This window comes from Artibeus jamaicensis, unplaced genomic scaffold (assembly GCF_021234435.1).
Source record: "Artibeus jamaicensis isolate MK-2021 breed Jamaican fruit bat unplaced genomic scaffold, CSHL_Jam_final contig_76, whole genome shotgun sequence".
NCBI lineage: Eukaryota > Metazoa > Chordata > Mammalia > Chiroptera > Phyllostomidae > Artibeus > Artibeus jamaicensis.
Genome location: NW_026521954.1, coordinates 961,848 through 1,033,936, shown reverse-complemented (window position 1 = coordinate 1,033,936; position 72,089 = coordinate 961,848).

The window sequence follows — 72,089 nt, the reverse complement described above, 5'->3', positions numbered from 1 at the left end:
AACAGACATTGTATTGGCTTTACTGTCCTGTCTCACTTGCCCAACTTCTTCACTTGTGTTTTCTTCTATGGACAGGTCCTTGCCTCAAGGTCTGCTTTTGCAAGACCACAAACTAACATGTGCTCACATCCAAGCATTACGTGCTCATATGCTTGGCACCCTTTTATTTTAAATATTGGACTGGCCAAAAAGTTTGTTTAGTTTTTTCCACACAATAGCTCTAGTAGTGCTTAGCTGTCTTTGACTTCATTTGAAACAATTTTGTTAGATTGTATTGTGACAGCTGTCATATCAGTGTGCATTAAAAAACATCAAAATTGTTGAATTTTTGTGCAGCCATTTTAATACTGAAGATGGAAGAAAATATGTAATGTTTTCAGCATATTATGCTTTATTTTCTCAAGAAAGGTAAAAATGCAACTGAAAAGCAAAAAAAAATTCTGTAGTGTATGGAAAAGGTGCTGTGCTGATGGAATGTGTTAAAAGTGGTTTGCAAAGTTTCTTGGTACTATTGACATTTCGGCCAAATAATTCTTTGCTGTGGGGATGTCTTCTGCATTGGAAGATGTTTAGCGGCACCCCTGGGCTCTACCCACTAGAAGCCAATAGTGGGAGATAGCTGACATACTCAAAATATCCAAGTCAATAAAGTTATTGCTGAAAATGAAAAATGTGTCTTTCATTTTATGGATAAAAAACTGAACAGCCCTGGCTGGTATAGCTCAGTGGATTGAGTATGGGCCTGTGGACCAAACAACTGCAGTTCGATTCCCAATCAGGGCACATGCCTGGGTTGCCGGCCAGTTCCCAGCAGGGATGCGTGAGAGGCAACTGTACACTGATATTTCTCTCCCTTTCTTCTTCCCTTCACCTCGAAAGATAAATAAAGAACATCTTTAAAAAAACCTGAACAGACTTTTTGGCCAGCTCAATAATTTGTTTTACTTTAATGTCAATGTGACACCAAAAACTCATTTAAACACAATTACTTTCATTTGGAAGAATAAATCTATGTCTCTGTCTACCAATCATCTATTTTATACATCTTTCACATAGCTATGTGATCCATTTACTGCACTAATCTGTTTTCAGTGTTTTCTTTGCACTAATCTGTTTTCAGTGTTTTCTTAACGTCCTATGCTCAGTGCCAGTCCTGGCTTTGGGAGGACTGATGGACAGCGGTGGTCCCTGCTCTCAGAGGTCTTACAGTGGAATGAGTGAGAGGAGCACTTCACACATCCTTACACAAGCAGTTACTTCCGGTCATAAGAAGCATTACAGAGGCAAAGTGCAGACCGCATTGAAGACATTAATATCAAGGTGCCTAAACGTGTCTTGGGTGGCAGCTGGTGGTGGTAAGAAAGTTTCTCTCTCCCAGATGTCACGCGTATACTACTTTGGAAGCAGAGGCCAGTGTGGATCACAAATGGTCTCTTAGTGTTAGGATCTTAGATGGGGCTTGAATTAGATGAAATACAGTGATCATCTTCTCTGTTTTGCTTAAAAATAATTTCAGATTTTTCTAGCGCGACATTTAAACAGCCTATTGAACCGTGGTGCAGAGAGAGTTTCCATGACATTAATTGCAATCACTTGCAGTCCATTTCAGTTGCACAGCATGGAATCCAGTTGCTCCTCGCTCTGATTGCTTGTGCTGCAGCTCCACGGCGAGTTTCTACTTCGTGGGTAAATGCTACATTCCTGCTTATCTCAGCTGCAATCCCATTTTCTTTTTTTTGAAAGCAAATAAAGTGACAAATTATTTTTTCTTTTCTTGAAATTTCATTTGCTCATCAAAGTTAAACCATCGTGTATAATTTTTCAAAATGATACTATGTTATGTGTGAATAAGATGGGTCCAAAGGAGGACTGATTTCCAAGAAGAAACAAGGAATAAAAAGAGCTATGCAGCAGAAAGAAAGAAGGAGTTCGTACCCTTTGCAACAGCATGGATGGAACTGGACAGTATTATGCTGAGTGAAATAAGCCAGGTGGTGAAAGGCAAATACCATATGATCTCACCTTTAACAGGAAGCTAAACAAGGAAACAAACAAGCAAGCAAAATAAAAACAAAGACACTGAAATAGAGAACAGGGGGAAAATGATCAGAGGGGCAAGGGGAGGGAATTTCAGGGTGAAAAGGGGAAGGATTTACAGGAACTAGTATAAAGGACACATGGACAACAATTAAGGGGGGTGGAAATGGGAGGGAGGTGGGGAGCACTGGGGGGGTGGGCTTGGATGAGAGTAAAAAACAGAAAACTGTACTTGAACAATAATTAAATAAATTGAAATTAAAAATAAAAAAGAGCTGAAAAGTTGTAATAACTACTTACACGTTAAACATTTGAGGGATTTTTTTGCAAAGATATGTTAATAATTAGTGACAGTTTACTAGTGAAAACTGTAAATAATGATTATTTTAAATTGGAGTTCTTTTCTTTCTTTTTAATTTTTTTCCTTCAATTTATCTTTAAGAAATTTACAGAATCAATGAAAAAGAAAAAAGAGTTTTCAAATAACATCTTTGAGTGAGGTCATGGCCATATCTTTGATGAAATAATTCATGACTGTTGGGTGTCTTTTCCGGTCTTTCACTGGACTCTTCATTACTAACTTTCTCCATGACCAATGCACAGGCCACATATTTCCTATAACATTACTTTCCTCAAGTTTCTCCTGTTTATTTATTCCAAGCTGTAGACTTTTATTTACCTAACACCTGAAGCCCTTTGCCCACCTTCTTTGGACCTGATCCTTGATACACTGTCTTTGCTTTCTTTTCTTTCTTGAGGCTTTCACATCCGCCTCCTGCTTCCTCCTGCCCCAGAGGGCTGTCTCTTTCTTTCTCCAGAAAGTAGCTTGGGTCAAAGCCCCTGTTTACTTTAAAGAACATTTGGAATAGCTATTGCCTTAGAGTCCAAATCTACCCAGAATAATGGGTAAATCTTTACCTATACTGTGAGAAATGTGGTAAGCCTTATTATAAAAATAATAAGGATGAAAAAGCACATAAATTTTCATCGAGTGCATTTTCATAATCCAGGTAGGTGGAAGGATCTTCACACCCTTATTTATACTCACACAAAAGACAATGAAGCTTGAAATTTCCTACTGATCCACTGGAGTGGAATAAATGCTTTTATACAGAATTTCCAAACAACCACAGGATCTTTCAGCTTAACAGTGTGACAATATGTTCTATTTCTTTTTAGATAGCCTTAAAATGCTCATCACACATAGTTTTTGTCTTTGAGTAAAGTGAAAGAAATTTCTCTGAAACAGCCCTGCTTCCCCTTCCTTCCCTTTTGATTTTATTTGATTTTGATGATTTTTTTTTCTGCTGCTAGCTATTGGCTTTATGTGCACGGAAATTATGAATTACAATTCAGGGTAAGAATAACTGCCGATTTTGTAGTTTGAAGACTTTTAAAAGTGTTTTGATATTTGCTTAAAATATATCTGGTAAGCCTCATTGGTTATGGCTGTTTTTAAAAATCATAATGGATTCTATAAAATCACCTAAATAATAAGAATTACAGTAAATTGCTGACAATATAAGAAAATATCACCATCTTAAAAAATCAGATAATAGATGATAATGTTAAGTTTTGAAGTGAGGATTAGCTAGCTTATCATATTGATCAAGGGGTAGAAACAGACTTTGGGGGGTGGGCACACATATGATATACAGATCTTGTATTATAGACGTGTACAACTGAAACCTGCATGATCATGGTAATCAATGTCACCCCAATCACTTTGATCAAAGAGAAGTGAGGATCAAGATACATAAGAAGATAAGACACAGGCTGGGGAAAAATTTTGTAAAAAACATGTTTGAGAAAGGGCAGGTATCTAAAATAAACAAAGAACTCTTAAAACTCAATGATAAGAAAACAAACAACCTAACTTAAATATGGCAAAAGACATGAACAGATACCTTATCAAAGAAGATATAGAGATGGCAAATAAGCATATGGAAAGATGCTAAATATCTTATGTCATTTGGGAAGTTTGCCTAAATCCAGAACACTGACAACATCAAATTCAACATATGCAGCAATGGGAACTCCTACCCATTGCTGATGGGAATGCAAAATTGTACAATCACTTTGAAGGATATTTTGGCAGCTTTTCAGTCTAACGCTCTCCCAACTGAGTTATTTCGGCCAGAGGTTGGCAGCTTTTCATAAAACTGAAAATGCTCTTAACATACAATCCAGCATTCATTCTCTTCCGTATTTACACAAATCAATAAAAAATCTTGTGTTTTTGCTAAGTCTTGCACCTGAATGTTTATAGCAGCTTTATTCATATTTGCTAAAATGTGGAAACAACCATCATATCTCTAAGTAGGTGAATGAATGAATAGACTGTGGTACACACAGACCACTGAATATTCAGCACTAAGAACAGAAAGGCTATCAAGACATGGAACAACCTTAGCATATTATTACTTGAAAAAGCCAATCTGAAAATGCTGAATACTGTATGATTATAACCATATGACATTCTGGAAAAGGAAAAATGATGGATACAGTGGAAAGATAGATGGTTGCTTCGGGTTAGGAGGAGTGGGGGGATGAGTAGGCAGATCACAGATCTTCAGGGCAGTAAAACTATTCTTTCTGTATGATACTATAGTAGTGGGTGCTTGTCATTAAATATTTGTTCAAACCCACAGAATGACACCACCAAGAGTAATTCTTAATGTGAATTAGGGACTTTGGATGATAATGATGTGTAGTTTCATCAATTGCAACAGATAAAGCAGTTGGGTGGTCGAAGTTGACAGTCAGAGGAGACTGTGTATATGTGGGTGAAGGGTATATGGAAACTGTGCACTTTCTGCTTCAATTTGCCGTGAACCTAACATAGCCTTAACAATAAAAACCATGTGAATCTAAAATAGCCTTAACAATAAAAACTATCAAGTAAAAGGAATACAATAAAAAGGTACAGATAAAATATATTATTTCTTATTGTTAAGCTCTCTAACACATGATTGATTGTCTAGAGCATATACAGCAGTGTTACCCGGTGAGGTTTATGATGTACACAAAAGTAAAACGTATCGCCCCTTGCACAGACAGTACCTCCCACAAGTCACTGGTCCACAGCCACAGCCTGCAGATGGCCAACAACAAAACTGGTCCTGCAATTGTGTTTGACTAATGTGTCTGGTGTTGGTTCACTCAGTATCGTAAAAATTGAATCAGTTGCCACTATCAATTAAAAATTGATTGCAAGATAAATATTGGTCTATTTTGCATAAACTGCTGTCTCTTAATTTTTTGTTTTGAAAAAGATCTTGCTCTGCTTGCCCAGCATTTCTTATGCTGACAGTCAGCTTGAGCTGAGCCACAACTACTTCCTTGGGCTGGGTCCGGGGCTGTCCAATTTGTCCTTTGCCTTCACCATTTACTATTTTATTCCTACCTCTGAAAGTCAGTTTTCATTTATCGTCATATCACAGCACCACTTTACTTGTTTCCTTGAGTTGTCTGATGCCAGCAGTCATTTGATTTGTGATCACTGCAATAAGTGCTTAAGAGGAAAGAGAAAGAATGTAATAACTAATCTAGAAATGTATACTTCCCTTGAATCAAATATCATATAATAATTGTGGTTATACTTAAGCAAATATCCAGCAAATAAGGTTGAATTATGTGTACACACACACACACACACACACACAGGTTAGGATTACGGTTAGGATTTTGTTTTCCTTCCTTTAGTCATTGGCACCTTGATTTTCCTTTGGAAAACTCTGCACATCCCTCCTGCTTTGCCAAATTGCTTGTTTTTTTAGTGCATCTATTAACCAAGTTATTCAGCCCTCTAGGCTAATAAGACTGGTAATTTGAAGAGGGATGGAGAACTATTCATTCTGGTTACATGGCCCTAAAAGAACTGGCCATTTGTTCTTGTCCTGATTTCTGTCTTTCCTGATAGCGGAGATTTTAGCTCTTCTATTTTTTTATCTGTAAGCTTCACCATACCATTCCAAAAATATGATTTTCTTTAAATTCTTGAGAATCAGCAAATAGTGCTTTTAATCAAGCAACTCTAAGACAGGTCTTGATTAAATCTTATATAAGGTTCTGCCTCCTACCCCAGGCTCTGTCTGGGATATGTATATGGGGGTAGGTGTACATGGTTGGGCAGAGTTTTCTGTTACAAATTATATGTTTAAACAATTTATATCTCCAAAAATTAGAAATTCTTTTTTCCAATTATACTATTTTCTAATTTCACTCCTCGTTCACAAATTTTCTCCCTTTTCTGTCTTTATACCTTTTGTATTATTTAAATTTTCATTATTCAGATTTTCCCTTCTACTGATTTGGCTGTTATGCATTCTCCTATTGTTTGACTGATTTACCTTAAATTTTAATATGATGTATTTTATTGAAGCATTTTAAAGTTTAGTGTAAAGATGATGAGTATCTTCATTCTTCTGTAGAACAACATAAAGACCTTAGAGTGCATAATGCTGATTGCTCTCTCCCACCTCATGTGCCAGAGTTCTTTAGTAACTTAGTTTTACCTGGGACATATTCCCCAAGTTAGACATTACTGTTCTTATTTTACATAATCACTGTTGCTTACATACTATCTTCCTTACAATGATTCCTGCAATTAACTTCTTTCTTCTGGGTTCATGTTTTTTCCAAAATATATAACATTTGTTTCTTTGTAATCAAGAAGTAAAACAAGAAGTTGTTAGTGGTGAACTTGTGTGACCATCCAAATGTATTTTGTCTTCACTCCTAAATAATATTTGAGTATAGAATTGTAGGTTACAGCTCTATTCTCTCAACTCTACTGATTATGTTTCAATAAGACAAGTTTAGTGTTTGCTTTTTGTCCTTTTGTAAACCTGAATTTTTGCCTTAATTTTTTCCACCTTTTTAAATTGTATGGTTACACAACAAGGTATATATGTGGGTGTGGATTTATTCTTATTTACATTTTCTTTGAGAATCTAGTATAAGAAAAATGTCATTAATTCTAGAAAATTCTCAGGCATTATTTTTAAGAATAGTGATCTTTTCCTTATTCTCTCTATTTTCACCCTCTGTAACACCTGTTAGATTTATAATGTTAGACTCTTAATTTTTCTTTCATTCTTTCATACTTTAATTTTTAGGTATGTATTATGAATCCTCTCTTCCAAGTCATCAATTATCTAATTGGTTGTGACTAATATAATATTTGGTTCATCAAATGAAACTTCTCTTTTAGCTTTCATTAACTATATTTTTCATTCTTAGGTATTCTATTTGGTTCTTTTTCTACTTATTCTTTTTTCATTGACAATTTGTTCTTTTCCTTTTTCATTTCATTTCTCACCAATTTAAAAATACTTCATCATCCATGTCTAACAGTGGCATTTTCTGATGTTTCTGCTCTTTTCCCTTCTGACTCTCATGTCATCAGAAGGCTTTACTTGTCAGGGTCTTGTGTAGCCTGTATTGAGAGATAATTTTTCAAGACAAGATTTTAATTTGCTTTGGCAAGAAACTGCGGGGTATCATTAGCTCAAGAACACTTTAGTTTAATTTCTAGTCTCCTAGGAAACATAGGTGGTTGAAATTGAACTTTGAAAACATGTGACGTTTGGCCCATGATTGTAGGTTCTTACAGGAGATGAATTTTTCTGCCCAGAGCCCAGGTGTCTAGACAGGAACTTCATAATTTACTTCCTGTGCTGATGTGTATAGTTTCTAAGTGGATCCTTTCACTGAAGGTGTAGGCTTTTGAATGTCCTGTCTGCGTGTGAGATATCGGTTCCAAGTTTTCACTTGGCACAGCCTGTCCCCTGTCCTCCTATGAGCATCAAACCTGAGACTCGAGGTTATTGATGGTGACAGTTTCCCCAAGGCTGCTGAGTGTCAGTTCCTGTGCTTACTTCTTTGGTTTGCAATGACCTCTTTGCTTTGGGACCTGGGGATTTGAATCAAATTTTGCTAGTGCAGCTTTGGATTTAAAAGTGCATATGTTATATTTTACTTAGCATTTGTGCTTGTTTTATAAAAAAGGGTTTTCAGGGTATCTCATCTGTACTATTATAGGAAATGAAAGTTTTCATACTCAAAAAAAAGGCTTGAGGTATTTGTTCATTTATTCAAAAAAGATCTTACTGTCTACAAGTTGGCAAGAGATTTTACTTCACATTTTTAATATAATGGGGTATAAATCAACAGAAAAAGAATAAATGAATGAAGTAACAGTGCTGATCACTATTGCTAGAGTGTCCCTGTTTTTTTTTAAAAAATTTTACTCCAAAGTGTTTTATACTTTCAATAAACTCAGAAAATGGCAATTTTGGTATGTGCATTTTTTCTCCATTTCATAGCCCAAACAATTGATTTCATTTTGACCACATTTCATTTCACCCAGACTTTTAGTTTCTGAAATTTCATTTAAATGTGAATAAATAAATGTTTATTTTTTGGCAAAAATCAAGCTTTACATATTTTATTGTTGTTCAAGTACAGTTGTCTTCATTTTCCCCTCACCACTCCCCCCTGCCCCACCCCTCACTGCCTCTCACCCTTGATCCTACCCCCGTTTGGCTTTGTCCATGGGTTTTTTATACATGTTCCTTGATGACCCTTTTCCTTCTTTACCCCATTATCCTCCTCTCCCCTCTGTGCATAAAATGTGTTGTTTGTGTAAACATTTGTTTTTTGAAAGAAGCAACTGAATAAATATTTATTCAAGCAACACATTTTTTGTGTGGTATATCTTCTAATAGCCACTTCCAACTCAGTGTCAGAACCACAGGGGGTCATGCTGTTTCTTGTCTGACTGCGAGTAGAGTTATATCTATATATACACTTGAATCTGTGAGCCTCCCTGGTTAACTGTCCTGGGGCGATTTCAAATAAACAAAATTAGAGCCATGAACCCAAAAAGGCAATACAGAGGTGAGACTTCAGCCCTCCTAACCCCTAGTCTTCTCTGTGCCCACCTAGGCAGGTTCTCCATCAACATATGATCTGGATAAAAACAAGGTACTTGTTATGGAATCATAGACTAAAGATGAGTCTGATGAAGCAGCGCTTCCTAATATTTAGTGAAAATCTGAACCTTTTGGGAAATGTTGTTAACGAGAAGAGCTGGGGTGAAGCACAAGACTGTGCATTTCTATCAAACTGTCAGATGCTGCTAATTGGCAAGACCTTTGAGTTGCAAGATCCAGATATGTTTCAACCAGCACCTGGTTATCTATTCTTAAATACTTGTAAAGTGGAAAGTTTGAAATCTTAAGAAAGACAAAAGCAGAACTGAAAAGAGTCATACATTATATATTTAGACACATCAAAATGACAATAACAGAGAGGAGAATAATGTATTCAATTTTATGACAATAAATATTTACTTTTTTCATATGGAAATCACTGATGTATAAAAATAAATTATTCTTGTCTTTAATAGTTTTTTAATGAAATGTGTACTGATTTTATTTAATTATAACTCTATTATGCAAAAGTTAAAGAGTGTAGATATCTATGTAATAAAAAGTGAAAGTTTCTTGCCCCTCAATTCTATTTCCAGAAGGACTAATGTTAGTTTTGTTATATATCCTCCAAAATATTTTTTCCCTTTATAAACACATATTTATACACTCAAGTTTTATCTCTTTGCAAAAAAAAGAGTCCATTCTGTGTTTTGTTCAGCAGCTTGTTTTCCAACTTAATTTTTGTGATCATCTTCCATTTCAGTATGCATAGACTTTCTGTGTTTTTAGAAATTACATGGATATGCTGTTCCATAATAGTTAACCATTTTTAAATGGACAGAAATCAAGGCTAAGTCTAATATTTGACTTTAATTCTACAAACTAAAAAAAATCTATCTAAACCATTAAAACCCAGCGACCTTGATCTGGGTGGAACTGCATACTTCTTCCATTCATCACAACTTCACTCTTTGTGTAGCTCAAACTCAGTGGAGTTCTGAGCCTGGTCCTTCACCCACAGCAACTGCTTCCCAGCTCCAGGATGACCTCCAGATGCTCTACTTTTGGTTCTATGGGGAAAAATATATTTCTGTAGACTTTGGTTCTGGTTGCTAATAAGAATGTTCCTCAAAAACAGGTTTGAAAGGAGCAAGTGAACTGGAGGGATAAAATGAAGTATGGTCTGAAAAGTGTGCTCCATGTGCAGAGCCCAGCCATGTGTTTTAAAACCATGTGAAAACGAACGTGTTTGAACATCTTTATTTGGTCTGGATAAATAGCCTATGGTTTTCAGGAAAGAGATTATATGTTAATATGGTTTATAAAAAGTCATTTTGGAGATACACATTGGATGTGGGCCCTGAGAGTTGTGAGACTTTCTAACTCATTAAATAAACATAGCTAGTTTTCATATATTTAAAGGGCTCAGGCTATAGTGCCTTAAGTCTGGACTCTAAAGGGAGAGAAATAATTTCTTTTGATGTATTTTTAATAAATAAAACTGTCTGTAAGGAACTACTAATAGAAATTTCTTGGCTTACCAAATATTCTCTGACCTAAAAGAAAGTCATTAGAGAATGTTCTTGCATTATATTGAGAAAAAATTAGCTGTCTTTATTTTTATTTATTGATCATCTACTGTTAGCAATATGTATAATAAAAACTATATTTCCTATTGTATATTCCATGGCCATTGCAAACTTTTTCTACTCAACTTGAAACAATAAACCCACTCACATAGGAGCAGACAATGCTATGTACTATGTTAGTAAGGGGATAAGAATATGAAATACATACTGTCCAGTCTCTTTTCTTACTCTGAAATGTGTCAGTAGCTTTACCAATCATCCAAATCTGGAGTTTACAGAGGAATGTATCCTTGCCCTTTGTCAGAGACAAGCTCTCACCTCTGCCCTCTATTTTATGGGATAAGTTTGCCATTCCTGTACATGTATTTTTTTCATTGGCTTAAGCCCCTAGAAGATGAGAACAATATTTTTCTTATTTTTGTATTTCCTCTGTGAGTCTCTTTATCTTCTGTATCACTCCTGACTTCTAAGATATCCCGAGTTAAATTTGATGTACGAGAGTAATGATCTCATACTAGGATATTTGCGTGTCTTTTCTGAATGTTTCTGGTTCCATAATGGTGTTTTGAAATGGTATCTCTATTTTGTTTAATAGCTCTGTAATATTTTTGAAGGCAGGTTGGTTATGAACACTAATAAAATGAGCAATTAAAAATATTCAAGATGGCATAAACCTTACTGGTTTACATTCAGTGAAGTAAAATACACAGAGAGAATAATGTTTCTGTTTTTAGATAGCACACTTTTATTAGATTGAAGCTTAGATTCTATTCAATTTTACTTTTTCTTCTTACCTTATATGGTCTCTAGTGTTTAAAAGTTATAAAGTGTTTATTTACATCATATTTTCTCTTTACAACAATTGTGTTGGTTACTCCTATTTCTAACATTGTACTTCTTTTAAGAGAAGGGGTACTTTTACAGCATTGTTTTATATTCCTCTTAAGGAACCGACTAATTAATCTTCTGAGAGGTCGAGAAGATTCTGTCATATCCTTCCTTGCCCTTTTGCTCCCACAACACAGGTACCATCACAGAAACAGTTGTGGGGGTAACTGATATGGTCCTCTCACCTATAAAATTATAGCTGGGAAAGAAACCTGCTTCGTGCCTGGCTCATGGCATCCTTTGCCATTAACCTCAAAAACCTGTAGGCAGGCCCAGGTACTCAGTCTGAAGTGTGACAGAAAGCTCTCAGGTGCAATTAAGGTCCTCAGCCTTAACGTAGGGCTGTGGTGAGAGGTGAGGTTATTGGCCTTATCACGAGGAGAGCTCATCAATGAGGAGAACACACAATACTTAAATAGATTGGAAGTAAATGGATTACAAGCGTGACCTATGCATCTTGTTGAAATAAATGCAGACATTTGTTCAGTATTTACTTTAGGCCAAGCAAATGGCCGGAGTCTTTATGGAGAGAGGAGAAGCTTGCGTAAGCATTCAGAAGTTTGAAGCTCCAGATACTTATGTTTGAATGACACACACCGTTATTGCCCCTTTAAACGAAAGGGCCAGCTTCTCAATAAAATTCTTTAGTGAAAGTATAGTGCCAAATATCTCGTCAGTTTTTGAAGCAGTTGGGAAAGTAGGACCTGCAATAATAGGCTTGATCCTTAATGGTTCATCAGTGAAAGCTTCCAGCTAAACGTTTCCAAAGAGAAGCAACACAGCAGGAACAGGAGAGTAAGGATTCATTTAATATTCCACTTAAAAGTCATGGGATGTCCAAATGGGGAAAGTCGCAGCTGAGGAGCATACAGAACAAAAGCAAAAGGAACCTGGAGAGCAGCAGAGCACTCTGTTCTGAGGAGAAGGAAAGTGCTGACGAGTCAGTCCAGGAGAAGGGGGCAGGGAACGAGACGGAGGAGGCCACGGAAACTGCAGAAAGCCAAGGGAAGGTGGAAAAGGAAGGTTTACTTTTGAGGATAAGAGAGTGGGCAGGAGGAGGTCACACCGGTTGGCAGAAGAAGTAGTTAAATTACTGGTCACCAGGGTGGAGAATAGATATCACCTGAGGATTGATTTACAATATAAAAAAATCTGCTTTCTAATAAAACATTATCTCATTATTATTTGCAATATCACTTGGCACTTATATATATTTTGACCCTTTGTCCCCTGATTTTTTTGTTATATGATGTTAAGATACCTATTAAGAAGGAGGAGGGATCACTGGGTTGTATATCTTAAGCCAATATAATCTGGTATGTCAACTGTAATTGAAAAATCAAAAAAATTATTTTGACTCCAAAAGTGGGAGGAAGGTACTAGATTTGAGTAGATGAATCGTCGCTGCTAAGAAGACATTGTTTTGAGATAAATGAAGGAGGACTGAGGTAAGCATCTCTTCTGTAGTTCTTAGTCATTTTGGAAAGGTCAACTCAAAGAGTCAAGTGGAAATTTTGGGACCACTTATTCTAAGAATCCTTTTCTTCTTATTGTTAAAGTGGGTAAACTTAGACTTGGAAAAAATACCTGTGGACATTTGTGAAAGGAGAGGTTCTTTAATGGGAATACAGGTCACAGTGCACACCATCTCCAAATTCAAAGGTCTGTCAGGACTATATGTAAGTTACTCAAAGCAGAGTTCTTAGAACATGAATTCACGCCTACTATTCCCCCTAATCCATGTCAGTTAAATTGATGAGTTCAGTCAGTACCAATGAAATAAATATTACTGTGCTGAAAGGTTGAGGTCTACTGAATTTTGCCACTCAGTCGAATTTTGAGATGATAATGCAGGAATAGTCTGGGAAACAGCGGCTGACTTTGATTTTGCCTGCAAAACATTAAAAACAAAACCCACCTCCACCCACAAAGTACCTAATACTGGATGACCTCACCATTTCCAAAAGAAAGGATATTTTAACATGGCCAAGCGATAAAGAAATGTAAGTAAATAAATAAAGCAAATTTAAAAAGGAAAAAGTAATTGATTCAAAAAACAAAAGAAAATAAATTGAGTAAATCTAACTCTTTAAAAAGTTCACTACTTTGTCTTATGTTTCTCATTTTTCCACAGGTTGGTAAAAACCTTCTAATGCACTGACAGGAGCCCATAAAAAGGCATTTGGGAGCTCCTGGTTTAGCTTTCAGTGCGCTGGGTCTGGGAGAGTTGGCGAAAGTCATCAGCCGGTCTATGAATGTGATGAATCAGTGGGCCAGTCTCCCGGTCTTCAGAGGTTTGTGAACTAAGGTAGTAGGAAAGACCAGTTTTGTGTTGGACCTCTTAATTTCCATTTCCAGTTCAGTGTTCTCTTTGTCATGTTATTGCAGTACAATCTCTGATATGCTATATTTGACTGAGCCATGCCTTTTTCTTCCTTATGCATTAAAGGAGTTGTCACAGCTTGGGTTCTCTGGAAGCAGAGGCTGAGATGGTGTTTGGAATACAAGTTATGTTGTAGGGGTCAATGCTTCTGAAAATGAGGGCATCTGGAGCCTCAGTTAATTCATTATTGGGACATCTGGAACACATCGTATTCATCAGAGGTTTCCTTTTCTCTTTTCAAAGGGCTCAAGCTTTGCATCTTCCTTTTGTGAAGTTACTGGATGTGGGAATCCCTGAGAGGGTGTGACTTGCAGGGACCGAGGTTTCTGCAGCTCGGGTTGGCTCAGATGGAGCTGAGAACTAGAGTCTATCTACTGACCACATGTCCCAGGTGTGGACACTGAGTCCTTCATCAAAGGGGAAACTGGGCAGTGTTTTTCTGTGATTCCCACAGAGATCATGGGATTGTATATAAATAGTTGGAGTAAGACTCTCAGATTAGTTACTGGATTATTTTAATCATTTAAAAATTATATTCTATTGATTATGCTATTCCAGTTGTCTCAATGTTTCCCCTTTTACTCCCCTCTACCCAGCACCTCTCACCCCCTCAGACAATCTCCCTACTGTTGTTCGTGTCCATGGGTCATGCATATAAGTTCTTTGGGTATTCTATTTCCTATATTGTACTTTGCATTTCTATGGCTGTCTTGTAACTACCATTCTTAATCCCCTAACCTCTTCACCCATTCTCCCATACCCCTCTACCATGTGGCAACTATCAAAATGCTCTCTGTATCCATGATTTTGTCTCTGTTCTTGTTTGCTTAGTTTGTTTTTTAAATTAATTATTGACAGGTGTGTGTTTATTGCCATTTTATTGCTCATAGTTTTGATCTTCTTTTCTTAAATAACTCACCTTAACATTTCATATAATGGTTTGGTGATAATGAACTCCTTTAGTTTTTTCTTATTTGGGAAGCTCTTTGTCTGCCCTTGGATTCTAAATGGTATCTTTGTTGAGTAGAGTGAGTAATTTTTGCTGTAGGTCCCTGCTTTTCATGAGCTTGAATATTTCTTGCCTGTCCCTTCTAGCTTGCAAAATTTCTTTTGAGAAATGAGCTGACAGTCTTATGAGAAATTCTTTGTAGATAATTACCTGCTTTTCTCTTGCTGCTTTTAAAATTCTCTCTTTATCTTTAACTATTGGTATTTTAATTACGATGTGTCTTGGAGGGAACCTCTTTGCATACATTTTGTTTGGGATTCTCTGTGTTTCCTGGACTTGTATGTCTATTTTTTCACCAACTTAGGAAGTTTTCTCTCATTATTTTTCAAATAAATTCCCAATTTCTTGCTTTTTATGTTCTCTGTTCTCCTTCTGGCACCCCTATGATGCAAATGTTGGATCAGCCCTGAAAGCTGTCCCACAAATTACTTACACTATCCTCATGGTTTTTTATTCTTTTTTATTATTGTTGTTTTGACTGGTTGTTTTTTGCTTCCTTATGTTCCAAATCATTGATTTGATTCTCAGCTTCATCCACTCAACTGTTATTTCCCTGTAACTTGTTCTTTATTTTAACTATTGCATTCTTCACTTCTGACTGGATTCTTTTTATGCTGTTGAAGTCCTTACTAATTTTCTTGAGCATCCTTATAGCCAGTGTTTGAACTCTGCATCTGATAGATTGCTTATTTTCATTTTGTTTAGTTATATTTCTGGAGTATTGATTTGTTCTTTCATTTGGACAACCTTTAATTGTCTCTCTTTTTGGCAGCCTCCTTGTGTTTTTTTCTATATATTAGGTAGAGCTTCTATGACTTCCTGTCTTGGTGGCCTAATGTAGTAGGTGTGTCTTGTAGGGTTCAGTGGCATAGCCTCCTCTATCCCCCAAGCAAAGTGTGCCCTTTGTGTGGGCTGAGTACACCTTCCCTTTGTAGTTGAGCCTTGATTACTGTTGGCAGATCCACATGAAGGATCTACCCAGGCCAGTCAGCTACAAGGACTGGCTGTGACAGCTGACCACCAACCTCCGCCCTCCTTGGAGGATCAGCTGTGCAGGGGCAGGGGGGTGGTGCTCCACTGTGGTCTGTAGCTGTCCACTTTGTGCACGGGCTCTGGGATTTCCAGGGTGGAGCAGTCCAAGGTCACTTCCTATCTGTGTTCTGCCCAGGGTGACCCTGTGTGAGTTAATTTTTTTGCATACTGTAATAGTTCATGCCTAACACTTTCATTCCAAGATTTTTTTTCAAAATTCTTTCACTTCTTTTATTTCTGGATATTAATTCTAATTCTATATTTTATCATTAGAGACACAAACATAAAAGGCATATATAGATCTAGCAGCTTATTGGCCAAACAGAAATTCATCAACAAGCACTTGAATGAATAGATTAATGAAATATTCACTTTCATGTGTGTGTCTTTAGGAACCATGGAAAGTTATGGGAAACTTTCCCGAACTGTGAAGTGATGTGGTGCTCAGTGCATTTTTTTGAAGTTTTTGAGGAATCATCTTGTGGTTTGTTTTCTAAAAAATGGAGTTCTTTTTTCAGAAAATGTTATGTTAATCTTCAAATACTGCAGTGGAAATGAATTATTATGGCATAATTTTTATTGTGTTCAACTTAGTATATAAACTATAAAAACATATTTGAAATGTGTGTATTTGGTTTATTGGATAATGTGCATATTTGAAACATAATGCATATTTGGTTTATTGGATAATGATCATTTTTAGAAAGATATGATGATGTAAATCAAGGAGACAGATAAGATGGTTCTGTAAAGGAGAGAAAATATCAATAGGTCATTGAAAAGCTGAAACAATGCCATGATGCTAAACTTATACTGCAGTGCTTTCAGGCCAAATATAATGGAAAGTGAGCTTATATTTAGTCTTTAATTTTTGATTAATTGACATTTTTATATGGTAAATTTACATGATAAATTTTAGTAGGCAAAAATATATGACCCATTAAATATTAGAACACTTTGTAAAAAGAACTCTTGAATAAAATTTATCACATTATGATTCAAGACACCTTTATTTTATGATTTGTAATCAAAGACTGAAAATTTCAGTTTTTTTAAAAAACATTATGAAATTATACATCAGAGTCTAGCAGTTTCCTAAAATTAATCAGCAATGCTTATACTTTTAATTTTATCTACATGATATAGATTTATGTATATGTCATTTTAGTCATAAGATAGAGTTATGTCCAATTATGAATATTTTTATGCATAATTGTATTGAAGTATTAATTTTGCCAGACAACATCAAAGTAGGATGGCTTTTCAGGGTATTTTTTAATACCTTAGTTAAACAAAAAGACAAAAAAAAAAAACAATAACTGCAGTGGGCCACTGCTCCGGAAGAACTAACTGTACCTCAAGGGTATCTTGGTTTGAAATGTTTGAAAAGCATATTCTAAGCAACAACAGAAAACCTTCTTATACCAATACTTCCACTCCTCTTGGATGATTTTGCTGATTTGACTCCCAAAGCCAGAGGAGCACTGAGTCACCTGTTTTTAGATGGTAAAGTGCACCTCGTGTTTTAGAAACTGCTCACATTTAGACCTATTGTGTTGTTTTAAGATGGGATTCCAGGCTTTGAAACTCAAAATCACAGAATTGACAAGATTAACTGTGTATTATAACGATGCATTATATTACTTTTTTTTAAAATGAGAAACTCATGTGCAAGAACTGGGTGGTCTGGTAAAATATAAGGAACCGATGGCCATTGTTAAGAGATTGTCACCTAAAATATTTAAACGTTGCATAAGGGTACTTGGATTCAATTCTGGTCACATACCATCTTCAAGTTGGGGTTAATTTGTAAAACCCCAAATTTGATTGCATTAACGTGGTCTTGAATTTTTAGAAGGAAAGTGGAATATTAAAGGCTGCTAATCAGGGGAAGGACAGATTTTAGTTTGAGAGCACTCACTCGCCAGTGGTCCAGCAGACCGGCAAAATCCCCTTGGATCCACAGAAACCAGTTAGAAACTTGTGCAGTATCCAAGTAAAGCTGAAAAAGAAAGCGTGAACGGTTATGGGTATGGAAAAGATGCTACTAGTGTATAAAACACTAAGGACATCTGAAAGAAAATGGCTTGTTCAAAAGTTAAACTTTATGAAATTCGAGGGAAAATGAATGCTTCTCTCAGACTGAAGGAGACTGAAGGGACATAACATATAAATGGAACACGTTGCTTTTTCTATACAGGATGCTATTGGGGCCATTGGTGAGACTCAAAAGGATCTGAGGACTAGAAAGAACTGATATATCATTATCAACTTCCTTATTTAGATGGTTGTAGTATAGTTGTGTAGAAAAATATCCTGTTTTAGGAGTTGCACACTGAAATAGTAAGGGGTGTTAAAGCATTAGGTCAGCAACTTAATCTTAAATAATGCCAGAAAAAATTATACTATAAGTACAATTTTCTATAACTTTGAGAATTTTTTTGAGAAAGGGAGCTTTATTATTGTTTTCAATTATAGTCTACATTAAATATTATTTTGTATTAGTTTCAGGTTTACAGATAGTGGTTAGACAATCATCTGATTGTATACTTTACAAAGTATATGTTCCCCCTGCTCTTTCCAGTACCTACTTGGTACCACACATAGTATTACAATACTATTGACTGTATTTCCTATGCTGTACTTTACATCCCATGACAGTTTTGTAACTAACCATCTGTACTTCACAATTTGCCTTATTTGCCCAGTCCCCTAAGACCCCTGCCCTCTGGCAGCCATCAGTCTGTTTTCTGGATCTGTAAGTCTGTTTCTGCTTTGCTTGTTTGTACTGTTTTTCAAATTCCACATATAAGTGAAATCATGGGCTCCAAAAGAGGGACTGTGGCTCAGAGTGGACTGGAGTCCTGTGAGAAAAGACTGGGTTGTGTTGTTCTGGAAGAAGGATGAAGGTACATCCACCAGGGTACCTGTGCTGAGTTCCTCTCCCACGCCACTCACAGGGAATGCAGCCTTTTTGGTTGGAGCACAACCTCCACGGAGCCTCAGCTGGGAAGGCAGCTGTAGCCCCACCCTTCTGACTTCTAGTGGCCCAGCCCAGCCCTTCCAAGGAGTCAGCTGCCTGGGCTCATGTGTAAAGGTCCCGGGAGGACTCAGGGGAATCAGAGACTGAGTTCTGTGGTTCTGGGGTGGGGGCCATTCCCTCTCTTCCCATGAGGTTCATTAAAATTATTTGTTTGCAATTAGAGTGCATATGTATATATAGATCTATAACTAGGTAGATGAATCTACAGATAGACAGATAGATAGATACATAGATAGATAAGACAGGGATATTTCTGTGGTACATCACTATGAAAACAATGTTTTTAAAAGCTCATGGAGCAGAAATGTACTTGTGGCTGGTTTTGGCACATGTATCATTCATAATTATGCTTTTTAAAAAGTCTGATATTCAATCAATTAAAATTTAAGCTGGGGTTATTAAAATTTATATGTAGTTTTTAAAAAATACATTCTATTAATTATGTCATTACAGTTGTTCTATTTCCCCCCTTCATTCCCCTCTACCCTGCACACCCCGCCCCCACCATTCCCCCCTTTAGTTTATGACCATGTGTCTCAAGTTCTTTAGATTCTATATTTCCCATACTATTCTTGCCCTACCCCTATCTATTTTCTACCTACCATCTATGCTACTTATTTTCTGTACCTTCTTCCCCCCTTCTCCTTCTCCCACTCTCCTGTTGCTAACCCTCCATGTGATCTTCATTTCTATGGTTCAGCTCATGATCTAGCTGTTCTCTTAGTTTGCTTTTATTTTAGGTGTGGTTCTTAATAACTGTGAGTTTGCTGTCCTTTCACTGTTCACCTTTTTTATCTTCTTTTTCTTAGGTAAGTCCCTTTAACATTTCATATAATAAGGGCTTGGTGATGATGAACTTCTTGAATTTGATCTTATCTGAGAAGCACTTTATCTGTTCTTCCATTCTAAATGAAAGCTTTGCTGGATAGATCAATCTTGGATGTAGGTTTTTGGATTTCATGATTTGGAATATTTCTTTCCAGTCCCTTCTTGCCTGTAAGGTCTCTTTTGAGAAATCCGCTGACAGTCTGATGGGAACTCCTTTGTAGGAGACTGTCCCCTTATTTCTTGCTGCTTCTAGGATTCTCTTCTTCATTTTAATCTTGGCTAATGTAATGATGATGTGCCTTGGTGTGTTCCTTCTTGGGTCCAAGTTCTTTGGGACTCTCTGAGCTTCCTGGATTTCCTGGAAGTCTATTTCCTTTGCCAGATTGAGGAAGTTCTCCTTTATTATTTGTTCAAATAAGTATTCCACTCGTGGCTGTTCCTCTTCCCCTTCTGGTACTTCTATAATTCGGATGTTCGAACGTTTAAAGATGTCCTGAAGGTTCCTAAGCCTCTCCTCCTTTTTTTGAATTCTTGTTTCTTCATCCTTTCTGTTTGGTCATTTTTTTCCTCCTTCTGGTCCACTCCTTTGATTTGAGTCCCAGTTTCCTTTCCATTACTATTGGTTTCCTATGCATTTCCCTTCATTTCAATTAGTTTAGCCTTCATATGTTCCTCTAATTTGTGACTAAAATCAACCAGTTCTGTGAGCATCCTGATCACTAGTGTTTTAAACTGTGCATCTGAAAGTTTGGCTATTTCTTCATCACTTAGATTTATCGGATCTGGGGCTCTGAGTTGTTCTTGAGCCATGTTTTGATCTGTTCATGCCTGTTACATATGAAGAGCGGAGTCTTAGTTATTCACCAGGGTGGGGCCACCCAGGTCACTGGTTTGTGACACTGTATGTGGGGGTGTAGTTTTATATTTACAAAATTATAGAGTCTCTGAAAGACCCAGTGGGATCAGACTGAGGCTTGGACTGCAAGTGGAATTTTCAGTTCTCTCAGCTTCATCCCCTTTCCTCTCCCTGACTAGTTTCTCCAGAGTGAGCTTCCTAATTAGCACTCGAGGAACTGAATCCCTGCAAATACTCCAGGAAGCAGACTACCATAAGCTTGTTTTTTTTTCTGTTAAAATTTCACATTTCTTTTTTATGAAAGATATACTCATCCCTTTGGCAGACCGCCCAAGGGTCTCATTCTGTTATGGAGTCTGACCGAGACTCCAGCCCCATGTCTGAGTCTCCAAATTGAGTCACAGCATGGATGGGGTTCTGGAGTGCATTTGCTGGGGTGCATTCAGCTCCTCAGGTCCAGGTCCTCTAGGTATGACAGCCAGGGAATCGACATGACAGTCATTGACCTCACACTTACCTAACATACAGTGATTGGAAAGGAACCAGGTACACACAATAAACTCCACTTTCCAGAAAGAGTGAGCGGGGGCACGAGTGCAGTGCTGTGGCAGGAGCAGCTGGAGGGAAGGGACTGTCTGCCCTGTGTAGGCAATGAGGCAGTGCATCGCCTGTGAGCATTTAAGAATGATGATATACTGCATAAATCTCAGGATGCTTCTTCTCACCAGACACAGGCAGGTGAAAATGGTGGCAGTGATAAATACTCCTCCCGCCCCATGCAGATGGCTCCGCCTTCCACCTCTGCGCACTGTGGTGGAGCAGGCACGCATCCATAGCATTCTGAAATCCAGCTCCCACGTCCCTTGAGGTGCAGTCTGTCCTGGGGAGCAGTTCTTCATGCTGCCAGGGCATCTTTCTTCCCACTGCAGGCAGGATGGTCTCAATGGTTAAGATGAAAAGCTCCACGATTTCTCAACTGTCTTACCAGGAGCAGATGACTTTATCTTTGTGAGTTTTCATATCTTCACCTGTAAAGTGGGGATATTCTTAGGGTACTTAGTGTGAGACGTAAGTGTGGTGAGCTGGTGGTGGGACTTAAATGATGTATCACATAAAACCAGTAATATTTTATACATGCGATATATGTGTGATAATACATGTAAAATAAGGTATTTAAATATATTACATATAAAAACCTTAAGCAATGTTTGGTGTGCAGTAATCCTTGGTAAATGTGCACTATCATCGTTTTACATCCGTCTTTGCTCCATACAATGGTATGTGAAGACTGGAGTGATGTGGGGCCCAGGGAAACTGTACACTGTTCCAATAGTACAGTACATAATGTGGCTGCGCGTACAGCTATGAGGAAACAAGTTGAAATTGTCAGTACTTCTCTGCTGTTGGGAAGAAACACTTAGAGAGGGAGATGAAATAATACTAAAGATCAGACCCAAGTGTAAATCTAAAAATAAAACTGAAACATGGATTGATTGGGAGTACATAGGGCAGAAAATTAGTGTAAAGAGCTGCAATTAAGTTTTCCAGCTGATTTAAAACATGCTCAGGGAGGCACGAGGGATTTTGTAATGGTCTCTGGTTGTGAAAAGGGCGCGCAGTGTAACATTGGATGTCCTGGCGCTCTCGTGGCTGGGAGCATGGTCTCCAATTATCCTCATCCATTACTCGGAAGTGAAATATTACCCAGTGGCTGCTGGCAAAGTCCAAAGTGACAGTTCTGTCAGAGTCAGACGCTGCGTGGCCTTTCAACGAGCAGTGCAATAGTGAAAGAAATCAGCAGAGCTGAGTGTTTTTGGAAGACTTGATGAAACTGATGACACATTGGAAAGGAAGCAATGGGCACACCAGATGTCGGGGCCATTCTCTGTGTTGCAACATTTTTAAAAACATACTATCTGTCCCTCCCTTGTTTTCTTGGAATCTGTTTTGTTACAGGTTCTCTCGAGTCCTGACTCAAACTTAGATTCAGATCTTTATAAGTTTTTAAGCCAATTTGCAAAAGATCAAAGTGGAAAGTAATTGTAAAAATAACCTTTTCTAAATAATGGATGAGGACCTGAAGTTAAATCATATGCTTAGGCCTAGAAGCCTATGGCGCAATGCATCTTGGGTTACTTCGTTTATACTGTTGATCTCCTCTGGGTGTCGAACCAGGATTTCCTAAATTCAGCGTCTGACCTCAACTTCCCACTTCCTCAGTGAGGAGAATTTGACTTTTTCCTAGGTGCTTGCTATTTTAGACTAGCAGCTCATCCTAATGCACTTTTCACTAAGTGACAGAATGTACCCAGTGTGTTTTACAGAGACCCATGTACATTTGGCTAACAATTGCTGATACACCAAACCCTTTGAAACAAGGGGTCTGGTTTTCATGGTTCAGTCTTTTGGTTACTGCTGCATTACACTGTCTAGAATGATTGCAGCAATTCTCTTTTCTGAATTCCCTGCTTGATGAGGACCTGGCTCCCGGGGTCTGCCACATTGTGGATGAGATATGAGCCAAATTCACACGGACTACTGAGTCCTGTGGAGGAAAAAGGACAGCATGGCTTTTTCTCTCAAGAGAAGAAAAAAGCTGTGGCTTCCACCATCCTTTATTTCTTTTCTGGGCACCTTACGTGATGGTCCTCATTTACTATTGCACAGGTTTGCTTTAGGTGGTTACCTTTTATAGAAAATGAAGCAGATGATGCTAATCACACCACAGACGAAGGATATTTGCAAATGCAAAGGGAAAAGTGGTTGAACTGGTTACACTGGAAGGTTTAGCATGGATTTTAGGAAGTTACTTTGGAGTGAATGTTCCTGCCTCAATTCGGGGTGAGGGAGTTTTAGCAAAAGCAAGGCTCAAAGCAGCCTAGGTACATTGCAGGCCTGATTTTCCACTGGTGAAACTACCTGTGGGCTTGAGTCCTGTGCATCTCTGTGGGAGTAGGGCCCATGGCAGACAGAATGGTCTCCTGCTACCCTATCCTATAAGCTGTCAGTTCCTCACACAAATCCATAGGCTACTGGTATCTCTTGGGTACTGCTTTTATACTATCTAAATTTTCCTTTTTTGAATCAAGGCAAATGCTCTTGGTAGTTCTTTTTCCCAATCTGTGAAATTGTCTTAACTTTATATACAGATCTGGCAGGAAGACTAAGTAGCTCTTATACCTTAGCTACTCAATTTAGGACATGTAATTTCTGTTTTCATATTTAATGTGCTATTTAGCTCTGTTGAGTGAAAAGCCATAGTGATAAATCAACATTTTTGTTTGTTTGTTTGTTTTTCAGTTAAAATATTCCTGTAGATTTTAGCCTAAGGAACACTTCATTTATTGATTAGTTTAACTCAGCAGGGCATGTTTTGTATGGAATAATTAAATCTTTATAGTAAATTCTTCCTAAAAATGGGATTAATCATTGTTGCTAATCATGGCAAAAGGAAAGAGCTAAAGGTAATTGAAATTCACCCAAAGGTAATCCCCACAATCGCCTTTGGTAAATAGCGTCTTTATATTTTTTTCCCATTAGCACAGATCATGCTGGAGTAACTAATACATAATCCAGTGGGCTGATCAGATTTTCTTTCATCTTGCCTTTCCCATTATTTAAAGAATAATGAATACAAAAATCACCGGTAGAAGTGTAGAGAAAAGAAGTGTTCCTAGATAAGCATTGACTGTTTCTAGTTTCTACCATTAATACCCCAAGGTGATTGATGAAGGAGCCTCATTAACCAGACTCATGAGAAGCGGCTCAGGAACCTGCCCCATGGCTTAAAGCAGGTGTGATCCTTCAGTTGAGGCAACACTTAAGCCAGACAGGATCTTCTACTCCAGGGGTATCAAACTCATTCTCACTGGGGGCCACATCAGCCTTGAGGTTGCCTTCAGAGGGATGAATGTAATTTTAGGACTGTGTAAATGTAACTACTCCTTAACAGTTAAGTGAGAGCTCCGTGCTGTTGCCGGGTAGCAACAAGGTGCTGGGAAGGATAAAACAAGGTGAAGGGCTGGATTCGGCCCATGGGCCTTGTGTTTACCACCTGTGCAATCCAGTGGGCTCCCCACATGAGTCCTGACTGTAGATGGAGACTGATGTCTTCTTTGGACAGGACAGTTCTCTGAACAGATATGACAGGCTGTGTTTTTCAATCAAAGCAATATTTCTCATTACAGAAGCTCTTCCAGAATCTCACCCTCCCCTATTTTCTCTTCCTTTGAACCCAGAGAGTCTAGACTGCTCTGTCCAACATAGAATAGCAAAGTGATGCTCTGTGTCATGTGTTACAGCTTCAATCTGGCACTCTCTATTTGTGGCACTCACCTGGGGACCCAGATTGGGAGGAAGCCCAAGCAGCAAGAGGACACCATATTTTATCACAGGAGCTCCAAACAGGGGAGCTGCCCTTCAGTCTGTGATATTCCAGAGAAAACCACCTGGAGAACTGGTGGATGTGGACATGCTGTGGAGTTGCCATTTACTATTCGCTTTACAGTAGAATAGTGGGTGTGGAGAGACCACACCCACCTCTAGCCTTGGTGTTACTTGTAGGGTAAGGGAAGAAGTTAATTCTACAGTTTTATGATAAGCACAGGAGCCTCTGTTACCCAACAGGAAGGGGGGTCCTGCTGCCGGCTGCTGCCCGGCTGCCACCCGGCTGCCACCCTCCAGGCAATATTCTGGATCATTCTGGCATCCTCGAGGAAGAGAGAGCCTGAGAACCAGTCTCTGCCCTCCTTTTATTTTAAATCTTCTGGTGCGTAATTCCATGCATCCCAGAAGCATTCTTTTCTCAGCCAGTCTGTCCTAGGCTGTTTACCACTGCCTTGGGAAATGTCCTCATGTGGGCCCTCCCCACACCTTCTCAGTGATCTGATCAGATCTCTCTGTATCACCTTGAGACCCAGGGGCCTTGAGAGGGCTGGACCATATAGATTCCTCTATTTTCCTAATTCCTTATTGCTGCTGACCAGACAGTCACCTGTTCTCTGAGGCCATGTACTCAGTTGCTCCACACGTATAAAGGTGCTGAGGCCGGCAGCCCCACCTAAGGTTTCTACCTGCTGCTAGCAGCATCTGGTATCATAGGACAGAAAAGATTCATTCATTCCTGATGGTCCTGTCCAAATTCCTGACTCACAGAATCCATGAGCATAACAGTTGTTTTATGCATTGAGTTTGGGGGTAGTTTGTTTTGCAGCCTTAACAATAGATATTAGCTGATTGCTTCTTAAAGTAACACTAGTCTCAAAATAAGGTCCTGTGTTCCTCATAATATGAATGTAGAAATGAAAGAAACAACAAAAAAACATAATGTCTCTTCTCTCCTCCAACTAGAAAGCCAGATATATTTTCAAAAGTTCAGTTAAGGCTTCTGTGGCTTGCGTCACAATCTGAAAGTTCTTACCCACTCTAAAATTAATAAATTTAGTTTTACAGAGCCCCTGGGTTTCTGTAAGGTGAACTGAAAAGGCACATTAACCAAAGGTAAAAACATATGCAACTCACTTCACATTTTGCTGTTAATTTTCTTGATTTACAGGGCTCCTATAAATCAACGAGGAACAACAACTCCAATAGAAAGAGTGGCAGCAAATACTCCCAGAAAGCTCATAGAAAAGGAAAATTCACTGGTTCTTAAACTTGAGTAGAGACCCAAGCTCACTTATATAAAAAGAAATGCAAATTAAACTCAGAGTCTGCTTTTTTATTCCCCTTTTATCAGGTTGTCTAAGATAAAAGAAAATCAATAACATGTTGGTAAAGGTGTGAGAAAATAGGCATTCTTTTTAAAAAAATACTTTTAAATTTATTGTTGTTCAAGTACAGTTTTCTGCCTTTTCGCCCACCACTCCCCCCCCCCCCAAGCCAGCCATCCCCACCTCCCTCCCCTGGTTCCATTCGCCCTTGGTTTTGTCCATGTGTCCTCTATAGTTCTTCTTGCAAACCCTTCCCCTTTCCCCCAATGTTCCCTCCCACCTCCCCTCTGGTTACTGTCCATTTGTTCTTAATTTCAATGCTGCTGATTATATTTTGTTTGCTTGTTTGTTTTGTTGATTAGATTCCAGTTAAAGGTGAGATCATATGGTATCTGTTTTTCACCACCTGGCTTATTTCACTCAGCATAATGCTCTCTTGTACTTTGCAGAAGAATTCATACACACATGCTTGTATTCACACATGGTGCATATGTAACATTAGTCACTGTAACATTTGTGTAATGACAAAGGACTGAGAACAAGCAAAATGGTCTTCAGTCACACTTTGGTTCTATAAATTATGGTATATCCCTGTGATAAAATGGTATGTATCTAAATTTAAGACAAATGAGAAAGAGCTTTATGTACTGATCAGGTGATATACAAAATGTCAGAATTAGTTAAAACACAAGCTACAGTACCTTCTTTTTGCTTTTGCAATATCTGAGTAGATTTTTAAAATTCACTCTCTGTAGACACATATATACATATGCATGCACATACATGTGTTCCCATGCTCACGGTTTTTGGTTGTATTTAATTTTATGTAAGTGGGGGGTTTATGTTGTGTTGGGGGGTTGTTAAAAAATGTGAAATTTTTAATGTGGCTTTTTTTTTTTTTTTTTTTTTGTGTTTATCCTATACTGTACCTGGGAGGATATGCAAGAACTGTTAACATCGGTTGCCTCTGAACAGGGGAGCTGAATAACTGAGAGAAAGGTAGAAGACAACATTTTCACTGTTTTACCTTTTGGTAACCTTTTAACATATAAATATATTATCTACTTTAAAATAAAACATTAAACAACTATAAGTCTGGTCCAACTATGTTTTAATAATCTCCTTTACACATTTATATCTCCTGCCAGACTAGGACCATCTAGGATTTACTCCTTTAATATCCCCAGGACTCCCTCGTACTTGCTGGCATCAGTGCTTAGCACAGAGCAAGCATTCATGCATTTATGAAAGGGGTGTGAGGTGTCACTGTGACATGCAGGGTGATACAGCCACGATCTTCGTGCTAAAGGGCTACAGGGGACCTGAAGTGAAATTCTACATGGCACCTTTGGTGAAGGCTTCTGGGAAGACTTGCTCTTTCGGCTGATCCTCCATGCAAAGGAAGGAAAGATACATTTAGGGTCTGGGCTGGGGCAGGAAGGTGTGACGAGAACCAAAATAAGGATGTCTTCTGGAAAACGTGAGTAGACCAAAGTGACTGCAGCAGGATTGCCAGACAGGGAGGGAGAAAGTATGCAGCAGAGAGATTAGGGATGATCTTTATTTGTGGACCTGAATAGGGAATATCAGCAATTTATCTAGTTAGTGCAAAGGCCCTGACAGTCAAAACAAAGCTCGACGTGTTTTAAATGCTTGACGACTAATTGAATCAGGTGGGTGCTTCCTGCAATAATTATTTATCACTTCACTAACCAAACCACCACATGTGGCTTGCATGGCAGATGCTAGCTGCTTGGAATAGGGTAATTTAATTCAAAGAAACAATTTTAATGCCACATTGTATATTTAAAAGCTATTCTGTTGGCCTCTGAAGATAAGAAAAAAATTTACCTGATGTTTATCAATAGATGAATTCAGGTGATATTTACAGTTTTAAGGCACTTCTCTGTATATTTGTGTAAATTAGCATTTATGACATTAACATCTGGTGTTTGTATACTGCAGGCAATCCCCTGCCTTGTGTTGTTACCTGAAAGTTTATTTGTGAATTTGTCATTTCCTGATGAAAACAATGTTATAAATGATACCCAGATTATCAGCACAGTTTACAGAAATTAATTCAAGCATCCTGTACCTGAAATGTTATCTGGAGTGTTCTTTTAATTCTATATCACTCTTATGCACCACACTGTGTGTCTGAGAAAATACATGGCAACACCAAGAACTTACTTGTTCATGTATCATAGTAAAGACCTAGAGGCACTAGCTTCTGCACATGTGCAGTTCTTCATCCTCTGTTGTTTGTACCACTCTGCTGTGCTTGGTGAAGATCCTGGTCTGGAAACCTGACCCTCCCGTGTTCACTGATGAATAACAGAGTATAACTACCTGTGGGTGTTGATATTGGAAAGTCTTGTGTGGGACACCAATGTCTGCCACTGATTTGCTATGTCACTTGGTAAGTTAGTTGATATCTTTCTACCTCAGGTGCCTCTTCTGAAAATGGGAATAAGTTTACCTGTTCTTCTGGTCTGTGAGTGTATGAAATGCCGCAAGGCACAACTAAAGTCGAGGCAGGATAGTGTAGTGTTAGGGTATGGGTGCCCTAGTCAAGTTGCCTGGGTTCAAATACTTGACCTGTATGGTGCTATGTGGTTGACCCTGTGCTAGTGGTTTAACCTTGTGGTTCTCAAGTTCTGCTGTATATTAGAGTCATGTGGGAAAATTTAAAAATTCTTGCTGCATAGCTTTCCCCTTTCATATCTGTTAGGGAATTCTTGAGGTATGACTCAGATATCTGCATTTTTAACTCTTTGTCCCCCAGGCGATTCCAAATGTGCAGTCAAGTTTTGGCTTCTGGTGACTTGTACAGTGGGCAAATTTATAGCTTTTACATCTCAGAAAATCAAGAGAATTGAAAAAAAATAGTTCAGGTAAAGCACTTAGCACAGTGTCTGGCATATGTTAAGCATCTGATTCAGTTTCATTCTGTAAAGTGACTGTGACAATGAAATTGTTCAACACACCTGTGTGCTTCAGAAAATTAAATGACTGTCTACTGTTTCACTTCTCTCCTGTATTTCATCTGTATTCTGTATGTTCTCCATCATCTGTCACAGTTTTCCTGGGCACGAATATTGTGGGATTTAGAAAAAGGGTAAACATCTGGGTTCCAAAGCTAGATCTGCCCCTAAACAGCCTTGTGATATTGGGCAAGGTTTTAAATGTCTGTGCCAGTTTCCTCTGTGGTTCCCATAGAATCTAGCTCACTAAATACTTCATACTCAAAAGGAAGGACACTGTCAGACTAAGGAGGTAAAATTAACAAATATCCAGGACCTCCTAGCCTTTCCTGGCAGTGACAACTGTTGCTCTCTGGAAAGAGGAAGAGGGAAAGACAGAAAATATGCATTTCGTATAGCAACTTGAACTAAGACAAACATTGGCACCAACAAGTGGGGTGTTGCTGTTTAAATTACCTAAGAATGCAGAAGCAACTTTAGAATTCGGTAGTTAGTAGAGGCTGGGAGAGTTGTGAGGTGCATGCTAGAACCAATGTTGCTGTGAATGAATTTTCAAAGTGCTGGGTTGACTGGGCTTGGCAGGAGAGAACAATGGGGGGAAACTGGAATAACTGTAACTGAACAATAAAAAAATAAAGATTTTTCTGATAAGAGCTAATAGGAGAGCTGTAGAGAAAGCTCTGTTTTCTCAGAGAAGGGCTAAATAATCATGAACAGAATGTTGGTAGGTATGCGGTTAATGAGGGCCTTTTTGATGGCGTCTCAGGTGGAAATGAGTAATACATTATTGGAAAGAGAGAGTGGTGATCCTTATTATAAAGTGGCAAAGAACCTGGCTGAATTGTGTTCATGTCCCAGTGTTCGGTGGAAGGTAGAACTCATAAGTGATGAAACTAGGCTTTTAGCAGGAGATAGATTTGCAAGCAAAGTGTTGAGGGGGTGGCTTGGTTCCTCCTGACTGCTTAGAGTAAAATGTGAAAAGAGAGAAATTAATAAAAAATAAATTTTTGAACTAAAAAAATCAGAACTTAAAGATTTGGAGAATTCTCAGCCTATTCATGTTACAAGAATGAGAAATTGTGTTTGGGAGAGAACACTCCCAAATGTGAGGCCAAGCCACCATTTGACGAGCCACCATTCGTGTGGAATTGAGCCACAGATCTAACTAGCCTTCTCAACAGAAGCTCGGACCTATTTTTCAGGACAAGAAAAGGGAAACCTCAGAGATGATTCAGAGATAATCAGGGCTGCCTTTAGTTTCAAAAGGATGGGAGGTGTAAATCACTTTGCTTTCACAATTCAAATGGTCTCTGCCCAAGATGTGAGGGAAAGGCTTCCCAGAGCTTTGATGGCATGACCCCTGCGTGGCAGTCATGGAGCAGGGCCACTGCCTCCTCAGTGGGGTAGAAGGTGGGACCTCTATCTCAGTGGCCTGGGGAGCAGAACAGGGAGCCCAAAAGGATTATTCTAGGGTCTTCAGATATCCAGGAGTATACCTAATTAGGTTTGGGACTTGCCTTCACCTCTTCTTATTTCTTACTTCTTCCTTTTAGAATGGGAATGTTTATCTTATGCGTGTATCACCATTACATTTTGGAGGAATGCAATAGTTTGGTTTTACAGGTTCATAGCTAGAGAGAAATTTTACCTCAGAATGAATGATCCCTCGTGTCTCACCTGTATCACCTGATTGAGATGATATTTAGATGAGATTTTAGGCTCCAGAGTTAATGCTAGAATGAATTAAGACTTTGGGAGTTGTTACAATGGAATAAATGTATTTTGCATATGGTAAGAATATTCATTTACAGGGCAGGAGTGTAATGCTGTGACTAAATATTCCTCCTCAAAATTCATATGTTAATATCCTAACACTTTTGATATGAGACTTTGGCAAGGACACTTGTCTGAGTTGTTTCAACATATTCCTTATCAATGTGTATCCAGGTGGTTTTCCCAGTGGCCAACTTTTCTCATTCTACAAGATTGACAGCACAGTCAGAGATTCGGCTTGGGTATTGGTCCAGCCCCTCATCAGCATTTAATCTAGGAAAGGTTTGATGGGATTTTCAAGTCATGCGCTTTCTAGTTAATTAACTTTATTGAAGCCTGAATTATTAGGTGGACATTACTGAGAATTAAATGTTTTCTTCACAGGCTTGAGCTGCAGGACAGGCACTAGAACTTCTGCCACAAACGTCCTCAGTTATTAATAATTATAAAAGCCACAATCATCCCTTTGTAAATATTTCCCCTGATGCTTTCATTTAGAATGTCAGCACAGGCAAAAGGTGAGGAAATTAAATGTGCAGACTTGGAGGGAATAGGAAGCCAGAGGCTCAGGCATGTTGGCTGGTTCCCAGTCTGGAGCACGGTAATTATTTTGCCTCCCCACACCATTATTGCTCTCTTTTCTCCTTCATCGGAGAAATATTTGTTGAATAGGTATCATATGTGTGGTAATGGATTAGGCACTGGAAGGCAGCAATAACGGAGGTTGGGGATCTGGTCTTTGTCTCCATGGGGCATTCTGCCTGTGGAAAGACAGGTACTTGACAAGTAATTACAACTACAGAAGGAGCATATGATAGAAGCTGCTCAACCTGGACTGGGGATTCAGGTAAGGTCTGCCTGGGAAAGTGATTCTGAAACAGATTTATGATGACGGAGCAGAAGATAGATGGGTAATGTATAAGGCAAGAAGCATTCTGGCCATACAATAGTCTCAGAAAGATAGGAGTGGAGTGTTACAGTCCAGAGGAGGGAAAGCAAGTCACAAACCCAAAGTATAGCAAAGAACCACCTGTACCTCTTATTCCTGATCTCAAAAAGATGTGGTCACCCAGATACAGACTCTCTGCACAAGACCAGTTTTGAAACTCTGACCTAGAGAGCAGATGTCTATCCCACTCCTAAACTTTATTCCCTTTGATCAACAACACCATTAAACTCTGATGTCAAGAAACTTCAGAGTCCAGAATATTACCAAAGAAGGGGAAACCTGAACAGTTTCTCATTGATAGGATAACCTGCAGCGTGGGTCAACTGCGTACCTGAGGAGGTGTACCAGGAGAGAGGGAGAGGAGAGAAGAGAGGGAGAGGAGAGAGAAAAATGAGTTAAAACAAAGATGAAAGAGATCCTGAGGCAAAGTTCCACTCATTAACATGACCTAAAATGTGGGGCTTCTTGCAGAAATATTGTTGGACTTTTTGTCAAAATGAATTGGCTGACATGTGGGCTTCCTCACTACCTTGATGCATGTCCTTAGGCTAGTTATATAATTCTCTGAGCTTTAGTTTTCTTACCCTAACATGTTATAACAACCTTCTCATGAATTTGCTGTGAAAATTCATTAAGATCATGTGTATGAAACAGCTACAAAAACCCTAAAGTACTGTCGATGAATGTAGTGTCATCAGATTTGACTATACATAAACATCATCTCAACATACACATTCTTGGGGACTGGGCACGTAGACCCCTCCAGGGAGAGAGAGGAAACTGGTTCTTTTCAGCATCTCCGGATGCTCCACTTTCTGGGTGTGTAAACAGCAAACACTTGTAGTATTGTCTTTCCAAGGGCACCTTGCATAACCATAGCAAAAAATATGTGTACCGTCACCATAAGGCCATGTATTCAGACCTTCTGTGATTAACAATTTGAAAATTGAATGTCAGGGATTAATGAGGACCTTGCTAAGGGCCTGTGTTGATCATAAATTTTCTTCAACATTTGCAATGACATTAATTCCCAGAGGAACTCAAATATTTAGTGTAAAAAATTACTCGTGCTGTTAGAGCAGCATTCAGACTGAAGTATGGCAGTTGCAGTGTTTTCCCCCTAGAATTAAATTGTCTGCCTGCTCTGTCATCTGGGTGTTTCTGCATTATGCTTCACTTTCATCATAATCATTTATGCCTAAAATATCTTTTACTGCACCTGTCAGGGAGCCCAAACTTCTACATCTACAGATTTACTGCTCAGGAATCTTCCGTTGAAATGCAATCTTTTTCTTTGCAAATGAAGGAGAGTAATATACCAAAAGAAGATAAATTGTTAAAACCTTGGTGAGAATTTGTTCATCACGAACATTAAATTTTTTTTGGCAATTGACTATGTCTGTCAGGGTCAATAGCTGGGTCTTATTGTCTTCTTGTTGCTTCTATTCCCTAGATGTTTTTAAATTTCCCACAATCATTCTGTTCTCATTGTTCATAAGTTCTTCCTCCTGCACAATGTTCCTCACCTAGGCTCTCAGTCTGGAGTCCAGCATTTTCAAACTTCAGCATGGTTAAACTTTGTCTTGGGATGCCAGCTAAAATGCACAGAGTCCCAGAGCCCACCTCCAGTGATTCTGATTAATTGAGTATGGAGCTAGGATCTGACAGTTAACATTGTGACAAGATTCCCACATGGTTCTTATGCAGGTGGTTCATAAATCATATCAAGAAAAACACTTTGCTTGCATGTCTGTGTTTGTGTGTTCAAAGGGACTGGGGACCTGGAAGTAATCCCAGAGTGCAGGTCAACTGGAAATTACACATCAGGGCATGGGAAGTGGCATCGAATACCATTTAAAGGGGCAGTGAGAGATAAAATAAATAAGCAAATAAACAGAAATAAATGAATAAATCATGCTACGTTTCTGTCCAATTTTACAAGAGCAGTGAGATGCTCATAGGGGTGTTCGTAGAGAGTTCTCCTCTCCTCCCTGACAAAGATGGGAGTTTTATTCTCTGCAGAGTTAAATCTGATCATCGCTGTTTTAGGTCCAAGTAGAGTTGAAAAGCAGAGGTGAGTTGCCATAGCAAAGGCAGTGAGACTATGTGAAACTCTGAATACTAAACGGTAAAGGCCTCAACCCTTTCCCTCACTTGGTTCAGAGAATTCTGGCTTCAGCCCAGGATCAGAGGAAAGACCGACATCAAGATGATAGCGCTGCAGTGCAGTTTTTAATGAAGCCCAACACTTAGCTCTCTGGTTTCCCTCTTTATGCACAAAACACTTCCAGTGAGCTTTTTCGTGTTTTACTCTGAAGTAGGAACAGGAGTCCAAGGATCATGCAAAAGAGTCTCTGTCGTGAAAAACAGAAACAAAAGTGAATTAGGAGGAAATAGAGACAATGTGGGGGGAGGGAGGGAACAGAGAAAACTGAAAGAAACATAATTAATAAACCTAGAAAAATAGAAGAATGTATTTCAAAAACCAGAAAAGGTTTTATAATAAAACCAGAAAAGGAGATCATAATAAAGAATCAGTGAAGTAAAAAGATCTTTACTTTAAAAAGTTTAAGTTTTCTCTGCAGAAATGAGAGAAATTTGGTTAGAGTTTAATAGAAAGCTTAGAAAATAAAGCTGAGAAAAATCACTCAGGGAGAAAACAAAAAAGGAAAGGAAAAGAGTAGGTACTTCCCAGGGTAGAGGAAGAGAAGGTCCAGGAAGAAGGAAGAAAAGAGAGAAAATCATGAAGAAAGGAGCTTGGGAAAATTTCTCAGGATTGAAGATAGAAAAAGTCGGACTGAAAAGATGGATTGGTTTTTTAGCACATTGGGGAACCAAACACAGAAAAAATGTAACATTACTGTGAAATTTCACAGCATGTTGGGAGAAGAGATGTTGCGGTGGAAAATGTTTTCATAGGGAGCTATAGACACTGGATGCTTCAGTAAAATGGAGGAGCGACTGAGGCAGGGGAAGCAGTGGGGGGTGGTGAAGGGAATTCCAGAAAGGGTGGTGAGCAGAATGGCCGGTTCCCTACCCCTGTGGCTCCTCATTTGCTCCCTCTGGCCACAGAATCTTTACTGCAGTAGTCAATGGTGTCTACTTAGTTTTGTGATATATCTATAAAAATATGGATGCCAATTTTTTATTGGAATTCTACAAAAATTGTCCAAAAATCATACATTTTATTCTACTCAGCGAAAACGACTATTTTTGATATAATCAAACACAACTATGCAATTGTGAAAATACCACTTCATCTTAGTCAGGAATTGCTTTTCTCTTTTGCACTACTTTGTTTTTTGTTCTGAGAAGTGTATAGACTCCACCTTCGGTGTTTGTTAATTCTGCCAAGGTAGTCTCTGCTTCATGAACACAGCCAGTTATGTACATTCTATTCTCAAATGTAAGTTCAATTTCCTTATAGAGACCTCAATTCATAATGACTCTCTTATTAGATTAAAACAATAAGATGACCTGGCACTTTCTGTATGGATGCTCACCTCCCGCCTCCCATGGCAGCACCAACAGCCTTGTGCTCCTCCTTTCCCTGGGATGCTCTTCCTCTAACTTAAGGCATCGCTGAGCTGTTACTGCAGTATCTTATGGAAGATAAGGTTGTATAACCTATACATATTTATATTCTATAATGGGTTTTCCTGTTAAATTACAGAAATGAAATGTGAAATGTATTTAGTGGTTAGAATCTACATAAAGTTTTAATTTAATAGTTAACCAGTACCTACTGATATACCCACCAGTCCTGTTGTAAAATTATGACAGATTCACAAACATGCAAAACATAGTTTCTGACCTGGGTGAATTCATTCGTGAGACCACATGCACAAAGGTGAAATGGAAACTAAGATAGGGTTTGATGAAGTGTCTAAATGTGTGGTGCAGACCATGAGCGACTTGGGAATCAAGACACAAATATCTGTTTCTACACAAGAATGATGGCCGAATCCTTAGTACAAAATGATATTGATTCTAGCTGGCAGGAAAGCTCACAGATTGGGACTCGGCCAGCAGTTGAACTCACGCAGAGAACCGTATGTCAAAACTAGACCTTTTGTGAACATTGCAGTCTGTCTGCAGTAAAGTCTTTGCCACAGTCAAATATTTTAAAGATAATCCCAGGGTTCAAAAGTGACTTTAACTCTTAGTGGATATGAACAAAGTAGACAGAAATAAATGTCTAGTGTCCGATGATATTGCTTTATCAATCTGCCATATAAAATATGATTGGAAACTTCCAGTTTCCACAAAATAAACTAAGATGATGAATCTTCCTATGTAGTGAAATTGCTTCATGTTTTTTCCCAGGAATTTGTGTTATGGCATGAAGAATGATCCTTGGGCTAATAAGGAGATCTTGTTTTTCTTCAGGGGCCCTTGCTAAATGTCAGCTTATGCCTAGAGTAAAAAAATTATAGAGAAGAGGAAGAATTTATTCTATGCCATGGAAAATTCATTATTAGAGACTTGAGGCTTTAAAAATGTACCTGAAAGATGTTTGAATAGCTGTAACAACCATTAAGACTTTTGTCTGCCTTCGGGGGAAATACTGTAGATTTTTATTCATGTTAAACTCTAGATATTTAACTAACACTGCCAAAAGTTAACTTTGGTTTCAACACTCCCAAGTGAGCAAGGCGAGTGGTGTGACTGCTGTTCCTAAATTCTCCAAAGAGAGCTTCAGACTGTACTCACTGCAGGTTTATGCATCATCTCACCAACAGCAAATCTGTTCCATTAGATGCTGCTGGCAATGGTTGGGTTGCCTAGTAATTCTTCTTACCTATTGTCTTTAGTCTGTTTCAACCGGAAGTAGAAATTTGCATAACAAAAATGTCTAATAGCCGGAAATACTTTTTAAAACAAATTTTTATTGTTGTTCAATTACAGTTGTCCCCATTTGCCACCATTACTCTCCCCTGCCCACCCCCACCCATACTCAATCCTACTCCCCCTCCGTGTTGTCCTCATCCATGGGTCCTTTATGTGTGTTCCTTGATTGACCCTTCCCCTTCTTCCCTCTGTTATCATGCTCCCTCCTCCCCTCTTGTCACTGTCAGTTTGTTTCCATGTCTCTGGTTCTATTTTGCTCAACTGTGTGTTTTGTTGAACTACTTTACAAATAGATTTAGCAAGTTCTAAATTTTTTTCTGCAGATTCTTTGAAAAAATTTCTTAAAATGGAAGGAAAATTCCAATTTTTTTCTATACCATTTTTGTGAGACCCTAATATGACCATAAGAATCTTGTATTTTTGAAGTCAAATTTCAGCCTAGTCTACAAGTATATTTAAATATGGATTGAATACCATTCACCCTAGGCACATGGGCCTTGTTGGTATAAAGTCAGATGACCTAAGGGGCCTTCTTGGAGGCAGTATAATAATTTGTTTGGAAGACAGCAACATCATCTTTCTCATCTTTGATTTCCATGTTGAAAATCAATCTCATTAAAAAATCCCCATTAATATATTTAATTATTGTTTGAAAACACAAAAATGTAGCATATGACATAGAAGTAGACATTGGGAAACATTACTAAAATGTAGAAAAGTCAATTGTCTTTTGAATTTTTTTGGTTGTAAAGACAATGTTCTTTGTGGAAATAGGGTTTCATGTAATTATGAAAGAAGAGTAATAAATAAAAGTGAATTGTTAGGGACCCTGCCTGATTTTTCTTGATTTGTAGCAATCAGCATAACATCATTCCAACTCCAGAGAGCTTCCCGCTGAGCGGAGCTTGTGTGAGCCGCTCTCAGAGCATATGGTCCAGAGAGGCCATGTCCAGAGTGCAGCAGTGACCCACAGAGTCACAGGCTTCTGAGAGCTCACAGCAACCTATCGCCAGATACTGGGCTCGAAGAAATGGTTTTAAAAACACTTCAAAACAGGGCAGGCACTGTTCACTGAAAGAGTCTAAGCACAGCTTGGTTTGTGTCAGCATTTATGGAAAGTGACAAATAAGAAGTCTTAAATGAAGAAGTGTCCAAATACATGCTGTTTAGTTAGAAAAAAACTCTGCTCACTATAAAATAGTTAAGTAGAACTTCTTTCACTCATTCCATTTCACAACTTTGTTAATTTTGTTTTCCGCATTACAAAGCCATCTTTCAAAATGATAATAAGTGATGTTTTTCAACTTATATTCCATGCTGATGAGCCTATTTTAAGACAAAAGTGAAAGTTTTTCAATATGCAACTGAGAGTTACTACTAATTAGTAAATTGGATGTTTAGGGTATTGTTGATTAAAGCAATGTATGGATGATTGCATCTAAATCTTATAATGCTCCCACCGAACCTATCAAGTATCAGTCCTTATGGTCAAACTTGTCATATCATTTATTGCTTATCGATGAAAAAAAGCTTTCCCGACTTCCTGCTCACTCTGAAATGTTTTACCCCGTAGAGTGCTGTTCTTGGGGCTTCCCTCTAAGTCTGCTCTGAAGAATTTTTCGCTTTTACCTCCTTCATTATTGGTGGTGGCTATCCTCTAGCAACTTCCTAAGAAAATGTATATAGGTGATTTTTTCAAATGTAGCTATTTGTTTTTTAAATTATTTCTATGTATTTAATTTGGGAGGTAGTACCAGCTTAGGGATTTTGAAAATTTGAGAATGTCATAGTTTTACCCATACATATGGTTAATGGTATAGGTTATATAAAACTTTAGATGGAAAAATATTTTTCCTCAAATATGAAAGAATTTCTCTTTTTTTTTGTTTCATTTCAGAGGTTGCTTTTGAGAAAGCTCATGCAGTTCTGGTATTCCATCCCTGTATGGGATCTGTGTGTTTTCTTTGGAAATGTGAACAGTGTTTTCTTTGTTCTTGGTATTCTGAAAGTTCAAGACGATATCTCTCGGTTTGAAATGTTTTCATTCACTGGGATGCATCCTGGAGAGTGATGTCCACCAAGATTCAAGAAGTGGTCTTTGCTTCTTCCTCACAGGTATTTTCTGTTTTCTGTTTTTGAAACTGTATTGTTGAACCTCCTTGACTGATCCACACGGTGTCTCATCTTTTCTATTTTTTAAGCCTTCCCCAGGGATATATATTTTTCTATTTTTTATTTTTCACTGATTTTAGAGAAAGAGGAAGGGATAGAGAGAAACATCAGTATGAGAGAGAACCATTGATTGGCTGCCTCTGGTATATAACCTTACTGGGGATCAAACATGCAACCTGGGCATGTGCCCTGACCAGGAATTGAACCATAACCTTTTGGTCTACAGAATGGTGATCTAACCAACTGAGCTTCTGGCCAGAGCTTTTTTTCTATTTTATTTATAAATATTAAAAATTTTTTAGTTTTTTCCAACCTCTTATGTTCATTCTATAGAGACTGTTACTTTTATAACATTTATATTTCTAGAGTTTTTTCTTTGAGTATCTTTTTTAATGTGATTTTGTCCTTTTAAAGGACTCAATATCTTTTTTTAATCTGTCAGATATATATATTCTATATGTAAATTATATATGCATATATATTTTGTATGTAAAGTATATACATACACACATATTTAATGCTGCTATGTTAATATACATTGTTTCTATTTTGAGTTAAATATTATTTCAATTTTATTTGTCATGCTTTACCTTTCATGCTGAAAAGTTTGGTGATCATACTTCAGAGTGAGGCACTAAAAACCTGACTGTACGGTAGTTGCTTGTAGATTATTGATTTCACTATGAGGTTAAAAGATGGAATTTTTTCATGTCAGTATCTATAGAACTCTCTTCTGGAGTGGATCAGTTTTCCAGAAAAGGGTTCTTCAGTATCCTGCCTGATAAATAAGTTCTGGGTTATAACTTTCCTCAGCCAATTCACGCAAAGGAGGCCTACCCTCCTGTACTCCTTACAGTGCCCTTATCTCTCTTCCCTTCTCCTCAACAATATCCTCGGTTCCCAAGGCAAGGGCCTCTTTGTTTTAGTTTCTCCATAGTCTGTACTTACTCCTCCTTCAAGGGCAGGGAAGAATAGTCAATCTACTTCATAAGTAGGAGGGACAGAGGTTTATGTGAAGATCTGATTGCTTTGAAACAGATTTTCAAACAATTTCCTTGTTTCAGCCTCTCACCTTCTTTCCAGGTTTAAATGTAACTCATACCTATGATTCTCAAGCCTTTCTGAAGTATGTCCAGGAAAATTGAATTTTTTTCTTTGAGTTACACTTAGTTTTGAATTTATCTCTGCTAAGTCAATTACTCTTTCTCTAATATCTTCTATTTTGTTACATTGTGTTGTCAGGATTATAAATATCTCCTTGTTTCATTGAAGATGAATATCATTATTTTTCATTCTTCTTTAGTGGGGTAATTTTTGAGAAGGGAAAGAAGCAGAATAGTTTTACTCTGCCTTTACTTAGGTTAAATATCAAGAAAAAACAAGAATTTCTTTTATTATGTGTTTTGTTTTTATTCCATGTACTTAGTGACCCCTATAAGATTACTCATGTTTCTTGATGATGAATGTAAAGCAGCTCAGAGAGGAATTACAATTCTCCTCCAGCTGAATATGTATCATGAATTGGTCTATTAGTATAAATTTTAGTTTAAATATATTTCATTATTATTTTGTCTTCATTAAGCTTATATGTGTATATATATATATGTCTGTGTATATCATATGTAGAGAGATAGATATATACATGGATAGGCATATAGATATACACATGTGTATGTTTATATAAGGTCTGTCTGGAAAAAGTCCATCTATTGTTAATATAACAAGAATGGTTTGTGCAACATCGATGTAACCTGGCAGCCAAGGAGAGTGGACTGGAATGTGCCTGTGTGAACAATGACGACTTCACTGTACTAGTCAGTGGGGGCAGTAGATGCCACTGAGTAAGCATGTGTACTGTGTGGCTGTTGCATTCAAAATGACCGGGGAGAGCAACCAATCTGCATCAAATTTTGTGTTAGGCTTGAACATTCCTCTGTGGAAACTATTTGGATGATTCAGAAGGCTGTGGCTATGGGCAACTGGTGATTGGCAGCTTCATTGCAACAATGTGCCTGCTGATGCATGGTGCAGGGTTTTTTAGTGAAACATCAAATCACCCAGGTGACTTAGCTCCACTTGAGCCCAGATTCGGTGCCTTGCAACTTCTGTTTTTTCCCAAAACTGAAATCAACTTTGAAAGGGAAGGTGATTCAGGGAAATACAACAGGGCAGCTGACGGCAATTGGGAGAACTGTGTGAGGTTCCAAGGTGTCTACTTTCAAGGGGACTCAGGCATCATTGTCCTGCGTACAATGTTTCTTGTATCTTGTATCTTCGTCAGTGAATGTCTTTATTTTTTATATTACAAGGCTGTATACCTTCTGGACAGATCTTATACACACTTATACATACTTATTTTATTTTAAATTATATTATTTCTGTAACTAAACTAAACCAACTACTCTCTTACCTCTTGGGAGAAAGAACATAATAAATAAAAAGTGAAGGATGGTAAGCAGTAAGGAAGGGAAGAGTAAAAGTTAAGAGAGTATGGAAAGAGAAAAAAATTTTAAAGGAAAGTGCAAATTCCATCATTCTCATCATTCTCTATAAACCGGGTATAATAAAGTTATGCCCCCGAGTTAAGTTGGGTGTATACTAAAACATGTAAAAATATGGCATTATGTAGGCATGTGATAAATGCAAGTCTTACACCAGACACACATCTTTCCTCATCACCCAGCCCCATTACTCCCAATGAAAAGTTAATAGTAAAAGGTATGAGCAATCATAACAATAGTATTGGCCACTACTATCTTACAGAGCCCTACCATGTACCAGGAATTACACTGAGCACTTCACATAAATCATTTCTAGGGCTAAAGGATATAACAAGTGAGAGCATTCAGCACAATAACTGACATTAAAAACTGCTCAAAACATGTTTTTTTTCAAGTATTCATTAACTTCCTTTCATAGTTTCACTTATCTTCTTGGGATCTTTTCTGTCTTCCATCTGTGGTTCGACAGTGTTCCAAGCAGGCACCTACCTGCCTTGTGATATTTCAGAGCAGCGTTGCTGTTTTCTCCATATATTTATATTCAGAAGGCCTTTCATTTGACTGTTTTACTTCTCACTTAATTTTCTGGGCCCTGTTTGACCTGATCAGACTCCTGGCCTCACCTTGACTGCAGCTCCCACATGTTGACCGTGGCTTCCAGGGAAGACAGATCATGTTTTTAGGTCACAGAGCAGTTAGCTAGAAACCTGTGTATTTTAATCAGGGATTTTAGCTTGGTATTGACAGCACTGTATATTTCTTTCTTTATTTGTCTTTCAAAGATTGTATGTGTATATGTTTTACCATAACCTGTGTACAGTTGGACATTTAATTTAAGAAGATTGTTAAATGATTTTGCTATATATATTTCACTTAAATTCACTACATTAATTTATTTGATTCCTTTATTTAGGGTCTTTTGTTAATCATTTTCAGCGCCACAGGTTGTCTGGTTGCCTAATGTTGACTGGTCAGCATCTCCTGATAGCGCTTTTCCAATCGTGTTCAGATGCATATTAATCTTACTTTGTAAGCACAATCAAGAGCCCAAATCAGACAGTAAATGCACATTTTTGCACTTCTAAAATTATCATCTTTAAACATTGATATAGTTTTCCAAATCATTCTCAAAAAAGCTGACTTTTTGGTAATAATCATAGCTAATTTTTCCAAGTTCTCAACACCAAATGTGTGTGTACACAATGAACTAGTGATCACACTGAATGAAGTTAAAAACACCAAGAGGACCACAGCTCATTTTTTCTGATAGCTCTATGTTATTTTATATTTTCTTGCTTGTGGGAAGATTGATGAAACTAACAATCTAAATGATGAGAAAACTGTTAACTGGATTCTAAATGTTCATCTCTGCACATTAATGTCAAATGAAGGAATTATTAGCATAGCTTCTTAGCTCATGGCTTTAAAAGAAAAGGGGAGTATAATGGGGCCAGAAGAAACAGAAATGACTAAAAGGATATTTATGGCAGAATAGTCATCTAAAGTAACAAAAACTCTTATGGATGGTTTTTTATATTTTTATATTTTATTTATTTATTTTTAGAGAGAGAGGGGAAAGGAGGGAGAAAGAGAGGGAGAGAAATATTGATGTACGAGAGATACATTGATGGGTTGCCTCTTGCACAACCTCAACCAGGGACACAGCCTGCAACCCAGGCATGTGGCCTGACAGGGAATCAGCTGGTGACATTTTGGTTCTCAGGTTGGCACTCAGTCCACTGAGCCACACCAGCCAGGCCCGTGGATGGTTTTTAAAGTGATTAAACAACGTTGAAATTTTGTGTGTGAGACTGTTTTCACTGTGCTATAGGATTAATCTTCTATAATTTACTTTTGTACTTGAATTTCAAAAGCCCTAGCTCTAATGATTTTTAAATGTGTGGAATATGAAATATATTTAATACATATTATACATATGCATGTATTAAAATACTAATTTTATATTAATTATAAAAATTAATTCGAAATCAATTGCATATCTCTAATACTTTTACTACTACTAAAGTCTGATTATGTTTTAGTTTTACTAACTTATAATTTTGTTTTCTTTCCTCTTAAGATATACTCTCACTATGAATTATATTTCTTGCTATAATTTCAAACAGAGAGTTCCTCATGGATTTTCTGTTCTATATTTATATAGTTGCTATTGTGATTATTGCCATTTAGTAAGATTCGCTGGGTTTGGGTATATCCTAAAAACTTTTAGCCAGTTAAAATTTTTCCACTTAATCTTACAAAAGAAATTTCCACTTATAACTTTTAAAATGCATCTGCCACCATTCACCTTTTAGTTATGCACTGATTGTTTTCTGGCGAATTAGTATATTTGCTAAAAATATAAATAAAGGAAGAAAGCCATAGCTGAGAGTTCTCTGATTGTGTGCCGAAACTATTGAACAAAACTTGGGGCACTTGTCACCTGTTGTAGGCACTGAAAGACCAACTTTTCTGCCATTTGGCTTCTAGAGAGCATAGGGAGCTTTAGGGAGCTCTGCGTTTGGTCTTACTGCTTAGCAGTGTCCCAATTAAAATGGAAACTTTGAATTGCTTTTCTTTATAGCCATAACTTCTACCTAGTATCTGGATGGATATTCCGGGGCTGTATTCTGTTCTTAACTCATGAGAACCTCAGGTGCGCTCTTCTAAGCTTCTGATGCCCCTGAGCTAATTCAACAAGGAATTGCTGTGTGACAACAGCATCAATGGAGTGGCTGTTGTCACACAGGGGGCAGAGGGTGAAGGTGGATGGGTGTGTGTGTTTGTGTGTGTGCTTGTGTTTATAGAATGAATGGCCATTATCACACAGGTGTAAGACTAACCTTAATTAGGTTTAATCTATAATGAATTATTTTGTAGATAAGACCAAAGTTGGTGTTAAATGAAAAATTGTACAATGGAAACTAGTGTGGAAAAGATGACTATTTCACAGAAAGCAAAATGCACACATGCCCACATATACTATTTTTTTTGTGGGCAGAAACCAAAGAATTGTGAAAATTTTCTATTTATAAATATGTTTCTAACAGTGTAATAAATCACATCTTTAATATTTTGACAGAGCTGTTAACATTTGATAAAATGACTCTCACAGATTAGCATCCTGATTTACAACTCCCCAGACTCTTGCAGGTTTTAGAAGAGTTATCTTGAGCTAAATGAAATGAAATAAATAAATGGAATACTGGGTGAAAAAAAATCTCTTCTCATTCATAAGTGAGGGTGGCATGCATAGCGATGAAAGACACTCCAAGGAAAATTAAAAAAATTAAATCAGAAGGACATCAAAGGGAATTATTTCAAGTGCAGTAAGGTCTTATGTTCAAATCTTACAGTAGTGATCGGGAATTCTAGATCCAATTCCTTGTCTGCAGCTGAAGTTGTATCCATCATTCCTCCCGTCATTTAATCATTGAGTACATGCTAATTGAACAGCACCTTCAGGAAGCAGTAATAAAAAATAGTGGATAATGTGATGAACTGAGGAGCCAAGATGTATTTGAATTTGGTCCCTGCCCCCTGTTACTGTGTGACCTTGTGAAAGTCACTTAACCCTTGCGTAGCTTATGTTCCTTATCTATAAAGTGGGGGCATTAAAGAAAACATATACTTGTTGTACTTATTAAATCAGTTAATATGTGAAAAAACAGAGCTGGGCACACATTAAGTAGTGTATTATATATCTTTTTTTTTCATTTAGAACAAATGAAGAAATGTTTATTTAAGAGTTAAAGTAGGAGAGATAAGATGAGCATATATAAAACAGGAATAATTCTGTATGAATTAGGATGCATACAACTATTGTTTTTGTTTGTTCATTATCCTTTATAATTTATCTGAATATTGCTGCACTTTTACCACAGTCCATGTGGTCAAGGTAGGGTTTAGTCTTTTGCCCAATCTATGCCCCCAGTTCTTAAGGTGGGTACTGCTCCAGGTCTGACCAATAAGTATATTCTATTTTATTACCCATTGCATTTAGCTCAGGGTGAACCTTGAAATAATATGTATCTAGAGATAAAATACTAAAATTTTTTCAATCGATTTAGTTCAAAAATCTCCTGGTCTTTAATGTTTTAATTATGATATAAAGCTAGATGTTCCAGGAGCCACATTAAAGAAGTAGTTTGCATGAGATTGAAGTAAATGAGGAGAAAATAGTGCTAAGAGAGGGAGCAGAGAATGAGAAAGAGGGAGAGAGAGAAAGAGAGAGGGAGAAGAGAGAGGAGAAGGAGAAAGAGAGAGGGGGATAGAGAGTGAAAAAAAAGCAGAGAGAGAGAGAAAGAGCTGGGCCTCAGGGCATCAGATGAGTTTCCAGATGCCCTTGTGTCTGCAGTAAATGTGTCTGGGATTTTAACTGCATGAGTCAATATGTTCTCATATTTCTTAAGTGTGAGTCAGGTGTCTTCCATTGGCTGGTAAGAGTCCTTCTGAATGCATGTAAGTTAATAATTTCCATACAAAATGTGCAAATAATGTGTCATGGACATCCTAAACATTAAATAATTGTTTCATCAAGGGGCATTGAGCTTGAATAATATTAAAGTTTTAAAATGCTTAGTATTTTAATAATTATATATTAATCTTTCTATATGGCCATATAGAAAGAAAAATGCTTTAGTCTTTGCTTCTCAAACTTTAACTAGAAGGTTTCTCCATCTGGCTGTGTCACAGGGTTTCATTTCCCTCAATGATTAATGCAGGGCAGTCACTTCATCCTTGGTTCTCCCTCACGCTCTCTTCATAAAGCCCTGACTGGGTTGGAATTGAATTGAAGTTTTTACACACATGTACCCCGACAAAAATATAGGCATCCTGAGAGCACAGGCAATGTCGTGTTGCTAACTTTGCACTTAACCACAATGCCTGAAATATAACACTGTTCTGTATTTGTTAAATTCTGGTGCCAAGCATTAAAAGCTGAACAATGGCATGGTAATGTCTGTCATTAAATGATGTTACTGTTACTTAAACAGAAGCACGTAAGAGTCCAGGTGTATTAGTTTGCTAGGGCTGCCATAAGAAAGTACCACAGTCCAGGTGGCTTAAACAGAAATGCTTGTTCTCAGAGTTCTGGGGTTTAGAAGTCTGAGATCCAGGTGTTAGCGAGGTTAGTTGCTTCTGAAGTCTCTCTCCTTGGCTTTTAAATGACCATCTCCTTTTTCCTTCATACAGTCTTCCCTCTATGTGTACATGTGCCTATGTCCAAATTTACAGTCATATTGGACTACGGCCCACTGTAAAGACCTCATTTGATTAGTGGATATTATTTGTGTTCCTTTCCCAGTTCTGGTGCTCTAGGCTGAGGAGCTTAGCTTTGGGTATACCCACACTTCTCGAGGGACCCACTTCACTGCTGCTGAAATATCTCTCTGGAACTTCAGCTGCCACTGTGGGAGCCCAGCCAGCCATCTCATGCTTCTGCACTTCCGACCAGTCTCAATGTGGTGATGTGTCTTCTTCTGTAAATTCTTGGTTATAAAGCTTCTCTCCAGCTAGTGTTGAGTTGGTTATCCAGGATGACCTTTCTATACTTCGCCTGCAAATCTAGTTTGGTCCTGGGAGGAGGTTAGCATAGCTTCCACCACCTACTCTGCTGCTATCTTAAACAATATGATTAAAACACTACTCATTAAAGAAATGCAAATTGAAATCACAACTAGATATCACCTCACACCTGTCAGAATGTATATCATCAATAAATCAACCAACAAGTGCTGGGAAGGATGTGCAGAAAGGGAAACTTTTTTGCACTGTTGGTGGGAATGCAGACTGGTGCGACCCCTGTGGAAGACAGTATAAAGTTACTTCAAAAAATTAAAAATGGAACTGCCTTATCACCTAGCTATTTATTTCTAAGAATTTATCCAAAAGAAGCCTAAAATACTGACTTTAAAGCATACAAGCACCCCTATATTCATAGTGGTGTTACTTAAAATCACTAAGATGTGGAAGCAGCCCAAGCATCCATCAGTTGATGAGTGATTGTGGGGGGGTGTGGAAGTGAGAGAGGGAATAAAGTAGACAAATAGTAGGGGGGAAAATACAATTAACCTTTACATGCATTCAAAGAAAACAAACAAACAAACAAAAACTTGATTAGCTCTTTAAAGGCCCTGTCTCCAAATGTGGCTGTATTCTGAGGTCATGGGCATTAGGGCTTCAGGGTATGAATTTTGGAAAGACAAGTCAACTCATAACAATGTTGTTGCTTTTCCCTCACCACCCTTTTGCCTCCACCTCACTGCAACAAGTTTCTCACCTTATTTCTCAGGCTCCGAATGGTCTACCATTCACTTCTGTCCGGTCTTACTCTCAGAGATCCCTCTTTTGAGATGGGGCAGGGGAGGAGATGGTAAGCTTTGAATCTGCAAATGTGAAAGGGGAAGTGGATATCTGTTCATTTGGCCCCAGAAGGTGCTAACTACAAGGCAATCAGTAGATCCACTCTCTTTCATGTATCCTCTGTAAATAAAGTAAAAATGCACACCTCTTTGTTTTTTTTCTTGCATTTCCCAAAGCCTTCTTACCTTATCCTAGTTATGAGCATGGCAAATGAAACATATCCTCCTTAGAAAATAAAAGAAAATAAATTTGGTATTTTCAAGTAGTGACTTGCATTGGGAAAAACAGATATTATGTCCTGGTTAAGACATGTGATCAGCCTGTTCCTGGCCAAATCTCTCTGGTAGCAAAGCCCCTCCTCTGGGGTGTTAGGTTCCTGACTTCTGCTCCACTGGACAGAGCAACATGAGATTTCAGGACCTACCAGCATCGAAGAAAATCACAAACATGTGTGATCTAGTTACTCGGTAAAACTGCACTCATGGGCAATAGATAATATTAAAAAATCAAACCACCAAAAGATAAATACTCTTGCTTTGAGAGTGCTTTGCCAATAATAGTTAATACCTTATGACAATATTAACATAATAGAGGTACACTGGCTTCATCTAATAAAAACATGTATTTAAAGGGAGCTATCATTGAGAATATCATTTTTTATGGAGCAGTTTACTATTGTGTTTTTCAGTTAATGGCTGTGACCTATCATATACACTGTCACTCTCTGGAAAAACTCCTGGCATTAGTTGCCACAGTAAAGGCTGTACACAGCCCAGTGAATGGCCATAACCATTAAAGAAACCTCACTCAGACCAGAGGACAGCTGAGTCAGCAGCGTAAAACGTATAGGCAAGGGCAGCACATTTTCTTAAAACTCCTAGAGATTAATAAGGGTGTTGATACATTTTACTACTAAAATTTATGAATGGAATTTTGTATGTGCCATTATTTTTTAAAGTTTTTAAAAAATCCTGGTTTTAAGGTTCCTTTTAAGTTGTTATTATCTTGTGTTTTCATCCTAGTGGGAGAGTAACAATAGTAATGAAATTAACAATGCTCATAATAATTGCTGACATTTATGGAGTGTTTTTATGAGCTTGGCACTATACTAATCCCTTTTCATGGATTATCACAGTGCATGCTCACAGCAATTCTAGAGATTAAATGCTTCAATTATCTTCATTTTGTGGATAAAGAAACTGAACCAAGGCATACTGAGGTGAGATCATTGGCCCAAGGTGCTATAGGTAAAAATCTCCAAAGCTTTGTTTTGTACTCAGGCCTGCGGAGTTCAGAGCTGGCACTCTTAATACTTAAACGGAAATTGTTAGGTCAATGAAAAAACATCCTTTTACCATGTTAAGTTTGACTTATGCAGCCAGCAGTGAACAGGTGCTGAAAGAGACCCTTGACTTTCTTGTGTTCTTTTATATCCGAATATGTTCAGAGTGGAATTACCACTCAGAGCACGGACACAGTGAATAGCTGGTTTCTTTCAATATGCTGGAGGGTTTGAAGTACTTGGACTCCATTCAAACCATTAATAGCCTCAAACTATAACAAACCCCGGTGAGCTATGATTAACCTTTTCATTACAGCTTCATATATAGGATAAAACAGCAACTGCAGGAAAACCATTACGTACAGTAATAAGTTAGGCCAACAGGAAAGATTCAGCAAGTTGCAGAATACATTATTTCTAAAGTAGTCATTTTACTTCCTTACAGATTGTTTGACGCCCTACATGCCTCAGTGATTCGGCAGCTATTTCTTCCACCTCTAAGAAGGTGGGTGGAAGAGGCTAAGGCTTCCTGTTCTTTCCACCAGCACATCCGTTATTAGTAAGAATTCTTTGTGAAATGTGCCGAAGTTTTAGTAGATGGATAGGTATCTGTCTTGGTGCCTCTCTGTCCTGGTGCAGGAAAGAAGACCAGTTTTCTTCTGGAAAAAAATGACTACATATGTGTGTACATGTTTTGCTACTTATTTACCTGCTTTTCTAGAAAATCATGTCTATAAAAAACTTGTTTTGAAGAATTACTTTCATTCTCTGTATAATGCATTCAAAATCAATACAAAGAGAGGACAAGTAAGTGAGCATACAAGTGAATGAACAGTAGTTTGTATCTGAAAGAATAGTTAGACTTGAAATAATAAAATAGTGGAAATAATCAAGAAATTATGGTTTCCCTGACAATTCTACTTGGATTCTTTCTCTTGCTTTCTCTCTGGATATGTTTTTAAATGCTTTTCTTCCTTTTGTTGCTAATTGCTGCCTGCTTTTCAATAGTAAAATGGATGAATGTGCCCCTCATTTGTATGTTGAAATTCTAATCCCTAACGTGGTAGTATTGGGAGGTCATACCTCTTGCAAGTGATTAGGGCATGAACATGGAGCCCTCATGAATGGGATCAGTGCCCTTATAAAAGGGTCCCAGGGAGCCCCCTTCCCTCCTCTGCCAGGTGAGGACCCAGCAAGAAACAGGAAGGGGGGCTCTCACCAGATACGAACCTGCTGGCTTCTTGATCTTGGACTTCCCAGACTACAGAACTGCGAGAAATAAATGTTTGCTATATATAAGCCACCCAGTCTATGGTATTCTATAATAGCAGCTGAACAGATAACAGCAAATAGGAACAAGCAGAAATATAAAAAACCATGATTTCATTTACTCCTGAGTCCAACCCTGCACCCAGTGATTTGTTTTGTAAAGTGTGTGGCGTGGCCATGCGACCCACGGTGCCTCATGGACCCCCTTTCCGGGAACCAGACATAGCTTCTTACTTTCCTGTCTTTGCCTTTGGTTTCAGTATTTCAGCAATGGAAACGATGCTAAAGAAGTTACCCAGAGAGATAAAACCACCCGACTAACATTTTTGGAGAAAGCCAAAGAGCAGAAGTCAGAATTTTGTGTTCCTTTGAAATGTAGTTTATTCCATTTTACAGCCAGTTAGTCAGAAGTATGTGCTCTGAATAACCGTGTGTTTATTTATTTAAACAGCCTATTGTTAAAAAGTTTTTTATAGAATTTGTATTCTGCTCCCTTTATTTAATCAATGTTGTGAGAATTACTGCTGATCCTGAGATTATCAGACCTGTGGAATTTTGGGTGCTTTATTTTGAACTGGTCAAGGCAAATGCTACTTCCTGGAGTTTACAGGGTCTTCATCTCAGCGAGTGAGGAGTGACAAGGGAGAGTAACACTGCGATGTGCCTTGCCAGTGGAAAGAAGTTTGTGAAGGTCTGAGCTAAGTGTCTATGGTACATTGTCAAGATTGGAGGAAACTCCCCAGGAGCAAAAGTCACCGTATTTCATTATTATTATTGATTTGAGAGAGAGATTTGTTACTCCACTTATTTAAGTATTCATTTGTTGGATCTTGTATGTGTCCTGACCAGAGATTGAACCCACAACCTTGGCATGTCAGGACAACTCTCTAACCTAATGAGCATCGGGCCAGGGCCACTGTATTTTTTTTTATAGCACAAGATAACTTTGCCTGCACATTTCCCCCTAGCTGGTGGATTGACATGTAATACATTTATATATGGGTTTGCAGATACATGAACTTGAAGCCTAAGCGATAGCAAGGATATATGTAAGAATGGCACATGAATGACAGGGAAGCAACTGAAGAAGGAAAACTTTCTTATATTCAAGAAATATCCTCAATAAAAGACCTCCCCATGAATATTAGTGTTAATCCTGAAAGCTGGTTTTCTGATTTCTCCTTTCTTCGTGAGATCTGATTTGCTTCTTGTGATGCAGAAGAGGTCCCGCTGGCCCTACATTCATGTCTCAAGGCCATTTCCATGGTGCTTGAATGCACTTGTACTGCTGTCTAGGCACTCAAGGGTTCATTAAAAAATTATGTGCAACAAAGCACCAAAATGAAGAGGTGAAAAGAAATAAGACAACATTTTAAGAAACAATTCATCATTCACTGTGGCATCCAACCAGATATTAATTGTCTGTGGAAAAGAACAAAGCTGTTCTTAAGTCAAAATATTGAGTCTCATGCTGGGTTATAACATTATGCATTATTTATCTAAGTGGTGTCTAGAAATGGAGTAATTGTTTGCAGGATTCCACCACCGCATACGGCTTTAGCAGTTCTAACTCATTCCACTGAGTCATCAGCCCCATACTGCTCCCTTTGGATAAATTAGCCAGAATGGCAGGATATTGACCATTAAAACAATTTTATGAGGTTAACTTTCCAATTAGAGCTGGATGAAATTTCTGATTTTTAAAATTAGTCTCCCGTGATCTAACCAATGAACTACTGTGCCACAATGAATTCAACACACACACATTTTGGAAAGAGTTCATGAAAATAATTTGCATCATATTGGTAATGGTTCAATGGTATAATGAACGTATTATGGAAACTTTTGGTTTAATATTGACATTTAAGTTTAAAGGTACAATTAAGTGCTATTGTTTCTGCAGTAACACAATCTGTGTGGTAAAACCTACAACCTATGTATGTTTCAGCACCATATCCAATCCACTAATAAAAGGTTCATGACAGACTTGTCAGTATCTTTCTGGAGGTAAAGAGAGTGCTCCCCTCAAGGGAAGATAAATATTTTCTTATTTTAAAAATCTTTTTTAGTTGTTAATATGCTTGCAATTTCTTATTATGCCAGTGTGCCTTCCACATTAAGATAGAGACTAGTGTTGTACATGTTTACAAGGATGTGATTGTCCTCATTTGAAAAAGGCAAGACTTTATTATATGATGTTGCAAGTGTGTATTATATGCAAATAAACTCATATGGAGTAGAAACATTTAATTTAAAACAAAATTTAAAGGATAATGAAAAGAAAAACGAAAAAGGATGTCAATTATCCATCCACCCTTACCATGCTATTATTTTAAATGATCAGAATAATACTGAAAATGATTGCAAAGATATATTCTGCTACCATCCTACCCCATAACATTTCCTGTGGAAATAGAATACTTTGGCCTAAATCTTTATCCAGGAGAAAAGCTCACAAACTTAACTGCTTTTCCATTAACAAAAACAAGATGCTTTGCTAACACCTTAATGTATCTTCTCCCTATTTTTCGTTTGCATAAATGGAAAATAATAAAATTTTAGGTCACTTATTTATTAATTCAGCACATATTTACTGTGTTCAGGCATTATTGTAACACATGATATACTAGATAAAATAGGCAAAAATCTTTACCCAATGGATCTTACGTTCTTCTGCTTTATCTTAAATTAAACAAGAATAAAGAATCTAAACAAGGTATATGTTTAACCATCACCAAACACCATCAGATAAGCAAAAGGACATTAGGTTGTCATATCAGTCAGTATTTGGGGGGAATCATGGACATTTTTACCACACACATTTCTGTGCATATAACATGCATACATGTGCATATGTATGTTCAAATACATTTATGATATATGTCTATATGTTTGTTTATTTTAAGTCTACTGTAGTCTTTTAATCATTATATAAACTTTTGAAATATATTCATATTTTCCATTAATAAAAAACACTATGCAGAGTAAAAAGTATTATCAAGATATCGATACCCTATTAGACATGTTTTTCTTGCTAGTTAATATTTATTTAAGGGATACAAGATATTTAGTAAAAGGTTAACTAAAAAAATCAATATCATTCTTGGTACTATGATCTGATAAAATGTGATGTAATTTTACTGATTGACTTACATAGTCAAATCCTGTCTTCTTTTCAATGGTTTTAAGCTGTTTCCTTCCAGAGCAAAAGTTGCAAAACACTATTCATTTCCCCCTAGAGGATTATAAATCTAAAAATAGAAAATATAGAATATTAAAATGGACTGATTTTTATAGAACTATAAGTACAACCATTATATGCTAAGGATAAAGCCCTGGGCATGGGTTACTGGCTATCTTTGGTTACAAAAGCCATCTGTGATTTTTGTTTGCAAAGCTCCTATATTTTTCTCCTTATATCCAAGAACTATAAGCTTCATGGAATTAGATGAGCACTGAGATTCTCAGCACAAACCTTTTCCATGTATACGACTTTGCCACTATCTGGCCTTCCACGGTTCATTATATCACACATCTGTGGAAGATGTACAGACTACTTAATGAAAAATGTATGGGTAAAATTCATTGGTAACCTGGATTAATGTTTATGTTGGATGCTACTATAAAAGTAGAATGGAGTGTGGGTGGGAGATGGATGGATGTTTAAGATGAAAGGGTATATATATATTTTTTAATTATTTAATTTTTTAAATTTTACTTTTTATTGTTGTTCTATTACAGTTGTCCCAATTTTCCCCCATTGTTCTCCCTTGCCCTGACCCCCCACCCTGCTTCCACAGTCAATCAATCCCCATCCTGTTGTCCATGTCCACGGGTCCTTTATACCTGTTCTATGATTAGACCCTTCCTTTTCTTTCCTCCATTTTCCCCTCTCCCCTTTCCTCTGGTCACTGTCTGTTCCTTATCTCCATGCTTCTGGTTCTATTTTGCTCATTTGTTTGTTTTGTGCAATAGGTTCCTCTTATAAATGAGATCATATGGTATTTGTCTTTCACTGCCTGGCTTATTTCACTTGGCATAATACTCTCTAACTCCATTCATGCTGTCTTGAAAGGTAGGAGTTCCATTTTTTAAATGCTGTGTAGTTATGTAAATGAACCACAGTTTTTTGATCTACTCATTTACTGATGGGCACTTAGGCTGTTTCCAGCACTTGGCTGCTGTGAACATAGAGGTGCATAGGTCATTTTGAATTGGTGTTTCAGGATTTGTAGGGTATAGTCCCAGCAGTGGAACACTGTGTCAAAAGGCAGTTCCATTTAATGAAAAGACTTGTTTCATTATAGTGAGAGTATAGATTTTGATAGGACACGATACTAGTTTCTAATCCAAACTCCATAATTTACTATTTGTGTGACCTTGAACAAGTCATTTAATCTACCTCAACCTTGTTGCCTCATTAATAGAATGCAACTAATAATTCCAGCCTTGCAGAGTGTTCTGAGGACTCATTAAGAACATCTGAATTATAGGGGAAGGGGAAGTAGAAGGGGAAGTAGAAGATCAATGAGTAGAAAACTTATTTGAACAAATAATAAAGGAGAACTTCCCCAATCTGGCAAAGGAAATAGACTTCCAGGAAATCCAGGAAGCTCAGAGAGTCCCAAAGAAGTTGGACCCAAGGGGAAACATACCAAGGCACATCATAATTATATTATCCAAGATTGAAATCAAGGAGAGAATCCTAGAAGCAGTAAGAGAAAATGGGACAGTTACTTACAAAGGAGTTCCCATCAGATTGTCAGCGGATTTCTCAAAAGAGACCTTACAGGCAAGAAGGGGCTGGAAAGAAGTATTCCAAGTTATGAAATGCAAGGATCTACATCCAAGATTGCTCTATCCAGCAAAGCTTTCATTCAGAATAGAAGGGCAGATAAAGCACTTCTCAGATAAGGTCAAAGTTCCAGAAGTTCATCATCACCAAGCAAGCCCTTATTATATGAAATGTTAGAGGGACTTATCTAAGAAAAAGAAGATAAAAAAAGATGAACAGTGAAAGGACAGCAAACTCACAGTTATTAACAACCACACCTAAAACAAAAGCAAACTAAGCAGACAGCTAGATCAGGAGTGGAGCCACAGAAATGGAGATCACATGGAGGGTTAGCAACAGTGGAGTGGGGATGGGGGGAAGGTACAGAAAATAAGTAGCATAAATGGTGGGAAGAAAATAGATAGGGGGAGGGCAAAAGTAGTGTGGGAAATGTAGAAGCTAAAGAACTTATGATACATGTACATGAACTAAAGGGCGGGGATGTGGGGGAAGGGGGTGTGTAGGGTGGAGGGGTATGAAGGGGGGGAATGAGACAACTGTAATGGCATAATCAATAAAATATATTTAAAAAAGAAAGAAAAAGGATCAGGAGAAAAAAGAATTTATTGCAGTGTGGTGCTGTTCAATCCCTGAGGTGGCTATTATTTTTTGTGTAGTCAAGTTTTGTTAGAAATTAAGATCTTTCTTCTCTAAAGGAAACAGGGAAGGTACAGGGTTGAAGAGGAATTTCCAGTGCTAATAGTGGAAATGTGGATGGGCCAGTTGTCAGAACAGCTAAAGGATGGTGATATTTGCTACCTTATTATGCTACCCTACCTTTGGGATTTGTGGCATGAGGCCCTCAGCAAACAAAAGAACTTGGATTTGAGGTTAGATCTGCCCCTATTTTTTAGAATAATAACACCACTTTTCCCAGTTAACTTTAAAAAATGTCCAAGTTAACTTGAATTCAAAAACAAATTTTGAATTATTGTTTTCTAAATCCACCAAGAAATTATGAGACAACACTTTGTATTAGTTTTTATTGTCATGTAGCAAGTTTGGTGGCTTAAAACAATATACAATTCTTATTTTCCAGTTTTTGTGGGTTAGGAGAATAGGTTATACTAGTATGTTATAGCTAATTCCTCTGCTCCAGATCTCAGGAGGCTGCAGTGAGATCGTTCTCAAAGTTAATATGGTTGTTGGCAAATATCAGTTCATTGTAGTTGTAGGACTGAGGTCCTCAGATCCTAGAGGCTTCACCTTCCATAATAAGTTGACAATATCATTGTTTGCTTTTCCCTGAAAACCAGGAGAAGACTTTCTGATACTTCACTTTCTTTAAAGTTCTTGCCGGATTTGGTGACTACCATCCAAGATAATCTCCTCTTGATTAACTCAGCTGATTAGAAACCTTAATTATATCTGAAAAATCTGTTTAGCTTTGCTGCAGAACTAGAGTTGCCAGATAAAATACAGGACACCTAGGTAAAGTTGAATTTTGGATAACTAACAAAGTCTGTTTTGTTTTTGTTTTTTTCTGTTTTTCTTGTCTTTCCAACCTTCCAGTCTTATAATAAATATGTTACTTACCTTCTGGATAACCTCTATGTTTTTAGTTCCTGGATCAAAAACTCTAAAGTCAAGACCAGATCTTGGTGTTTTGCTTTCTTGAGTAGACTAGTTCATTCTCTCTCTCTCTCTCTCTCTCTCTCCTCTTATTTAGTCAGAGCCTCCTCTCTCTAGTTGCCCTTGGCCTTGCTTGCTATTATTTTATATTCCCCTAATTGCCCATTTATTTCACCTCCCTAACCAGAAGACATTTAAAAATATTTAATTAATTTTAGAGAGAGGGGAAGGGAAAGAGAAAGAGAAAGAGAGGGACAGAAACATCAATGTGTGGTTGCCTCTTGTGCGCACCCCCCGGGGGACCTGGTCCACAACCAAGTTGTGTGCTCTGACTGGGGAATCAAAGCACAATCCTCTGGTTCTCAGGCCCATGCTCAATTCACTGAGCTACACCAGCCAGGGCACCAGAAGACATTTGGGTTGTGATCCCTATTCCAATTCACTGGCCACATCTTGCTTTCACTTGCCTCTCTATACAGATGGGACAATCTGATTAAAACCATGTTGACATGAACAGTCCTCCAAACCTTGAGCCCCTTCTTTCTTTGATTTTTCTGAGGCCTTTCTGTGACTTTTAGTGCCCCAAACTCTACTCTCTGCTATGGATAGTTACCCAACTCTATATGTGGTTTCAATGACTTTGTGACCCTCTAGCCTATTTGCTGTCAGTAATAACACTTGATTTCTTGGCCAGCATCTGCACCACAGAAATCTGACCTAACCATTTTTATTTCATCTGTTACTCTCTCCTGAGAAGAGTTCAACCCCAGTAACCACTTTTAGTTTTAAAACTAGTTCTCATTTTTTATCTTTCTTCTTTCCTTTCTCTGACAGAGAGAAAGATGGTCTATTCTCATCTCCAAGGCTAATCCTCTGCTTGAACTCTCTTATTGCTCTAATATGGTTTAAGGATTAAAAGAAATTCTTTGGAAGTTCTGCCTTTTGAATATCCAGCTCAAATTTAAAATTCTGATAGAGGTTAATTGGTCTTAACTTTAGGTTTTCATCTGCAAGTTTATATGCTCGTCTGGGAAAAGAAGTTCTTTTCTGGCTTATGCATCCAGGATGTTCTCTTTTTTTAACCTCCAGTTGGGCAATTGCCACTTTGTCACATGTGCTTATCCAGTATTCTTTATATAGCCCCCAACTCCTGGTCTGTAATAAATTCCAAGAAAAGGTCTTATCGGTGCTTTTATTTTCAGTATACAATGCATGATGCATATTGGGGTTTGATGAGTGATTGTGGAACAAATAAGTGCAAGCTGTTTTAAAAACTTATACTAGAAAGCATTATTCCTCACATGTCTGTGTGTTGGATTCCGAGTAGTGATTCAAACGAGTGTATGTGCTGCCCAACTGTAACTGGACAAATCAAGAGAGATCCTGGTTGGGGAGCCCCTGTGTGTAATGATAATAGTTTATTTATTGCTTTTGAAGATTACTTATTTAATTATTATACCAATAGTAACATTTTTTGTGATAATTTTTAAGGGCTAGACTGTGTGCTGAGTGAGCAGGTAACAAACTATAGTACAGGTGCCACATTCCACAGTTTTTGTTCATTCTATGGGATAAAAATAGTTTTCAAATTTTTGAAGAAAATAATATTTTATGATACGTATTTAAATTTCATTTTTAATAAATTGAATAGTTTGAATTTCACCAATAAAATATTTGTGATAGCGGTCTTTCTATTTCTATGGATATTTTCAGAAAATCCTCAAGTGTGCCTCTTAGCCCAGAAGCCCTGAAATATTTATTATCTAAGTTTTTAGAGGAAAAGTTTGCCGACTTCTACTCTAAATACTTGACATCCTAAAAAAGACAAAGTCAGTGGCCCACACTGACCCAATATGTAGCTGGACTTTTAACTCAGGTTGAGTGATTAAAAATTCTCTTAAGTTGAGTACCCACTTTCTTTTAAGTTTAGAAGTGACAGGTTTTTTTATTGTCCTCATACATGACGGGGCATAATACTGTCTCCAGTCTTCCCATGTATCTGCAGAGTGTTTCTCTAGAGTAGCAGATGCTATTTCCTAGCGGCCTTAGTCGTTGGGATGAGTGCCGGATCCTCCGCTCCACCCTTGCTCGCCACCAGCGCCTGCCCTTGGTCCATGCTCCTCCTTGAAGGAGGCTGACGAGGAAAGTGCTGAGCTGGGGGACGGCGCAGCTGCTCCTGCAGCCTCAGCTCCTAATGCTGCAGTTTCACCCTGTGTGTCTCAGCACTTCTTCCCTGTCAGCTACAAACTTGGGTGTAGTCGGATTTGTCCATAGTCTCACAGATCCTTGGGGAGGTGGGTGGGTGTGACACCAAGAGACAATTTTTATCCACTTTGCCGTTTTTAAATCACAAGGTAGTTCAACTTTTTTTTTTTTTTTTTACTAATTTTTGAGTCAGAGATCTTGGAATTATCAATATTATTAATCATTCCATAGGAATTATTCCTATGTGTCTCTCACTGTATGATGCACATTTCATTAAACATTAATTTGTTTAATCTTTTAAACTGTTGTTGTAAGGGTAGTACTATTATTAAGCCCATTTTACATGTAACTGGACTGAGCAAAGCTTGTGTTAAAGTTGTTTCCACATGAATGTGCATTGTCTGTTCTCAACTATCACACTCTACTGCTCAGATAATCCTCTGGGGATGCACCATACAGCTACCTCAGATGCCAAGAATTCTGTATTTTCATCAAGAGAGGACTAGGTATACTCTCTCATGGGCTCACCTAGGTTGGGTTTCAAATTCTTCTTTTTGTTGTCTTCTCATTCCCAAAAAGGAGAGAAAGATTTGTTTGTTCTTTCCTTTTTGTATTTCCCAGTAATTCCTGTGATTGTCTATACTTTCAAGAAGTAAGATGGTCCTGTACATAGTATAATATTGTACATATTAGGTGAAATGCTTATAGTAGATGAAATTAACTTTGAGACTCATTATTTTCCTGATACTGATCCCACCTTCCATTTCTTTGTTTTTGACTCTGTTATTGCTTTGGGGTAGTTTGCCTGTTTCAGCACTTTCATTAATAAAACACTATGTGCTGATTCATTTTAAGGGGGTGTGTTTGTTATACAAGTGTGAAAGTTTAAGCATAAATGAGTCATTTTGTGCATTGAGGCTCATGCAGCCTGATGAACAGAATTCTATTGTTTTAAAATACTTTATCCAAGTATGACTGACGAAAACCTGTACATATTTAATGCATGCAACTTGATGAGTCTAGTGATGTATCCATCCATGATACCATCACCACAATCCATGAAACAAACATATCTATTACCTCCAAATTTTTCCTTCTGCTCTTTATTATTATTATTTTTATAATAATAATACCATAAAGTCCACCCTCTTAACACATGGTTAAATATACAATACAGTACCGAACAGAGTTTTGGAAGAGAATTATACAGCTGGGTGCTGGTTGTCTTGCCAACAGCATTAATATTAAGAACTTGTTCTTGCTGAGTACTTACCATCTGCCAGGCACCATTTAAATTTTTTAGTATATATTTCATTATTCAATACTCAAGACAATCCAATAGGAAAGACAATATTATTATGGGCAAATTACAGATTAAGAACCTGAGACCCAGAAAGGAAAAATGACTTGCTCCAGTTTATATAGGTAACAAATGATGAATAAATCTGTACAACTTTTGGAGTTCATCTTGTATCTTTGTACCTAATTCGTCATTGGTAAAACGTCTGGCTTTCAGTAAATGATTTCTAAGGTTCCTTCTGTTCCTAAAATTCACTGATGTCTTCCCTTAGCAGCCTTATTTTAACATAAGGAAAATCACCTGTTTCATCTCTATTTATTTATTTTTCACTGACTTTTTGTCTTCTGAAGTTATTTAGGACTAATTTGTGTAATTTTATCCCTGTCATTCCCAAATTTTATAAACCAAACCCTAAAGTCAGTAAGTCCTTAAGTAAAATTAACATTTTAATATTTTTGCTGCTACTCCCAGCACCAAGTTTAGCCACTGGTCCATAGTAGGTTCTCAGAAAATATTGAAAACAAATAATATATGTATATATATTTATATATACAAGCAAAATATATTTATAAACATAAATATGTTTATAAGATATACGTGCATAAATATATTTATAAACATATATATTTATTTTATGTGCATATGATTTGTATCTTGTTTTGCTCACTGGAGTATAACTTCCCTGAGGACTTTATGCTGACAATTGAGTTAGGAATAGGGCAACAGTTAGACCTAATTTGGCAAAAGTTGATTTCCAACTGCAGCCCATTTTTTATCTTGAGTCCAAAAAGAAACACCATGCAGTGTTTTTTTCTGTATTTCAGCATTTTGTATACCCAGAACAATTGGGAGTCTTGTTGCTTTTATTCACTTTTGCAGATGGAGACATTAATCTTTTCTGAGCACATGACAAGTTAACTTTCCACATTGTGACTATTTTTCAATTGTCATGAGGTTTATAGGGGAGCAGGGAATGAGCATGAGATGGAATTAAAGAGTTTAGGGTGCTTGCTACTCACTATATTTTTATATCCCAGTAATTATTAGAGATGAGTGAACTATGTAAAATCTTAATTTTACAGATAGTACTAAGATATAAATTGAAAGTTCATTTTCTTTAGAAGAAGAGTTAGCTTTCACATAAGTTATTAATATTCTATGGTATTGTCATGTGTAATTTCACATTCTTATTTTCTACCCTTGGTTTTGGCTGTCACTCACTGCCTATAAAATTGGTTAATTTTAAAGTTCTGCTTGTTCAGCATTTTTTCTTCCTATTGTTTAGTTTTATGAACTGGAAAGTTTTAAAATAAAAATCATATTTGATTTTATTAAGCCGTCATTTCTCACAAAGCCTGTTTGCCTGTTTCATATTTGCACAGATTCAAGTATTTAATGAATAAACACAAAACTTCAGAGCAAAATAGATTCTGAGATGGATATGTACATGCATAAAGTTTATTGGGAAAGTGCCTGGGATCTATATTTATGGGATTAAGAGGGAAAGAAGATTGAATAGGAGAAAGAGTAGAACTCAAAGTGCAGAACTACAATAAAGGCCTTAACTAATTGTACTGGGTACTTAGGACCCAAAAGCATACACAGAACATGACTAATTGAATGGCTATTGATATTAATTCATATCCTGTGTTCAAAAAGTCCTTGAAATGTTTTGGTATTATTCTGCTTTTTCAAGTGTACAATTACCAATGTAAATTCCTTTATGAGAGGCCTGGGGAAATTATTGCAACATTTTTTGCTGTGTGGTGACAGTGTCTCCCTTCCCTGGGGCCAGTATATTCCAGTACCTGGTAATTAGGTCCAATATCTAGCTCAGGTCTGAAACCAGGGGGAAAGGGTTAGGACATTCTTTAGTGGACAACTGCTTTGTGCTTCCTAATCTTCCCTCCTTGCCTTCTTCTGATTGTATGGATTGAGCAGCACCATTAATGGAAACCAGTACTCTAATGAAAGCCATGCTTTATGAGCCACCTCCAGAATTTCAGTAGGCCAGGCCTCCTTGCTGACTTCTACCACCTTGCTACTAATTTTGATCATTGAAACTAATTGAATAAGTCAGGCTTTCCTGTGGAGGAGTTTCCAGTCTCAGTAATGTCAAGATATGAGAAATTACATAAAAATGCTTTCTCCAGAGAAGTGAAATCTATAGAAAAAAAACATTTTAAGGAGAGCTATTTTTAAAAGACATTACTTCTCAATAAGTCATCTTTACCCACACCACTCATGCACGTGACTGTAATGCCCCGTCTCCAGGCTGAACAGGCAGCCAAAGTGTAGAAATTGCTTGTACATCCCAGACACAACTCCCATCTCCTGAATCCTTTGCTATTTTTTTTCTGAAGTTGTACATTCACCCAGTTTTTTTATTCTATAAAGTAGGAAGTGAACACAAAGAAATAAAATGGTAGCTAAGAAATAGAAGATCAAGAAGTATGAATAGTAAAATGACAACAAACCTATAACTATCATCAACTGAACCTAAAAAACAAAAGAAAAAACTAAGCAAACAACTAGAATGAGAAGAGAATCAGAGAAATGGAGATCACGTGGAGGGTTATCAGTAGGGAGAGAGAGGGGAAGAATGGGGGTGGAGGTACAGGGAATAAGAAGCATAATTTGTAGGTACAAATTAGACAGGGGAGGTTAAGAATAGCATAGGAAACAGAGGAGCCTAAGAACTTATATGTACGGCCTATGGGCATGAACCAAAGGGAGGAGAATGGTGGAGGATTGGGGGGTTCAAGACAGAGGGGGATAAAGGGGAGAAAGACATTGGGGAGACTGAAACAGTACAATCAACAAAATATATTTAAAAAAAGAAATGAAATGACTTACTGACATCATCAAGTGCCTTAGTGTATGTTAGAATTACATTCCAGTTCTATTTTTTTTCTGTCCTGTTTTTACTACATGAGTCTACTATGTACTCTTGGATTTCTACAGAGAGTCTTCACTCTGATGAGGATGCACATCTCCTCATTAGGTCAGTGTAATGTTTAAGGGTTATATTTGTTTGGTTTTATTGGTAAGGGTCATAAAGAGGTAATAAACATTTAAAGGCAGTCTAGTGGAGAGTCCTACAGCCCAAGATAGTTTAAGTAAAGTAAAATTCACAGAAAAGGAAATTATTCCTTATTGGCTGAAGCTATCATCACCCAGAGGTGGCAATATGGGCAGAGAATGTAGTCATTTAAGCTAACAAACATAGGCTACTTTCTCAATTCTACTTTACTTTGCTGATCCTTACAGACTTCAGACCAGACTCTGTTCAAGTGGGAACAGCACAATGTCACCACACAGAGGGAGAGAACAAATTAGAATATAAAATACTGAACCTTTGGAACCCAAGCTTCCAGCTTCCTCCTCTTGCTCCATTTCTTGACTTGGAACAAGGAGCCTTTGCAGGCTGGGTTGTTGAAGGAGTAAGTATGCTGGTTATAGAGTACCACTTTCTGACCGTTATTCTTGGCATGCTAACGTATTATGTTGTGAATAGTAAATAATTCATATGATGCCACATATTATTCTGGGTTTTTCAATGAGAGACTGACACTACTCCACTGAAATTTTAATAAATGTTGCTCTTAATACACTTCTATCATCATTATCAGGCTGAGCCTTTCAGTAAAGATTACTTTCTCCCTGATTTGAGTAGATGGGAGTCACAGTAAGTCTTTAAAAAAGTATTCTGTTGATGAATAGCTCACTTAATACATCATATCATGGAAAATTTGTAAAAGTGGCACAAGTTTCTGGAAGCCCATAGTGAGAAGTGACTACTTGTAACTTAGGGCTTTCTCATGGGAAAATGGTTTTGGGAAGGCAGTAGAAAGATGACTCTATCACTGGAATGAGGGCATGGGCGTATAGGGTGACTTGGTCTATTTTGTGGAAAGTAGACTAATGGCGTACCTGCAAAAAAAGAAGAGGGACAACGAAATTTAACGACATAGCTTGCACTGTAGCATGTTTTTTAAAAAAGATTTTATTTATTTTTAGAGAAAGGGGAAGGAAGGAAAAGAAAAAGAGAGGGAGAGAAACATTAATGTGTGTTTGTCTCTCACATGTCCTCTACTGGGGACCTGGCCTGAAACCCAGGCATGTGCCCTGACTGGGAACCAAACTGGTGACCCTTTAGTTTGCAGGCCAGAGCTCAATTCACTCTACACCAGCCAGAAAGTAGTGTTTTGAATATCTGATAACCATAATCAACAGATGCATGAATATTCTTCAAATTTCAAAGCTTTACACACACACACACACACACACAAGCACACACATAATAATTAGCCTCCATCAAAGCACTGCCTTTTTTTTCTTAATTAATCTCTGGTGCAACTCATTTTTCAACAGTATAAAGAGAAATCTTCATTTTGGCTTTATGGATGTAGTAGTACAATTATGCATTCACTAATTGGACAAAATAAATGTCTTTCAGATTTCAAATTAAGAAATTTCAAACTTCTTAAATTTTATGGTCAATTTATTTTGCAGATTTGTGATTGGGAAGAATAAATGATTGGGGTTTTATATATTTATGTCCTTCTGTTATTGATGTATTAACACCAGCAACATTTTATTATGGTAGCCACAACAAGTCTGGGTGTGATACTGTGCATTTAACAGTGAACAAAACAGGTAACAATTTTTGTCTTTTTGGAGCCTACATTTCATTAGAACCTCCTGTTTGCATTGTTCTTTTGAGATTTAAAGAACTTGCCCTCTCTATTCCTTTTTATCTATTATAATTCCCATTAAGTACATTTGGGGCAGGTGTTATTAATAACACTTTTACAGATTAGAAACCAAAGCTTAGTTATTTCTCCCAAATTGTGCAGGTAGCAGAAAGCAGTATTTCTCACTAATCTTAAATAATTCTAAGTAGTAAACTAACTCTGAATAATACGAATTTTTTCTTTCTGCTTTCAAGCCTTGGTATGCAATGTTTATATTTGCATGTTAAAGTAGAATGTGATATTTATACACAGGTACCGACTGAACAATTCTACTTTGTGTAATCTATGTGTGGGCTATAGCTCAGAGAGGATGAAAATTAGAATAAATGATGAGCTATTGTTAGTAAATATAAGGTAGTGATTCTTGTCCATTAATGACCAGGATGTATTCTACTAATAAACATAATTAAGTGGCTCTATCTAGCCAACTCAATCTTCATGTATGTCCATCTGAATGTAATCGGTTATAGTAGGTTGAGTCTTAACTGACTCTGAAACATGAGAGTCCAAAGATGAATTAGTTCTCCCATGCCCTTACTGACTTAACCAATAGAAGAGACTTTATAACTATTCATCGCAATAACACTATTTGTAATTGTTTACTAATGGAAACTTCATGAAAGTGAGACTCCATATGTCTGTGACTGCCTTCTTAGTGCCCAAAATAGTAGTGCCTGAAACAAAATAATTGCTTAGTAATTATTTATTAAATAAATAATACATGCAATAAAGCCTGTAAAAGAAATATGTACAAGGTTTATTCAGTTGGTGTCAGGATGGTTTAGAAACCCAACCAATGGTGGAGAAACTTGGATCTGGGGCTGTGGGAGTTGCAGCTCCCATTACTGGGAGTTGGCCAGATACATGAGAACAGGGAGAGAATATACAATTTGCAAATTAGGAAGATGTGCGGTAGCATTCCATGGTGTGTCCGTGTGGCAAGTATAATGTTCCTGTGTAGATCAATGGATTAAAAAAAAAACGGTGTTTCATTGTTGATTTTTTGTGTTTTATTTTTATTTATTTTTAATGGCTCATTTTTGTTGTATTTTTAAGGCATATATGTATGACATTATTGATCTGCTTTCTTCCTGTAGTGTGTCCTTTAGAAAGCTCATTAGTGAAGTCTGTTTATAATAAGTTCCCTTTAAACAATAAACTACTATTGTTTAAAAACAACTTTATTTCAACTGAGTTGTTGAACGATAACCTGGCCATATATAAAATTCTAAAATAATCGTTATTTTCTTCTAATTATTTGAATAATATTGTTCTGGCCTTCATCATTATTGTTAGGAAATCATTGTCAAGCTAAGTTTTATTCCTTTTTAGTTAATAGGTCCTTTCTGTCTGAAAATCCCAAATATATTCTCCAGATTTTAATATTCTCTTTAGCTGGATTCATAATATATGGATGATGATGGTTCCATTTCAGACCTCAACTTCTTTTATTTTATCAAGGTTTTTCTTTTATTTCAGCAATTGTATTTTATCACATTTAATATTTACACCTCGTTTTTTAAAGCTGCTATTGTTTCTTCATGTTACTAATAATCTTTATTACATTTTAGAATTATTTATTATACTTCACCAAATTCATTGATTTGTCTGGTCAGTTAATTTTGCTTCACTAAGTATAGTTATTTAATTTCTTTTTAAGAACTGAACTTCTCAGATAACTGTTATTTGTCTGGCAGTATCATTTGCCTATGAGGACATTGGTTAAATTTCAGTCTTGTCTTTCCTTTGAATCTTCAAATCATTCTCTTTTTTTTCTTTGTAAAAAATTTGTTTTTGTCCTCATCTGAGGACATTTTTCATTGCTTTTAGAGAGGAAAATAGAGAGGAAGGGAGTGAGAAAACATCAATATGAAAGAGAGAGGCATCCATGGTTGCCTCCTGTAAGCACCAGGTGGAGATCGTATGCACCTGAACTGAGGATCTAACCTGCAATGTGTCGGTTATGGGTTGACACTCCAACCAACTGAGTCACAATGGCCAAGGAAAACTATTCTCTTATCTTCAAGTGAGGCAGTCTAGCCCCTCTGGGATTTTGTCAGTAAATGCTGTGTGAGAATTGCCATTGAGCCCTCATTTTTCATAGGAAACTGGGAGACTCTCCTTTATAGATGCTAAATGAATGCCACAGAATGGTAAAAGTAGAAATCGGTAAAAACATAATACATGAATCACCCATACCAGTACATATTTAGTCATACACATATTAAATAGAATGGAAATGTGCCCCACTATAGGACACAAAATAGACTATGGGCTTAACCTTGAAGAGGTTGAGCATTTTAATTATATATCTGTGTTACCTGATCATCTAGATTATTGTCCAACATCACAAGCTGCTCTCTGGGAATATCAGGTACTATTAGGAATGAGTTTAACTACTTTGTGAATATATAACCTATTGTGTGAAACGTTTGTTTATAAACTAGTCAGCTGAAACAATCACAGTTTTTGTGGGACCCGACACTGCTCTCCAGATTATGCAATAACAGCAGTGGAAATATGCATTGAAAGCACTATAACAGACTTCAGTATATTGAAGTAAAAGTATTTTTACGTGACACCTCACAGATGAAAAATGGTAATACTACAAGCTCCAAAAACTGATTGTCTGGACTTAAGCCCTGGGAGCACTACTCATGAGCCGTGAGACAATTAGACAAATTAGTTCACTTCTTTGAGACTGTATTTTCCCACATGTGAAATACAGATAGAGTATTATGTATTATGGTGATAGAGAAAGATAGTACCTAAAAAGTGCTCAGAACAGTGCCTGACTCCTCATAAATGCCCCATTAATATAAGTTGTTGGAACTATGTAGGGTGTTCAGCCATAAGGTGTGCTTTCTTTCTTTTTCCTACAAGTGATTTTAGTTGATGAGCATATAAAAGAATTCCTAGAGGATTTGGAAATTATACAATCATAGATCGAATATACATTCAATCATATCTAAGTATTCTGTATATATGGGAACTGAAACATAGGAAAGCAACATATTTTACCCAAGATTTCATGGTTAAAACCAGATCTTATACTAGAATCTCTGTCTTTTTCTGGTTTTCCATTTAATGCACTATGCTTTCCCAGATGCTGTTTACCATAAGCATTTGATAGAGGAATGTGAAAATATTTGGAAGAATTGGATGTCAATCTTTTCTGAATTTAAGTATGACAAGATATTGGAATATGAGCCAGAATGTTCTTTTTTCTCCACCTTGACCCTGGATTCAGGCTTTGACCTAAAAATGATTTCAATAAGTTTCCTACATTTATTAGAATCAGGCCTAAAGGTATATAAAATAGAACTAGCTAAAAATTCAAACTGCAGCTATTTATACATTTGATTCTAAGCCTATGAAAATATAGGAACAATGCTTACAAGGTAGAGTCTGATAAGGAAATAGGTTTATTTATCTAGTAAATAATAATTATAAACAAGATGAGGTTTCCAAATGCCTGAAATTTACAAGTGCTAAATTAACATGCTTGGAATGACTGGAATATAAAAGAAAAATTGATTGATCAGTGGATTCATACTTAACTTTTATGACCTCATGTAAGGTGCTTTAACTAATGTGAAGGTTAATATAGTTGAAGTTTTGAGATGTGACCTCTCAGTCCTCTGAGAATTTGTTGGCCTCTACACATGTTTTGCTCAGACACTTTCCACCAGCTTTGGAGTTCTGCATTATTCATCATGCTGCTTGTTCCGTTATGCAGAAAAATAGGGCATGTTAGATGTCAGGTCCACCAGTCTAGCACTTCCCCCATTGCTAATATGGTGGGACTCACTAAAGTGGAAAACTCTTGGAAAAAGAAATCCTGTTATATTAGATGGTATCTAGGTAGTTGACCCAGAAAAGAGGATATATGTGTTTTCCAAATGCCACTGTTTTCTCAAGGATGAAAATGAAACGGGTGTTTTCCCACCACCACCTACTGCTGCTTTGGTAATATTCTCAGAAACACCAGATGGTGAAATACAAAGCTACTCTTCCACAGCTTTTTTGGTTGAACATTTATTTATGGGCCAGTGGGATCCATTTATTCACCTTTATAACGGCTTTTCATCCTTACAGACAGCAAATCCGAGTAACATGATCCTAGTAAGTCAATAAAATTTACACAACCGATGAGATTAAGTGTACAGGGGTATTTACTGGACTTACTGTTTGCCTAGCAGTTTATTATTTTCTCCAAAGAGCAGAGGAGTACAGCAAGTTTGTTACAAGAAAAGTCATGTCTTATGCCTTCATAACTGTGCTTGTGTAAGCAGGAAGGGGTATGTGCTGAAGGAAATCACACCCAACGTTAAATCATTCACATGAGTCACAGTTTCCAGTTGCTTTCTCTTAACCTTTTTTTGATATGTTATTACAGTGACATTACCTATGATGTCTTGATTTAAACTTGTAAGTCAGTTTGTGAATGTTAGCAATAATAATAATAATAATAATAATAAATTAGTGTACATGTGTTCATTGACAAGTAATCACCTACAGACTTATTGCTGCTGGTTGTTTATCAGCTCAGCCTATGTTCTCTCACTTTGTGTCAAACTTTGAACAGCAACGATGAAGTGAATTATTCTTCACACTTGAATTGCTCTTAAATTTTTAGTAACCCAGCAAGCCCTGAGGGAACCTGTACCCATTTATATCTTTGCTGAACAAACAGACTCTTCAGGCCGTTTTGTTTTCAGTTCCAAAGTGAAAGATCATAGTGAAACTGTGAAGCTGAAATGCTTATTCTAAATTTGTCTCCCTCCCTTTTTCCCCCCTCACTCATTTAAAGCTAAATAGATTTTTAGCAATGGGGCACAGCACACAAAAATTTAAGCAAGTGCATTTTCCTGTTCATATCTTATGATGGTGACTTATCTTGGCCTCATGCTTTAGAACAGTGCTTCTCCAGCATGAATATGTATATGAATGACAGATCACTTTGAAATGCAGACTCTGTCTCATCAAGTCTCTGGTGGAGCTGGAGGTTCTACAGTTCTAACCAATATCAGGAACTTCCTGTCTTGAACCATGATTAGCAAGATTTTGTAATTTATAATGCATGATCACGTAATTCAACTCAGTTGGCACTGGAAAAATTGTGAGGGAGAAATCTGCAACTTTTTATGATTTACTTGATGTTATACATGAACAGATATTTGGATCAGAAATTCTGATCCAGATTTGCTGACACTATATGAAAATTTCTTTCTTCCCATCACAAACGATGCTGCTATAGATTAGTCATCCTCAATTCTCTCCAGTTATCAGATCCACTTGGGAGATGCTGATTTCCCTCGTCTCGAGTAGGTCTGAACACAAGTATTTTTTTAAAGGACTGACAGTTTATTCTAATGTTCAACCAGATTAAGAACCACTGCTAAAGATGAAGGGTGAGGATAAGATACACATTTTTTCCAAATCTAACCATGGAATTAGGGCAGTATTTTCCAGTCTTTAGCAGTACCAGATTTAGCCAGAGGGCTGGTGAAAACACAGGCTGCAGGGCCCAATTCCCGAGAGTTTCAGATTCGGCAGGTCTGAGGTGAGGGCCTGAGAATGTGGATTTCTAACAAACCTCCAGTCACTGCTGCTGATGCCGGTGCAGGGATCCCACTTTGAGGACCACTGGGTTAGGCTGAAGCATTGATGATTCACGTGGACTTTTAATAGCTGATGAGTTTACCTCTACATTTGATTATTATAGTTCCTTAATATCCAGCCAACATGATTTATTCAGGCTCCATCCTGTAGAAACTTTCTAATAAATCACTTTCCAACAAAAATAACATGACAAGAGGGATGCTATGCAGAGAAAATGCTTGCCGCAGGGTGTCTTTGTCATTGCAACAGCAGTAATGTCATATGGGAAATTTTAAGGTACCTCACTTTTTTCTCTCCATATATTGAAGGAATTAAATCCATGCAGCAAAGGAAAGAAAAATAAAATTATATGGCTCTATATGACTTCCTCTCTCAAATACTTCACTCAATCATTTAAATAAATTCAACAGTGCCCTCATTATTATCTGCAAGTAGTTAATCTTATTCTATGACTAATGGTAAGATTTCAAATCACTCAGAGTCACAGGAAGCAGCAGAATTTCTGGTACTTTTTTCATTCAGGCTATAAAAGAAAATTATTGTACCTTGTAAAAGTATAACAACACATGAATTTCTTTTTTCCCTAAGAAAAATGCTTAAAATACGAATGACACATATTGAATCTTATTTTTGTAGGGGATTGTGGGCTTTGCTCATTTGTGCTAGATGCAATAGAGACTTAACTACAAAAACAAGGAGGAGTCTTCTACGGGAACATGAATGTTGTCAAGGTATTGTGTTAATATTAATGACAAAAATGGATATTCAGTCCAAGTTCCTCTCTCTGAAATGAGAACATATGTTTTGGTTTCTTCCTTCTTAGAGTGTAATCCAGTCTCAGCTCCTTGCTAGCCATTTGAGAATGGATGATTCTCATCTCTCACATCAGTGGAATTAATTGTATTTACTTATCACAATTGCTGTGCATGTAAATAAAGTGGTATTAATAAAACACACTATGTATGACCTAGAGCATAATAGGTACTCAATCAATGATACTATTGTTCCTTATAAAAAGTCATCATAATCCAGTTTGAATGGATTTGTCATTGAGCTTCTTATTCTCTTGTAAACCTATTCCATTTTTAGGGTAGTGCCCAAATAGAAAAAGTTTCTCTTTCTGCCTCTACATACTTTATTTCAGCAACAATAAATTGCAGGAATTACAATATGTTAAGGAGTTAAAAAAGTGAAATATTTCAGCAATAACTTGAAGTATTTTATAATCTAATCAGGGATTAGACAACCTTCAAGAAGTAATGTAATTCAATAAAGTATATAAATACCCAAGAAAAAGAAGAAATACATAGCCCTTAATATAGCCAAGTTTGTCCT